Here is a 72089-nt window from a genome sequence, read left to right as displayed (position 1 = left end):
ACATATTGTTGGTCTACTTTACGTGATCTATTTCTTTTTACCCTACAGTCTCTCTTTCCAGCCGTACTTGGTATTGTATATGCCTCTAGTTACCGACTAGTGCACCTTTGGTGTTTATTCAGAGCCAAGGCTACGGAGATACGTCGGGTAACTGGCTAATAAATCAGAGTCTACCTTTTGTGTTTACTCTACTCCGACGCTAGTAAATCAGAGTCCATCCTCTATGTTAACTCTGAATTGACACCCGTATTCTCGTGATAACACAACAACTATCGCGTGATTTCACATTCGAAGGGAGGGATTATAAACCAGGCACATAACTTAGTATGCCGCTTGTCGCCGATTTCCAAGTAAGATGAAAGTAGACTCCGCGATCTAAGACGTTCAGGTACGTAGCTATCTGAGACTCGGTAGAACTATACTTGTTCAGAGGTAAATCCATGTCTATTGCACCGGCTTAACTTCCTATGCCGTGACCATCCCGCCGTAATCTCGTGAGACTAGAGTCTCTATATAACTCTGTATTTACTTATTTGTCTCCGTCCTTATATACATCTCAAACCTTTTTATATTTTAGATGTATGCAGTATAATGAACGGCGCTACAAACTCTACTAAAAAAAGATATACTCTCTATTAAAATACCGTCCCAGGAATATTATACGTAAGATCATCTTTCTTGTACCAATTTAAACAACTTGATGCGCCATAGCGAATACATCTGACGATTTGGTATTTGCATCCCTCTTCTACTCTTTTAGACTGCAATTGTCGAGACCTTCAAGAATCAATCTTAAATCTACTTGTGTCGTATCGTTGAGGGCATTATTAACCATTAAAAGGTACGTCTTTGATCTTTATGCCCCTTATGAAGTTCGCTCTCATTTCAGTACTGTGTTTGCAAAAAAAGGAAGAAATAGAATATTATATATGGGCACGTTTATTTTGTAGCCAATTTGGTTTACTGGAGAACAGACAACTACCTCTTAACAGACTGGAGTAATCGCTACCATCGCACCCTGTCTTATATCGCGAATTGGTAAGACTAACCACCAATGGATAAATGTATGTTGAGCCCATTTAGTTGCGGAATATAGAGTAAGGGTCGTTGTATCTTTCATGCAGGTGCCTTTTGACATGTATCCTGTTTTAAAATCTCTCAGCTGGTAGGAAAAGAGTATCAAAGAAATAGAAACGTTCTTGTTTTTTACCGTAAGTAGAACTATGTCCTGGTTAAAATGAAAGTGCCTCTTGTGTCTCAATTTAACATAAAGAGAATCTAGTTATATAACATGAGTCTATTTCATCTCTCGTTTTGATGCAACTTTAGTCTCAATTTATATTATGACTCAACAATATGCAGAGAGTAAACGTTTTGTGCTCATGTTTTTTTCTTGCAATTATTGGTCATGTGAAGAGCGGCCATGCAAAATCTAAACAATGTTCTTTAGTTGTGTTGGTGTTTTTGTTCTTAAATTATTATGAGAGGTGTTGGTGACAGATATATTTTTCTTTTGTTTTTTTGTAAAAAACTTTTTAGGTCCCCTGATATCCCTGAATCAAAAAAGAAAAAAGGTCCTGAGGAAGGTGGTTTACCCACCGAAACGCGCGTCGACCGACCTGGTGCAGGGGTCTCGAATTTCCTCTGAGACCCTAGTATTGACATTTTTTGATCCTGTCAACTAATACTCAGTTTCCCCCCTTTTTCCTTTTTGGTAGTGTGGGTTGATTGTGGTATGTATGTGTGTATGCTAGTGAATTGAGTTGAGTGCTCGATATCAGGTGGTTTTCTTAAAATTAACTGTGTACTATAATTGTGTATATATTTTCAATCATTGGTGTGTTAATAATTGTGTTTGTTCTTAAAAGCAAAAAATACTCACTTCAAAAATGTATTTATGATGAATTATGTCTTTCTTATAAAAAAGAGAAATGAAAAATTACATTAAATGAAAATAAAAATGATGATAAAGTAAACACTGTCACATAATTCTGTCACCTTGTTTAAATAATCCTATGTACATTGCTAAGTGAAGTGTATGAAAAGTAACAATCCCAGGCATACACTAAGGAAAGTACACAATAGATTCAACAAACAAACTAGTTCAGTTAGGAAAAATATGATTTTTTAATTTGTTAAAAAGGAATATTAAAAATAAGTGCATTGGTCACAATTGATAAAATTAGCAATATAATGATACACATGTATTCACAAAACAGATTAAAAAGAGGTTAGATGGCATCCAGTCGACGCGTTTCGACATATACAATATGCCTTCATCAGGACTTTAACCATCAAAATTCTGTAAAACATAATCATAACACAATATTAATATTATTAATTTCCTATCGTGACAAAATTACAACTGAACTAGTTAACGGTTTGTTACTCCATTCTATTGGTAAAAGTATGATATTCATTCCACACTTTTGATGTACCGCTTTAATTAAACAACTCAAAAAACCTATGCGTAAAAGTTGATCTCAAGAACAAGGCATGACATAATTTATGTTCATAAATCTGGCGTTGATCTCAAAGACATAACATGATATACTTTATGTTCACAATTCTGGCAAGGATAGCCTGACAAGAAGGTGTTATCCTATTCATGGATACCAGCAAATTTCTAATTCTACTAGGGACAAATGGAAAAGATGGTACAGTTGTGAACTATCCTATTTTATAATCATATCTGAGGAAAAAATGATGTAACTGATAATCATTATTGCATTTTTGCCACCATATCTGTTTGGATGTTGGTACAGTTGGTAAAAATACCTTTTTATATGTTCAATTTACAAAATTATTTGATACAATTTGCGAGAGACATATTCACAAACATGTTTACATATGTCTGTCCCTAGAGTGTGAATAGGGCTAACTCATTCATATTTATTAAATTGGTAAAGGTAAAGGAAAGGATAAAACAGAGAAGAAAAGAGGAGGGAAGGATAGGTAATTACATATTTCCTAGGTGTTACTAGATTCCTTAACATTAATTCAGGTGGTGCTATTTAGTAGTGGACACATGAATGGTTGACTCCTATTTCTAGATACTAACCTAAGGTCCGTTCACATAGTTATTATTCTCTTACCTAATACTCGTATCGGTATCAGTAGGCAGCGGTCGTGGGCGATGCTACAATTCCCTTCTACTTAGGCTATGTTATAAAAACAAAGTGGAGTCCAGGGCGTGATCACAAACCTACGAGTGAATTGTGCGATTCCATTAGTGGTCGTCCTATTGCTATTGTTAGTTGTATGCAAGGGGGCACATATTCCTAGTTCTCTTACCCTGAAGACGGACTTTATATGTTCAAAGTCTGGGGTCCAGTCAACCAGTTGAACAGCACCATAAAACGTAGGCGTATAATATAGGAATCCTATCAAAGAAGAGATACATAATGTGGTATAGGTTCAATGATACCGGGGAAGTAATTTGCGGTCAATATTTAAGTACAGATATTATCCGCTTACCTAAAAAGGAAAAGTGAACGATGCTTGTCGATAAAAATAATCCTTTCTTATGGTGAATTAGAAGGTATGGCGGGAGCGTAAGTATAGATCCGCCGATCACTTGATAGCTCCTGTTGAAAACGTATATAATCCTATTAAATATATGTGTCCCAGTATAATGATGTTCATTAGATCTATGAGTTAATATTTTGCCTTAAACTGGTAAAGTATGAAGTAAAGATATACCTTTATGATGTGGAGCAGTTGTCGCGGTGACAAAGTGCACGCCTCGCTCGCCAGGCGTTCAAGCTTTAAAAAGCCGGAGTCTTAGAGCCGACTTGATGTCGAATGGGGTTGGAAGTCGAGCGCATCTAATTCTTGTTATGCGCATGTAATTCCTATTAAGTAAGGGGCACATTGCTAAGTGAAGTTCATGACCATTGAAGGAACAACCTTTCTAGAACGAACTCTTGCCCTCAAGTAGCCAGCGAACGGACGCTGTCCGCTTCGTGACCCTGGGATTCCCAAACTCTTAACGGAAGACACGTGTTTCTTTGAGGGTGTCTTTATGATGAGGGGGATGACACTGTAAGGCAGATGGCCCCGCTCGAGGCTCATCTTGCCATTTCGATCTATTGTCTCAGTTGTGCATTCGTTAGGCACGTCCCCTTTGATCCCTGCAATCGTGTTTCCTGATACCACCCTTTTTACACTGTCTCGATCTGTTCACTATTCTCGTCTTCCTCTACACCTGTTTCTGCCTCTTCCTTGATTCATTTACAGCCAAACGGAATGTACTAATGGTGGGAAGATGTACTTTTACAGTTGGGAACTGCCAAATGCTACTGTAATTATGTTCCGGGCCCTGAATACATGAAAGCGACCCCCTATGACCTTTACTGTGGGAAGCGGGTTGTAATCTTTTGTCTGTCATGTTATCCTATGACGAAAAACTGTATAAAAGGAGCGATCTACAGATACAATTCGAATCAGACTCCGTGAACTTACATGCTATGTACTTCTCGTGACTTCTGTGTTCCCTGCAGTAAATAAACCTCGAATCTTTGACGCCGAAGGAAGTGTCCTGTGTCTCTGTCATTTGTACGCCAGAACAGGTAACCCACGAAGGTTTCAGGTGTTATCCCTGGCACCGCTGGGTCTTAGAAAAACCCAGTCCTTCAGTTGGCGCCCAACGTGGGGCTGCATCAGTGGTACCGGTCCAAAGCCCGACGATCGTGAGGAACTTTGTGTGAAATCTCCGAGGGAAGGTGCACCCCGCTTCATCGATCCTGTTGTCGAAACAAGTGGCCCGGCGACTTTTCCCGCGAAGATCCCCGCCTCCTGACGGCTGCGACGGACTGATGCCCTGACTGTAGACCTGTTTTGGCGCCTGGCGTAGACCTTGGTACAGCGAGACGATTGACGGGCCTTCCTGGTGACGCCATTGATCTTTGAGTTAAGTATTTGTGGGTCGCTCCCAAAGTCCTTAGTTGTTGTGGGTGCTTAGTCGTTGCATGGTTCCATTGCATTTGTGGTTCTTGGTATTTTGTTCTTCGTTGTTCTATTTGACGTCTGCAGTCGCCAAAAACTGAGGGTTTTTGCACTTTTGCAGGGACATTGTAACCCAATAACCCTTGACGTTTGTGAAACTCAGTTAGTGTGCACGATGCCTGGCCGTAGTACTTTGTTCAGTTGCTTTAGAGGTTGTGGCGCGGATTCCCGATTGGAGGACTCGTGTCCGATACCTCCGGTCGGAACTCCAACTTACGAATTATATAGTCGACATGGTTTGGGTCCAATCACATTCAACGAGTGTTGGGTTCGCTACACTAAAGATGACGGTGTCCTTAGTTGGCCACCTCATGGTAGTTTTGAGGCCCCGATTTTAGATAACCTTGAAGCTAAATTGTTCCAAAGAAAAGCAAGGCCGGCCATGTTTGATTCCTTTCGGTTATGGCGTAAAGAAGCCAAGCAGAAAGAAATCAAGCAGCTTAAACGTAATAAGAGAGAAGGTATTGTTACCACGATGAAAAATGCAGAGCAGTTTCAGCGAGACAAAGAGGAGAAGGAAAAGGACATTTTTGATAGATTGCAGCGTATGACAGTGGATAAGTGTTACCCCGTTTTACCGACGGGTACGGATAAAAAGGGAGAGGAAGCAGTAGAGGACCCTTTGTTGTCCTATCTACTGAAGTCGCCACCTCCATATGCACAGGATACCACAGCTCCTGTGGTTCCTCCTGTTCCTCAACCTGGTGTTCCGGTAGCTGTTCCTCTACCTGCTCCTGTTCCTACTGCTCCTCCGTCTATACCTTCTCATACTATTGTTCCCGTTACTTCTACTCTAGTGGCTACTCCTGCTGCTCCTTCTGTTTCTGGCTCTTCTATTGTTACCCCTTTGCTTCTCTCTTCTACCCCGTCTGTTCGACGTCGTGTTCCTACTGTTGCTGCTAACTTCTACTCTTCTCTTGGACCGATTCTTGGGTCTGCTGGTTCTGATGTTCCCCAAAGACGGAGTCAGCTTCCTGGTGGTAGGGAACGTGACACACTATATAATATGGCAAAAAATTGGATTAGATATCCCCTTAAGAATCCTCCACGTATAGTTGATGAGACTTTCTCTCAATTCAATGAGCCAACACAGAGATTCGTGTTCGAAGAAATGTGCAAGCTCTTACGCGAGGAGATATCGGTTGATGCGGCTGATGATGTATCGGCTGCTCTAACTGACCTTCAGCTTCAGTTTTCGAGCGGAATGATTGTGGGTAGCAATGTTCGACGTGCTGTCAAGCAGCTACTATCTTTTCATCCTGCTATAATGCCTCGAGCATTGTTTACAGACGAAACTGAGGAATGGATAGCAACGCCTGGTCAGTATCCCATGCGCGACGTTCCACCAGTATGGATGCCTCGTAACCCCGGTGCTAATCCTCCAATACCACTATTCTTCCAGAGAGTATGGATACACCTTCCATGGAAGCGATCAGAAGTTTTGCAGGTGAAGCAATCTTTGCCTGACCCTCGAAAGAATCCTGCCGGGTACTATAAAGAGTTGTCTCAGCTAGTGGATGCGACGGTGATGAATCTGGCCGACATTGATATGTTGTTCGGTAATGTCGTACCGCAACCGGTATGGGCGAAAATACGTCACGAAGACCATGCAGCTGAATTAGGTGGTGATTGGGCTGCACTTACATCAGCGGACGGTTTGCAGGTCGGTGGGGCTAAGCCTGAACAGTTAATTACGGCCTTGCCTCAGAGAATAATCACCCTTATGAAAACGCTTATGCCAGCAATGAAAGTTAATTGGGACAAATTGTCCGCTTGCAAGCAAAAGAAGGATGAGAGTGTCTCTGATTTCTTTACGAGATTTGAGGAGGCATTCATCGATCACAGTGGTCAAGATATGGGCACTGAGAGAGGTCAGAGATTGTTTGTGGACAAATTTGTGTCAAATTTGTTGCCGGACCTAAGCAACAAATTAAAGAATTCAGAGAGTGCGTGGGCTGTTTCCACTTCTGCTCAGATATTGGCTACGGCCCAATATTATGAGAATAGAGAGAAAGAGGAAAATGATCGTGCAGACAAAAAGACGAAAGAGCTCAAAACAAAAGTGTTGTTGCAACAAGCGTATCCTCCGTGCTCGAATCAGAACGATTCGCAGCAGCGGAATCGATCACAGTCACAGTCAAATAGGTCACAATCGTGGAATGACTCTTCTTCGCAGAGATCTATGCTTGGGTACAATCAGTGTGCCTACTGTAGAGGTGAGGGTCATTTGAAATTTGATTGTCCGGTTTTGCATGATCGAAATAGTGGTAATTCATCTAGAGGAGGTCGTAGTGGTCCTCAGCAGACTTCACGAGGTAGAGGTCGTGGTGTTACGCAAAATCAAAATGATCGTTCTAATAATTCCTCTGATTCTAATAACTGTTTTAATCAGCGTGGGTCATCATCAGGTAGATCCGCACAGTACAATGTGGATGATTATTACGTCGATCAGGGTACTGACGACGGTAATTACTAGGACAGCCATAGGCAAGGAGAGGGAGTAGTATCAGTTCTGGTTGATCAGAGAGGGCCTTATGTCGCAGTTGCCACCTCGGGCGTAGTTGAGCCTTTTCTGTTGGACACTGGTGCAGCGAAAAGTTCCATCATGCATTCGAAACTCCCTGGCGCACCTTTGTCTGGCTTAACAAATGTTTCCGTTGGATTCTCTGGCGCCCCTGTTAGCAATCCGGTTTCTCGCCCTTTGCCCCTTACAATTGGGCCTCGTGAGCTGACAGCTCCTTTGATTTTGACTATTGGTTGTGGTGAAAATCTTTTGGGTCTGGATTTGCTGAAACGTCTGTATGCGACTTTGTATTGTTCTCCTGCGGGAGTAAAGCTTACGTTGGGTGAGAGAGTAATCTCTCCTATGTACTTGTCCATTGATAAGCTCCCACCGGAATTGAGTTCTCTTCCTGCATCTTTGTGGGCGACAGGTCCCAATGACGTAGGCCTGCTTGACATCTCCCCTTATTTTGTCCAACTGAAATCGAATGTGCGATTGCCACGTATTCCCCAGTATCGTATCTCTCTTGATGGTGAGCGAGCGCTGTTAGCGATCATCTATGATCTGATCGAGAAAGATGTTATTGAAGAGACTCGGGGAAACGTGTGTAATAGCCCTGTGCTGCCCATTTTGAAACGCACTGATCCATCTAAGCCTCCTGTTTATCGTTTTGTCATTGATTTACGGGAGGTGAATAAAATTGTGATTCCTCAATTCCCTGTGGTGCCTCACATTACGGCTTTACTGACTCTGATTCCAGCATCTGCGTCCTGGTTCTCAGTGATCGATCTGAAGAATGCTTTCTTTAGCATTCCGATTGCTGAGGAGAGCAGGGACCTTTTCGGTTTCTCTCTAGGTGGCCGCAGCTTTAGGTTTAAACGTGCTCCCCAGGGCTACTGTGAGAGTCCATCGATATACAGCCAAGCCCTGAAGAGCCAACTTGATGCGTTTGTATTGCCGGCTGGTGCGGCTTTGATCCAATATGTTGATGACTTATTGGTAGCTGCGGACACACAGGACATTTGCAAAATTGCTACGGTGTCGTTGTTGCAGCATCTCTGTGACTTACATCATAAGGTGTCACCTTCTAAGTTGCAATATTGTTGCCAAGAAGTAACCTATCTAGGTCACTTATTGTCAAAGGAGGGAAGAAGGTTGACCCCAGAGAGAATTGCAGCGATCGCTCGAATGACTGTGCCAACAACTCCGAGAGATGTGCGTGCCTTTTTAGGTATCACGTCATACTGCAGGCAATGGATTCCAAATTTTTCATTGCTAGTGAAACCATTGGTAGCTCTTACGTGCAAGGATGTTCCAACTCCTTTGCCATGGACGGAAGAATGTCAGAAAAGTTTTTCTGAACTGCGTGATGCATTGTGTTCGGCTCCTGTGTTAGGTACTCCTGACTACAGTAAGCCGTTCACACTATACGTTCATGAGAGGGAAGGTTGTGCGTTGAGTGTTTTGACGCAACAATTCGGTGGTAAGCAGCGTCCATGTGCATATTTTTCCTCGACCTTGGACCCAGTAGCTAGAGCATTGCCGAGTTGTTTGAGAGCAACAGCAGCAGCTGCGGTGTCCATCCGACAATCTGCAGGATTGGTCATGGATAATATGCTTACGGTGATGGTTCCGCATGCAGTTGACACTCTCTTGAATCCTACGAAAACTCAACATCTGACGAGCGCACGGTTGTCTGGTTATGAGTTGACGCTTCTGGCAAGTCACATTCAAATAAAGCGCTGCAATGTCCTCAATCCGGCGACTTTGTTGCCAACCAACATGGAATCAGACGAGGTAGCACCACACGACTGTTACTTACGAACTGAGGAGGAAACAAAAGGTTGTGTTGACCTAAAAAACACTCCTTTGGAAGAACCCGATGGTACTTTGTATGTGGATGGTTCGTGTTTTAAGTTGCCGAATGGTGATGTGACGACTGCGTATGCTGTGGTGACATTGAGTACGGTTGTGGAGACTGCGAGATTGAATCAGAACTCTGCACAGGCGGCGGAGCTAATTGCCTTAACCAGAGCGTGTGTTTTGTCGAAAGGGAAACAGGTGAATGTGTTTACGGATAGTCAGTATGCGTTCGGTGTTGCACATAGTTTTGGACGATTGTGGAGAGAGAGAGGTTTTATGACATCGCATGGTACGAAGATTCAGCATGGACAGCTTGTGAATGATCTTTTGGATGCACTTACATTGCCCAAGCAGGTGGCGATTATTAAATGTAGTGCACACCGTAAGGTGACGGATGATGTTGGTCGTGGCAATGCGTTCGCTGATGAGATTGCTAAGATGACCGCAAGAAACCTTACAACTAGAATGTATGTGACGAGTTCGGTAAGGTGGCCTGCAGAAGCTGGTATGTGTGAGGATACTATTGAGAGTGTGAAATCAATTCAGAATGAGGCCACTGAGACTGAAAAGACCAAGTGGAAAGAGAGTACGGGAAAGTTGGATGCGAATGGCTGTTGGATTGATTTGTCGGAGAATAAAAGGTGGATGTTGCCAGATGCATATGTGCTAGCTGTTGTGACTATGGCACACGGTTTGTCACATATTAGCGCCAAAGGTATCTGTAAATTGTTGTCCCCTGTATGGAAGAATGATGGTATCGCTAAGTGTGCTGAGAGATTGGTTAAGAATTGCATGATATGTATGATGTACAATCCTGGTAAGGGAACTCCTACACCCCCTGGCCATTTTGCTCCTCCTTCATGTCCCTTTGAAGTGATTCAGTTGGACTTCATCCATATGGAGCGATGCAATAACCTAAAATATGTTTTGGTTGTGGTTTGCGCATTCTCCCGATGGATTGAGGCCTACCCTCTTAAAGACAATACTGCCCTGTCCACAGCCAAAGTCCTACTGAAGGAATAGTTTCCTCGGTATGGAATGCCACGGATTGTATGGTCTGATAACGGAAGTGAGTTTGTGGGGAGTGTGATGAAGAGTGTGTGTAAGGGCCTTGGAATTACACAAAAATTCCATAGCGCCAACCATCCCCAGTCAGCAGGTTTGGTTGAGGGATATAATGGAACACTCAAACTAAAACTCGCAAAGATTCAGGCTACGACTGGTCTTTCGTGGCCTGACGCTTTGCCCTTAGCTCTTCTGTCAACTAGGGCGACTGTACACTCTCGAGTAGGGCTCAGCCCATATGAGATTGTGTTCGGCCGTCCTGCCAATGTTTGGGGGGTCCCTAGACCCAGTGTGTTCGCTGATCTTGAGTACCCAATGTTGATCGATTATCTTCATGATCTGACTGCTAAACTGAGGTTAATTCACCAACAGGTTTTTGAAGCACTGCCGGCGCAGACGGAGGGTCCAGGCCACCAGCTCCAGCCCGGAGACTGGGTGGTTACGAGGAATTTTGGCCGAAAACGAAATCTTGAGCCTAGATTCATCGGACCCTATCAGGTGCTCCTTGCCACGAGAACTGCTGTTCGTTTGGAGGGCCGCAAGCACTGGGTGCACGCCACCCACACCAAGAAGGTACCGATCCCTTTGCCAGCGGACTCGTGGGTGAGGAAGGGCATCGCCTCGTCTAAAGCTGAGGTTTTGCCGAACTTTGTTCCATTCAGCGACGCTCAGCCTGTGGGAGATACCTCAGTACAGCCGGACGATACTGTTGAACATTTGTCATCGGAGGACTCAAGATCTGAACCATTGTCTGGTCGACAGGTTTCTGTTTCATCATCTGACCAACTGTTTGAAGATCAGACGCGTCCTGGGAGAAGCAGATATTTTCTCCGTTCCAACATTAGAGACAAATAAAAATACTTTTGCTTCCTCCCCTGATTTTCACGTTACCCCATTATCACCCTGAACATTTCTGAATAACTGAAATTTTTGTATGAACTCTGAGTTCTTTTCTGCATATGTGTGTATTTGTTTCCACAGCTAGGAGATTTTGTATATATGGTTTAATTAAAAGTACCTTACATCCGGGTGGAGCGTAGGGCCGTGCGGGTACTTCCTTCTGTTTAGTAGGTCCTGACATCAGGTTGGAGACCGTCGATTCCTAGGAACTCCTGGGGATTGACTATTGCTACACAGAACGAAGTGCGTCAAGAACGTTGCGGACGGTTTTAGAGGATGGCTTTCTCGAAGCTGTCAGAATTGGAAAAGACACAATCTCAAAGATTCGAACTGCATAGAATTGCACATACTAAATGCTTCATGTTTCAGGTGTTCCTTCTGTTACTAACTGTTTCTTCATTATTGGTGGGTGGGGTGTATTACATGATACAGTCGTTATTGCCTTCTGCCTCACCTACCCCTTCTTCTGAACCTAAACCTATCTCCACTGTTTCTCCTCATTCCTTCCACATTCTACCCCAACACGAGCAGGTTAGACGTGCGGAATTTATGAACAATTCCTTCGTTCAGCTCCTTCATCAGCATCAGTTGGTGATGAACACAACCAACTGTTGGGTGTGTGGGTTAATGCCACATACCACCGATAAGGGAATTCCGTACTTGGTCCTTCCTTACAGTTCCCAGGGTTCAGCTCGAGCATTCCAAACAATGTTTCGTAGCGCACTAGATTCTTACCCCAATCGAGAGCCACGTTCTCCACACTTTGGTCCCGGCCCGTACCATAAGTCTTTGGCAATAGCGATTGCTGATTTAGATAGAGATATCTTTGATCCATCGCTTATTCCAGAGGAAGAGGTGCGAGCCTATAGGGATCTGAGTGAGGCCGAGTATAGTGTGCTAGTGGGTGATAGACAGCTAAAAAGTTCATCTCCAATCTGGATCGTACCCCACCTCGGTAATTTCTGTTTGAAAGGCCGTGGTCGAAGTCCGAGAGCTCACCTTGGAGAGAGTGCTTGCACTGACACGTATGTTTTACCAATGCTCTCTTCCCCTGTTCTCCTGACTGCCAAGGGTACGTACTTTGTCTGTTACGACCGTGCATATACATGGTTGCCCCTTGACTTCTCGGGCACCTGTTATATTGCAAATTTGTTGCCATCGACTTTTACAGTCGCCTCAGATTATCACAAGACCAGAGTTGTGAGAGGAGTGATTAGCAAAGAGGACACTGCCGGTCAAGAAGTGGGAGACTTCTTTAAGGGTTTCCTGCCATTTTGGGGACCTATGATCAATAGTAGGAACCTGCGACAGTTGACTCGAGTGGTGGAATCAACCGCTAATATCACTGCAAGTGCCCTTGGTAACATCACAGCAGAGCTTCAGGCGGACAGGCTTATGACGTTACAAAATCGTATGGTTTTAGATGTCATCTTAGCAGATAGAGGTGGAGTATGTAAGGTGATCCATTCAAGTTGTTGTATTTTCATTCCTGACAAAGCTCCTACTGTCTATCAAGCCATTTCGAAGTTGCATAAGATCTCTGAGTCCATACACGTGGACGTAGGGGATTGGACACTACTAGGGTGGTTTTGGGGCCTGATGTCGACTTGGGGTTGGAAGATTCTAAGGATCATTGGGGTTGTTGTAGCATTCCTGTTCACGTGTTGTCTTTATGTGCAGTGTGGTCCTGCCTTATGTGGCCTCTGTGCTACGACGTGTATAAGGCGGCCGCCTGTTACCAAGGAAGCGCTGGTGGATAGAATAATGTTGCAGCAACATCTACATGGTCTGATGAATATCGAAATCGATTCTGATTCTGACTAGTGCTTGCCTACATGAGGGCAAAAGGAGCGTCTGAGGTTCCGTGACAATTGTAAGTGGTGTTTTTGACTCGCCCAAATATGGTCGAGTCTAGTATCTATGAACCGTAAATGACGAGTTTAGTGGGTGTACGCGTCTTCACTGTGCTAACCTAAACAGTCCGTTTGTTTCGTGGGTTTCTTCATCTGAACCCACGGGTTCCATTTTAGATACAGCATCCATTTTGTTTCTTGCCCTCAAGTAGCCAGCGAACGGACGCTGTCCGCTTCGTGACCCTGGGATTCCCAAACTCTTAACGGAAGACACGTGTTTCTTTGAGGGTGTCTTTATGATGAGGGGGATGACACTGTAAGGCAGATGGCCCCGCTCGAGGCTCATCTTGCCGTTTCGATCTATTGTCTCAGTTGTGCATTCGTTAGGCACGTCCCCTTTGATCCCTGCAATCGTGTTTCCTGATACCACCCTTTTTACACTGTCTCGATCTGTTCACTATTCTCGTCTTCCTCTACACCTGTTTCTGCCTCTTCCTTGATTCGTTTACAGCCAAACGGAATGTACTAATGGTGGGAAGATGTACTTTTACAGTTGGGAACTGCCAAATGCTACTGTAATTATGTTCCGGGCCCTGAATACATGAAAGCGACCCCCTATGACCTTTACTGTGGGAAGCGGGTTGTAATCTTTTGTCTGTCATGTTATCCTATGACGAAAAACTGTATAAAAGGAGCGATCTACAGATACAATTCGAATCAGACTCTGTGAACTTACATGCTATGTACTTCTCGTGACTTCTGTGTTCCCTGCAGTAAATAAACCTCGAATCTTTGACGCCGAAGGAAGTGTCCTGTGTCTCTGTCATTTGTACGCCAGAACAGGTAACCCACGAAGGTTTCAGGTGTTATCCCTGGCACCGCTGGGTCTTAGAAAAACCCAGTCCTTCAACACATAGTACCCTTACACTATCCAACACTTACCCTACTGTTGCACCCCCTGGAGTTAGAATAGTAATTTTTACCCCTACACTTTCCAACACTTACCCTACTATTGCAAACCCTGGAGTTAGAATAGTAATTTCTACCCCTACACTATCCAATACTTACCTTACATGCAATGTAATGTTATGCATTGTAATGGTGTGCGTTGTAAAGATAGTATGCGATGTAATGGAATGTGTGTAAAGGTAGTTTTTAAAAATTTGTTGTAATGGCATGCGTTGTAATGGAATGCGTTGTAATGGATGTTGCGTTGTAAAAAATGCGTGAAGGTATGCATTGTAAAAGTATGCATTGTAACGTCATACATCCGTTCCCATGTAACACCCATGGATTTTGATGCATTTCCAGATTTACTATTACTGGTAGACCTGGGAATGCGTAAAAATGCTACGCCTTCCCAGGGGAGGCGTAACGAGGGGAAATATCTTTATTTCTCCTTGTTTTTCCCTCTTTCTATGCATAGTGCATTCTGCAGCACACATAGAAAGAGGAAAATGCCTCAGGGGGTTGGTTTTGTGCTGGAAGGTGTTTCTTCCTGCAAAAACCAGTCCTGTGTGCAATGCAGGCCCTCTAGCACCATAGAGCAAGAGTGCCTGTGTTGGAGCTAGATAGCACATTGTGTGCCATTGCTGGGAAAAGGCAGGAATGTGCTGTATTGTGGTACATACAACGCATTCCTGCCCTTTCCCTGTAATGCAGCGCAGCAAGGTGACTCGCTGCGCTGCGTAACATTTTAATAAATATGGCCCCCAACTGCTTTTTACTCTCCAGCAATAGTAACGCTAATCCATACGGCACCAATCTTTTAGCATATAAGTATCTCCAGTCCCCTAGAATAATTGGACTAGCCAGCTTCCACTACCACCTCCCATCGCCTGTTTCTAAGCATCCTCGCTGACGCGCTTGTTCACTGTGTTTCTTGAAGGAAACATATATCCACCATGTGCCTTGTGAGATAAGAGTGGATCAATCTCATTTTTCTGCGGTCATTTAGACCTCTGACGTTCCACGTGAGGCATGTTGGTGAGTTCGTGTTAGTTTGCTGCAGCATGTCTACTCGTCGAATCCCATCTCATGCCTACTATCAGGATGCGTGTCAACGTAGCTCATCAAAGCATGCGTATATAGCCAATCGTCACCCCTTCGCAGACTTAAGTCTATCAAAATACACAGCAGGCTTCTTTTGTGCATGCAAGGTCGTACAGTTCGTGGCAGTTCAAAAATACTAAAAAAAAGTAACTGTCCTCCCCCCACTCACACCAATCCCCCAAATAGGTTGTGTAGCCCCCCAGCCATTACCCCTAACAATAAACAATCTATAGTGAGTAACCAGTGAAAGGGAATAATCCCATAGGGCACGTGAGGTCGCCGGCTTCTCCCCTGCACTTGTGGCAGGGTGGCCGAGCTGTAAACTACAGGCTTAAACACCCAGGAACCCCCCATCAAGAACGGACTGTGAATTTTTTTAGGGAGATCATTAATGTGTGTTTAGCAAAATGTCCCTTCTGCGCGGGAGCAGAGCTCCCATCTTACCCATCTTCAGCACTGGGAGCCATTAACCTCAAGAAATCCACACAGTCTGCCAGCACGTATTATAGTCCATGGTCTGTCAATCGTTGTCGCTGAGTCTGTCCTCCGACTGTCTGTCACTCGAGGCCTTCTGCTGCTTGTGGTCCTTCGCCATTTGTTTCACGTAAGCCAGTGCTGCTTTAGCGTCCGTAAAGACGCTGAAGGGCTTTCTGTGTCCCTGAATACGCAGTTTGGCTGGGAAGATAAGTGATATTTTGTCCCAAGTTGTTGAAATATTTTCCTAGCAGGGATAAATTCCCTACGGGCTGCCTGTACTTGCAGTGTGAAGTCAGGGTACAGTGAAATGTCATTCCCTTGATATTGGATGGCCCAATTTTCTCTAGCTAGGCGGAGTATTGTATCCCGATCCCTGTAGTTCTGCCCCGCGCCGGCGCACCCGGCCGTGGTCTAGGTCCCAGGGATCTATGCGCTCCTTCTATAAGGAACATTTGGGACAGGTCAGGCCCGAAGAGGTCTCTCATCATTGTTTCTATATACTGCTCCATATCCTGAATGTTTGTAGTTTCTGCAATTCCCGTTATATTTGTTTCTATATACTGCTCCATATCCTGAATGTTTGTAGTTTCTGCAATTCCTGTTATACGTATGTTATTTCTTCTCGATCTTGCCTCCAAATCCTCGTACTTTGGTTGGATGACAGCCAGTACTTTGTCCATGTCTCTTATTTTCTTCTCCATGTCAGTCTGTCACTCCTCAGTCTCTGTTACTCTTATCTCCAGAACGCTCACTCGTCCTTCTTGCTTGTCCATACGCTGTGTGATTCTATCCATCCGTTCCCCTAGCGTATCCATTTTGGAATCGATGCCTTGAAGGCTGGTTTTCAGTTCTTGGAGCATCATAACAATGTCATCTTCTGGTGGTTGGCTGGCGGCCGCATTCTCCGCGAGTCCCGACATCCAGCGTCAGTCTCAGCCTGTTTGCTGGACTTTTTGTCAAAATTTATCAGGGGTTGTCTTGTGTCTGGTTTCCCCATTGTCGCGGAGTGTTACTTCCGTATAGGTTGCACACTTGTCAATTATATCCTTTGGCAGCAGTTCTGGGAGCACGTGGACAAATTTGATTACTGTAATCCACTGGGTGAGTCTCCGCCACCACTTCACCTGTGTGGCCGGATCTCTCAACCTCTCACACAGCACCAGCCAGCAGGGTCGCCACACGTGCCATTCCCTGGTAAAACACCAGCTTCAAAATCCCATAGGGTCAGCTCCGGTCCCAGTGCTGCTCCTCCCTGCCTATCGCAGCTGCACGCCTACAGGATCTCGTCCGCACCCCTGTCCTCGTGCCCCTGCTCTGTGTGCTCTTCTCCGCAGTTGCAGCCCAACTGTTTCCGTCCTTCGTGCCTCGTCGGGGCCACAGGATCAGTCACAACCCCAATCAGTAGCACTCCTGCATGATTACAACCTGGGATCTGTCTTAAGGTGGTCAAAGGCCACTCTCTTGTCTTGGTTGCTATGTGGACCACTGCCCGTCCTGGCGCTGTGCTGCCCGAGCATCTCCGCCCCACAGGTGTCCCACAGCCGGGCCTCCCTCCAGGTACTCACATCTGTAGGCGGCTACAAACTGCCTTCACGTGACACATGCAACATCACTAGCAAATTCACCCACCTGTTGCTTTTGCTGCCACCATCTATAGGTCTGTACATCCAGGATGGCTGTTTGCCAGCCCGTACCCCTTCACCGCACCGATCACAGCACGGGGGGCCAGGGCACAGCAGCACGTCAGACGCTTCTCTGGCAGCGCTCCACAAAATGGCGGCCTCGTTGAGCCTACACGCTGCATTTTCTCCCCGCCGGATTTGGGCCGCCACACTCCCCCCACCGCAATGTGTCTCCAGGTGTAAGGGCTCGAACCGCTTGCCCCCGCCTCCAGTGCTGGGTCTTCTCGCCTGCGAATGCAGGCTGATATTACAGTCCGATCACCCGTACTCCGCAGCCGGCGGGATCAGAACCAGGCCGCCCCCTGCCGGAGTGGAGTGAGGGCCGAACCGCAGCCGATTCTAGGGCCTCACAGCAGCAGTAATACACCTCACCTTGTAGTGTAGTTCCTAGTTTCCCACTAGGCCCTGCGCATTGGAATAACATAAACAGTAGTATCGACGTGGAACTGCGGATATTCCAGGCCTCCACTGACTATGCTAAACTTAATTGGGTTGTGTTACCAACTAGCTCAGAGGTCACTGGAAACTTTCTTCTCTGCATAGGAAGTGATCAGCTTCCTTGGCACAGACAAGAAGGGATTCAGCTTTCCAACAACCGTGCAACATGACAACTTTGCTCCTCAGATCAAGAGTCGATCTCTAGGGTCGTGTGAAACAATAGACACAGATTTCACTCAGTCAGTCTAGTGCAGTTTACTTTCACAGTATGTAGAGAATAGAGAGACGGGCGTGTATCAATAAAGGTTAACATTTATTGAACAGTCTTTCTTCTCATACAAGAGAAATGTATTGCCACAATTGCAATAACTGTTATTATAAAAAGTACGTACAGTAAGATAAGTATTGCGAAATAGAACTGTAAAAGCATTGATATGGTTTCTTAGCCATACAATGGTTTAAAAGTAATAAAACATATATACAGTCATATATACATTAGGCTAACATACTCAACTGGTGCTTCTAACTAAGCCTACCCCAGTGTGCCTGACCTAAGCCTAACACGTGAGAAGGGGGAGTAAGTAAGTAGCTTAAGTTAAGTTGGTTTTGCCAAGGTTTGTTTCAAGAATTCTCGTCTAAGGGTTTAGTCAACACCATACCTCTGAATAGAATGATGGAGGATTGGTATCTCCTTCAGGGGTCTCTCTCGATATCCCAGTCACCTGCGAGGGTAAACTGGAAGCGCCGGGACTGGATTTCTCTGCACGAGAAAGGCAGCGGCTTCTCTCAGCGCGTCGAGGAAGGAGGGGTGACAGCATCTGCGGGCAGCTGGGCTGGATGTCTTCGCAGAGGACGGCTGCACGGCTCCTCAAGCGTACTGCACCATAGGTCGCGCTGTAGCGGCGATAATGGTAATCAGTAGCTTCACCACCACAGGATAGCAGGCTGCAGCGACAGAGTGCTAGTTTTTACCAACACGGGGTCATGCAGGCAGCTGGCATCAGCAACATGTTCGCTCACAGCTAACAGCTCACAGCTTCGCATTGCTTAAGGCAACGTTGGTAATATTTATACCTGACAGGTGCCGGGTTTGACGCAAGTTTGCTGGACATAAGACGTCAATTAAAGATGTCACTAGGAAGTGACAGTTATCAGTTGCTCATTAGAGTTCCATTACTAATCAAAACATAGCAAGCGGGGATTTCCAGGTTTGCTAAGTTTTTATCTTGTTGAAGAACTCGGAGTGTTATCTAGGAATATCAGATAGTGACTGCTGCTCTGTCATTGCACTAATTGGTCGCAAAGGAAGTAGCAGAGAGTCATGCTGGAATGTGGCTCTGTGGCTCTGCTCGTGTGAGGCCAGAGATGACTTTACAGAAAATCGCACTTGAACGGTTATGCCAATATAGGGAATAAATGGATTTATAGCCGAATAGGGGCATAAGGTCACAGTATCGATCAGGAACCTAGATAAGCACGCAACACCCACTCCACGTATACATGTCCATCAAAATTACTAAAACTAAAGCAATTAGATGCATGTGTAACATTGCCCACCCCAAAATACATAAATGCATTCGAAATAGGCGTACTTGTAATACATGGAATTTAGGTACTGTACGTTTTTTAAAGCATAGTAATCATTCAAAAAATTATTGCATATGAAGTCAATGAACGATTATGCAAAAAGAATTACACATGAAGTATCTCTGACAGAAGAAATGCGAGATAAATCATCACATAAAAATGCATTGTAATAACATGTGTGCTAGAGGCTGGTGTTATGATGTTATGTCTCTAGATGTTTTTAGAAATAGAAGTGTGAAGCTTCTGTTCTCTAAGAATAGTTTTTACGTTAAGCAAAGAATTGTTCGTGCCAAAAGGAGAGGGTCAATATTTTTTAAAAAATTGTCCAATTCAAAGAAAATATATTTCCAAAGCTCCTGGCAGTTTTTGTTGATCAAAACTGAAGGCCGAATTCAGAGTTCATGGGAACGCCGTGTGTCGGAAAGCTTTTCAAAAGTTATTGTTTCTCTGTGGGTGAGAACATCGTATCAGACAGGCTCGCAAAGAATTGGTCTACAAAATCAGGTGATAGTTCAACCAAATTAGATAGCGCTGAAACTTGGCAGGTGTGAGAATGATTGCTGTCATCGAAGACAGGACCAGCCCTGCTCACAGAACGTTGTACCTGGATGATGTTGCTTTTGTCACTCGCTCCACTGTTACCACTTGGCTGTAGTACAGGAGTCTCCACGAATGCCGTCATCAGGATTGGTAGCCGCTGGGGACAACACAATGCGTGAGCCGTTATTGGACTTAGCAAAGTATCGACGTCCATTGGTACTGCTGATGGAAGTGAAAGACAGATGTCCAACACGCATTCATCGCCGCAAAGCATACACCGTAGCACAGGTAAAATGCAATTTTGCCATATTGGTCTGAATGAAAGGAACCAGGTCATGTTTAGATCTCTCAGCCTGGCCAATCCGAGGACGTTAGTTATCCTGTCCCTGTAGCGCATTGCTAGGATTGTTTCTTCCATTCCCATGGGAGCTATGTCTGAGCCGAGGCTTGCCATAACGTAGCAGAAGGGTCAAAAATAGAATCCCTGCGATGAGTCCAAAAAATAGTGGAATACCACCAAAGATGGAGTGCACAAAATTAGGAAAGATTCCCAAAATTGCCTGGAAGGGTGTTAGCAGTCCCGTAAAGACTGTCTTAAATATGCCTGGGATGCTTGTAGCACTAGACATGTTAAGGAGTTGGTCGAGCATTTGTACGAAATGCACGGGGCAATTTGTTGATAAAAGGTCATGGACCTCAGTAGCCGTCCTTGCGACTAGAAGATCATATGTCTCTTTAGATGACGTTATAGGCACTGTTGTCTGTAAAAGCACAGATTTCATTTTGCTTAATGTATCAATTCGTATAGAATAGAGATTCAGACGAGGCCAGAGGGGAGTCACTAAGTCTGGAGGCCCGCTCGGGAACAATGCTTGCATGCAACATTTGACCATGGACGTTACTTGTACTAGATAACTTTTCCCTGGCGCGAGGCCACAGCACCTGTGATCCGTTCTAAGAATGTAACTCCCGTTTGCGAGTTGCATAAAGAAGGGCTCTATCTGAGTTGCAGGTGTGACTAGCTGGTGGCATGAAAGGTTGTTTGAATTTCCATCACATGCTCCGTGTAAATTAATACCCTGACACAAAAGTATACCGCTTAGTGAGTGTTTACAGTTGTCACCACTAAGAAATACATTTTTGTCGCTGTCACTATAGCAAGAATGAGTGTATGGTAATTTCCATTCGGATTTAACATATCCCTTACCCAATTGTTCATATTGGCCAGCAGGTATGTACTCAAGGCATTTATGAAATCGGAAAGTTGTAATCGGAATTGTGATAATTCCGTGTATTATCCATTCAATGACAGGACTCTCTGACATTGTCAATGGTAATCTCTCGAGTTTCTCGATGCTCAAGATTGTATAGTCTGCTCCTTTCTGTGCCAAACTGATCTGTTTATCAGTAAGGTTAAAAAATGGAAAATAATGACGTTGTGTTGATTAAACGCCAAGGCACATAGCCTGAACGAAGATTTTGCAGCGTCCAGCCTAGTTCTATAATAGAGCGTAATTGAGACTGGCCATGTTGTAACATTAGCAAATCTCTGTCTATCACATCAAAGGCAGAGGATACAATATTGTCCAAAGAATATATTCTGGAAGACAGAGTCATTAACCCATTGTCTACCACAGAAAAGTGATTTCTCCAAATTAATACGATCAATTTCTCGTATTTTTTCAGCAGTTTCAAATTGCTTTACTTTCCAAGCCTCGTTGTAAGCAGCATAGATACTGGTCGCTATGAAACGCTTTTGACGCTGTTTGCGTGGTCCAAGAATGAAATCGCGCAAATCAGCACCATCTTTTAATAAAGACGAGTGTTGCTTAATTTCAGCTAGTGTGGATGTAGTTAGCCATTCAAGGCAGAGTTTCCCTACACTGTATGTTGTTATAATCCCTGGATGTTGTCTCTGGGAATATCTTGAGTCTAATCTGGTCATTTTTAAACCCTGTGTTTTATTCAGGAACCTATCTTGACAGCTATTTGTGTCTGTAGGCCAGATTAACCACTTTTTCCAATCAGGATGTGTTCTGTTGAAATGTAAAATGTGTGACACGTCTAACTCAATATCAGCTGTTGCATTTTCAGGTATAGGCTTTGGTATAGACGGTGTTTTAAGGTCTTTGTTCTTGGCTAGGCCAAGACAAGATGTTTGGTGTACAGTGTCATTTAAAAATAACATTTGTTCTGGTATCATGCAGGTTCTAAACAGTGCTTCTATGCCTTGCACCTGCCAATCTTTTGTACCCCAAATCGTTTTCGTTTCAATATTATTTTTCCAATAATCAAAACCAAATGTCATCATTTTGTCATAAAATGCTTCTGAATATATCAATTTAGAATTTGTCAGCATTGTTTTCATTCCTGTTTTATCTAACAGTTTGTAATAAAACGTTTCTGCATCACTGGTGTTAAACCCTGAGAAGTATTTGAATTTCTCAAAAAATGCTTTAGAACTGCTTTTAGGTGGTGTAGCACAATGTTCCCATTGATTATACATAAAAACATTTCTAGGCTGTGCAGATTTATGCAAGTAATGATCCCCATAGTGGGTGTAACAGAATAACTGCTCATAACTAGATGAACCTTGTAAATAATCATGATCTGTGAATCTAGCTGACATTACTAAATCAGACATCATGTCATTAATACTGTTAAAGTCCCAATCATCAGAGAATGTACTAGGTGTCACAAAGTCACTTAAGGAAACCTTTAGTTGATGAGGATACTTCAGGATTTCGACCGGACCATAGATCTCATAGTCTGTTTTCTCCCATACTACCCCACCAGGTATTGGAATTGCTGTGACATTTACTGTTGACAGTTCTCTTTTCTTCACGTGCGATGATCTGTGTGGTTTCAGGACTAGGTTGATGTTCTGACTTGCTGTGTCCATTGTAATATATTTTCCTTCAATGAATTTTCCCAAACATAGTACCATGATGAGCCAAAGCAGGAGGAAAAATACACCTAGACCAAACCAGAACTCTAGCCAAGGGGAAACAACGTAGATTTCCTTCAGTTGATGAAAGAGTTCCGTTGCTTTTTCTTTAAAAGACTTTTTTGTTTCTGGCATCACTTCGGGGTCGTTTAAATCTTCAGAGAAGTTGTCGAAGTTGATGAAATAACCAGAGGCAGTTCTGTCAATTGATGGGATTGTTCTTTCAATCTGTCTCTCGGTAGCACTTTCTGATGCCACATTAGTGTAGACTGGTGTTGTTTCTTGACGAACTGTTTCAAGCTGTGTTTCAAGAGGCACGAGTTCCATGGCATTATTGCATAGTCCTTCATTGTGCACTGCAGGCTGATCGAATGTGATGAGTCTTTCAGTTTGAACCTCTTGGATTGTTGCAAGTTTGGGTATTCTGTTGTTTCTTGGGAGTCCACTGGGCCTACTGTTGATTATAGGCCACATGCTTGTGGTTTTACCAGATCGATAGACACGACTCTGTTCTCCTTTTTACCAGCAAGGGGCGGTAGCACAACTGATCTTGTTCCGGTGACTGCTAAGACAGGTACTGCTTTTCTGTAAGAAGGCCCAAATTCCTTCTTAACCGCGATCTTTTCTCTGACTAGATCCCCAATCTTTGGAATCCAGACAGGCCTTGCTGGGGCTGTTGCGGGTGGTGCCTCGTCAGTGGTATTTGGCTGTTGCTTTAACTTTATGTTGCTTAATGATTTTCTTGTTTCATTCAGTTCCTGTAAAACAGCCAAACGGTCTTTTACTTCAAACTGCTTTGTTTCTGCCTGTACCACTGACATCTGACTATCGAGGTCCTGAACGTTCATTCTAATTCCGAACAATAGTTCGTATGGGCTGAAACCTTTTAGAGAATTTCTTGGCATGTTGTTAAGACTAGTCTGGACACTTATTAAATGTTTGACCCACCCAGCGCCTGAACCTAATACCTTCGCTGTTATAGATTGCTTTATGTCACGGTTTTTTCTTTCTACCACACTATTCCCTTCGGGGTGCGACGGACAAGAATACCGCAACCCAATTCCCATGCTGGCCATGGCCTCCTTATAGGCTCGAGAGCTGAAAGCAGGACCCTGGTCAGAATGGAACGTGGTAATTGCGTATGTGCCGATAAAGACTCGCAAATCTTTTATAACCGTTCTAGCGTCAGCCGAGCGCTGGAGGCCTCATTTTTTTAAGTGTATTTCGTCTTAACTATTAATAGGACGCAGGATGGGGTGTAGGCAGCGTTACGCTCTTTCTGACTGGTAGCCGGTAGCAAGGTTCGTTACTGCGATCCCTATTGCAGTTTTCACAGTTGTTTGCATATATTTGGTGTTCTACACTCATTCCCGGCCACCAGAATACTGATTGTAATTCAGTCAGTGATTCCTTGATCTCTCTGTGCCGTAGACCCAAACCCATGTGTGCGTCTGCTATTAAAAATATTCTCCTGTTCATGTTTGGAATTACTCTGTCCCCCACTCCAGGGATTCGAGCAAAAGGAACGGAGTTTGCATCGATGATGTATGCATAATTGAGTGGATAGTTTACGGGTAGTGCTGCACAGTCGCCTTTTACGGTCGTTTTTACTGCTAGCATGGTTTCCCCGTCTATGTACTTATCTGTACGCTTTTTTGTGGCTACGGAAGCCGGGTTAGTTGCTTCCGCGGTGGCTGTATTAGCCAATGAATTCCCTGCAACGTGAACGCCATCACGCTGAAGACTCTGTGCGTGAATCACGTGAGTCTTTTGTAGTTCTTTGTGTAAAAGAGCTACCTCGTTCCAGAGCAATTTATGCTTTATTGTGGCACCTGTGTCATCTTTGTAGTCGTTTATGATCCAACTCTGCAGTTTATTGTTGTAAGAGTTGACGCAAAAATGAGAATCGCACACTATAAGTGTGGGGAATTCGCGTTCTGCATTTTCGAGCGCCATCTTTAAAGATCTGATTTCAGTTCTTTGAACCGAACAGTACTTTACTGATTCAGTTTTTGTTACTTTCGGTCTGAATTTACCGCACAGCCAACGACCTTTAATAATCGCACATGCTGCATCGTAGGATTTTCTCTCTACGTTGAAATGCTGTACAAAGCTATCTGTATAGATTATACAGGCGTATTGTGGGAGAGGCAGAATTTCGATTGGCAGAGGATATTCTTCTTCATATTCTAAATCATTCAGTTCTTTGTATTGCGGGGCGAAATAGTATTTCACGTCTTCCGCTCCTAGAGAATCTATGCACTGTATCCATTTTGGATCCAGTGACACTGTAGGCAGGTTTACTGGGCTGAATAGCGCCTCGAAGGCGGATTCCGCTGTAAGGATATTAATCCGTTTGCCGAGTGCTAGTTCTCGTTCATTTGCTAATGCGATTTGCACTGCGTTCACAGTTTTTTCTGTGCGACTGAATGTTTTTTCTGCTTGTGTGTACAAGTGAGATTTAATTGAAATTGGTACCTTTTCTCCCTCATTAGAGGTTAGGTACGTGAATCCGCATCTTCCTGGGATGACTCGGATTACAAGATCGATCGTGTTGTCACGTGTATCTAATTTAGTTTTTGCTAACATGTCTGTTTGCAGTGATCTCAAAATTTCTGTGTGTTTTTGAGTCCAATTGATTTGTTTTAAATCAGGTTTTATTAGTTCGTAGAGAGGTTTAACCCTCTCTGCGTAATTTAGGATGTAAGTTCTTCCGAAATTCAGAAAACCTAGTATTGATTGTAAATTCTTCAGCGTTTTTGGAGCTTGGAGTACAGCGCACTTCTCTAAGAAGTTGTCCGCTAGGCTTTTCCCTTCACTTGATAATTCGTACCCTAAGAACAGTACTGTCAGATGGGCAATTCGGGACTTTTTAAAGTTGAATTTGTAACCCTCTGCTGCGAACCCAAGTATAATGGTGTTCACTCTTTTCAAGTGAGTATCCAAGTCGTCGTCTGTGAGATAAATATCATCTACGTAAGATAATGCCTCATCATCATAGATTTGTAGTAACTCTGTTACCCTAGCTGAGAATAGTCCTGGGCTGATCTTGAACCCCTGTGGGAGTCGACAGAATCTTTTCTGTGACCCAAATGCGGAGAAAGCGGTCAAGTATCTGCTTTCTGGTGCAATGTTTTGACAAAAGAAACCATTAGAAATGTCTAATGTCGTTTTGTATTTTTTCCTAACTATATTATTCATTAGGGCTGCACTATGCGAGTTTTGTACTGCAAAGGTTTTGCAACATGTATTAAGATGTCTGTAGTCCAAAACTAGACGATATGAATTGTCTGGCTTGGAGACAGGAAACAAAGGATTGTTCATTTGAGAGGTGCATGTTTCAATCACCCCCTGGTACTCAAGTTGATCTAAGATCTCCCTGACCTGTTTTTTAGCTTCTTGCTTTATGGGATACTGCCGTTGGGCAGTTGGTTCATTTTTTAATTGGATTTTGTGAGGCGGTGAATCCTCATCCCATCCTACATGATTTTTATACAATGCAGGTGCCTGGGCTACTGCCCATTTCCTTGCATATGTGTATTTTTTATGAATCGGTATGTGATTCGAGAAGGCAGGCATAATTACCTCTTCGCCACGAGGGCACTCCCTGACAAACTCCGGGGGCCAATCTTTTTCAGCTAACAGAATATCATAGCCTTTTGAGAGCTTATCCCAAAATAGACCCCTAATTTTCCTAGTCTTATCACCCTCTATACGCAATGTTATTTCGTATATTTTATGGGGCTCGCTAAGCCTGGCGTCTGCAGTTTCAACCTGAATGTATTCATTCGTGTCCACTGTCTCCAGATGACTCATCAAGATCTTGCGTGCTATACTGATTTCTGCTGCACTGTCCAACATTGTCAATGCCCACTCCCCGTTTTTCAACTGTGTCCTCAGTATTCTCGGCATGGTTGATTACTCTAATACTGGCTACCTTCTTTTTCTGAAATTGAGATTTCTTATTTTGAGCAGGTTCCTTGTCTTTGGACTTGGTGTGCTCTCCTGGGTCTGACCGTCCTCTTCTTTCCGAAATCTGTGGAAAAGATCGAGAGGGACGTGTATCAATACTTTGATATCTATCAGGTTTTTTTATATTATCCCTATTTCTAAGGTTATATCTTTTCTCAGAGGGCTCCCGTTGGGGAGACTGGCGTTCTCGAGTCGGAGTTCTCTCCCTCCGTCGAGGAGACCTTCCTCTGGACTGGAAAACTTTTTCCTTGGGACTGGATTGTTTATTTCCATCCCAGCTCTTTTTAGGAGTATTTGAATTATTTTTAATAAATAATTTTTCAGGATTTTCGAGCAGTTGGGGCTTAACTGGTTTCCCACCCAAGCTGTCTCTACCTAATTCTTCATAGCATTTTTCTATGATTTTGGCAAGCTCAACAGGATCTTTTATATCTGTTTCCCTCAACTTCTGGCGAATCGCCACAGATGCTGCTTCTCCCTTTACATTGGCTAATAATATAGCCGTGACCTGCTTGAAGTCTTTCAGTAATTTCATACCTAGATTTAAAGCTGGTTCTGGACCGAATTCATTTTGAATCTGTTTTAGCACGTCTGGTATTACCGCCATAGACGGAACACCGTGTGTTTTTGTGTAAATGGAAGCAAAGACTGTACCCCAAGTGTCGCAGTCCTCCACGTGTGGTGCGATTCCCATAGGAAGGCAGATGGTCAAGATTCTGTGTTTCTCAATAGGGGTAGTATCAGGAAATACTGCCTCTATTTGAGTGATTTTCTGGGCTAACCAGAAAGGAATTTGTTCCCGTTTTACGGGTGTTTTACCAAGACATGACTGTATGTTCTGTGGTGTAATTTTATTTGTGTTCCCCTGATGAGGGGTCAGCTGGTGTGAATTAACAGCTGGCTGGACTGTTGCAGTCCGTATTACATATTGGACTAATTGCCTATGTATTTTTATTAATGTGTTTAGCTGTGCTAACAGCTCTTCTCTAGACATTCTTGTAATGTCAGGATGTGGTGTGTAGCTGGCTAGAACCGGCCACGTGGCTCCTGGTCTACCTAGTGGACCGAGCCTGGTTATGTGATCATTGTGTTTTAGGGCGCCATTAAACCAGAGCAGGTGCTCTTGAAATTTAAGTGGAATTTCAACCTCCTCGAAAGGGGCGTACTCATCCGGAGGTTCCTCTATTTTGTAATAGTGAAACTCTTGTGTTATAGCGTTTACCGCTGGAAAGTTTATCCATGAATAGAATACCTCTGTCTGCCGATACTCGTGAGCCTCTATCACGAAAATTACTGTACCACCTTGAGGTGGCAGTCCGTTTTCTATAAGTTTTTAAAGTTATAGATCTTCTTAACTGGACCGGGATGATAATAGCATCCGGGTCTGTGTATTCAGGACCTTGCTGAGTCGCATCTGCTGCGGCCCCAGTGGTGCCGTTGTTTTCTACTGACATTGTATAAATGCAGTTTTTGCAGAGTAGGTCTCCAAGGAGACAAAGATTAGATGCACAATATTTTGGAACACTGTATCCTTCAACGTTGAATAAACCAGAGCTTTACATAGGAATCTCTTCCTACTAAGGTCGGGCGGATTTTAACCTTTCACCCACTCCAGACGTCTATTGGAGTATTTAAGGGAGAAAGGGGTGTGAAATATGCACGACTGAGTTACTCTACAAGTCTTGCGTTAGTTTATCGCCTTACCAAACGTTGGGCGCCATGTAGTGTAGTTCCTAGTTTCCCACTAGGCCCTGCGCATTGGAATAACATAAACAGTAGTATCGACGTGGAACTGCGGATATTCCAGGCCTCCACTGACTATGCTAAACTTAATTGGGTTGTGTTACCAACTAGCTCAGAGGTCACTGGAAACTTTCTTCTCTGCATAGGAAGTGATCAGCTTCCTTGGCACAGACAAGAAGGGATTCAGCTTTCCAACAACCGTGCAACATGACAACTTTGCTCCTCAGATCAAGAGTCGATCTCTAGGGTCGTGTGAAACAATAGACACAGATTTCACTCAGTCAGTCTAGTGCAGTTTACTTTCACAGTATGTAGAGAATAGAGAGACGGGCGTGTATCAATAAAGGTTAACATTTATTGAACAGTCTTTCTTCTCATACAAGAGAAATGTATTGCCACAATTGCAATAACTGTTATTATAAAAAGTACGTACAGTAAGATAAGTATTGCGAAATAGAACTGTAAAAGCATTGATATGGTTTCTTAGCCATACAATGGTTTAAAAGTAATAAAACATATATACAGTCATATATACATTAGGCTAACATACTCAACTGGTGCTTCTAACTAAGCCTACCCCAGTGTGCCTGACCTAAGCCTAACACGTGAGAAGGGGGAGTAAGTAAGTAGCTTAAGTTAAGTTGGTTTTGCCAAGGTTTGTTTCAAGAATTCTCGTCTAAGGGTTTAGTCAACACCATACCTCTGAATAGAATGATGGAGGATTGGTATCTCCTTCAGGGGTCTCTCTCGATATCCCAGTCACCTGCGAGGGTAAACTGGAAGCGCCGGGACTGGATTTCTCTGCACGAGAAAGGCAGCGGCTTCTCTCAGCGCGTCGAGGAAGGAGGGGTGACAGCGTCTGCGGGCAGCTGGGCTGGATGTCTTCGCAGAGGACGGCTGCACGGCTCCTCAAGCGTACTGCACCATAGGTCGCGCTGTAGCGGCGATAATGGTAATCAGTAGCTTCACCACCACAGGATAGCAGGCTGCAGCGACAGAGTGCTAGTTTTTACCAACACGGGGTCATGCAGGCAGCTGGCATCAGCAACATGTTCGCTCACAGCTAACAGCTCACAGCTTCGCATTGCTTAAGGCAACGTTGGTAATATTTATACCTGACAGGTGCCGGGTTTGACGCAAGTTTGCTGGACATAAGACGTCAATTAAAGATGTCACTAGGAAGTGACAGTTATCAGTTGCTCATTAGAGTTCCATTACTAATCAAAACATAGCAAGCGGGGATTTCCAGGTTTGCTAAGTTTTTATCTTGTTGAAGAACTCGGAGTGTTATCTAGGAATATCAGATAGTGACTGCTGCTCTGTCATTGCACTAATTGGTCGCAAAGGAAGTAGCAGAGAGTCATGCTGGAATGTGGCTCTGTGGCTCTGCTCGTGTGAGGCCAGAGATGACTTTACAGAAAATCGCACTTGAACGGTTATGCCAATATAGGGAATAAATGGATTTATAGCCGAATAGGGGCATAAGGTCACAGTATCGATCAGGAACCTAGATAAGCACGCAACAACCTCTCCCTCCGGAGCCACCTCAACCAACCGGGAGGGCAGGCCACTGACACCGCCAGGCCCGCGCCTCAATTTCGGACCACGTTTGTCTACCCATTGTGGGGCTATCAGTCACACGAGGTCCCGGTTGCACCAGTGACGCAGGCCCCTCTTTGGCTCAGGGCTTCTCCCAACAATTTCTACAATCTCCGAGGGAGTGCAGTCATCCAACTTGCGCCGACACGGCTAGAGTCGGCTCCTGCTCCCTACGCAGTGCCTAGTTCCCTGTATACAGCGCTATGAGCGGATATTTGCGGATTGATCTCTTGTAGCCAACCATCCATTTGGAGTAATTCCTGGTGCCTCAAAAAGTTGGGCACATTACACAGGGCCTCTTTTTCCGCAATCAATTGATCCAGCGCTGCTCCAAACCAAACCTTCAAAGTCCTAGGAGCTATCACACTTTACTCGCCAGTGGGGCCCATAACATCACAAGTCATTCAATCACACAAGTCACCCTGCTCCCAGGATCAGTGAAAATCCAGAGGATGTGACGCTGGACTTTTAGCGGAGTGTCTTACTTCATCTATTTAATCTAAATTTTGTACACTATATACATCTGCAGGTATTAAGTCTTACCATGGTTTTACTCACAAGAAACATTAAAGGCTCCACTATTTGGTCAATGGATCAGCTAGTAAAGGTTAACTAATGGACAACAAGGCCAGCTTAATTCTCCATTTATTTAATTTTTATTTAAAAATGTACTCTTCTAGCATGACCTATTTCATTTAACCCTAATTCAAACATCATTAAAACATTTATTTCACCTAAATAAAAAGAAAGTCACATTCAAGCAGTTTACATTTATTAGCAGAATAGTTCAGAAAATAAATCAAAACCATATTACCAATGTTATCCACAATGGAATTCAGCATTAGCGAAGAATAGTTTCCAAATACAGCCTCTCTATTCTTTCTCGATGTTCACCTCCCATCAAGACTCAGTCCCCATCAAAAGTTAAAGTCAGGAAAAATGTCAAAGTCTTGCACCATAGAAAAATTAATCAGTCCGACAGCATGTCGTGGTGCGGAAAATAATTCAAAAGCAAGTACTCTTCTCTCTTCCAAACAACCTATTTTATATCCTTTTCCCTAACTATCTGACTAAAATTTTCAACTTTTAGGGTCCACACTCAATTTCCATTGGTTCGCACAAGGGGTGGATGAGAATCGCCTCATCTCGTCATTGTCCATATTTCCGCCAAGTCATAGTTCTGATCTCAATTAGGTTCCAATTGTTTATTATTACATTTTTTAATTTGTGCCCTTTAACTTGTCACTTCGACATATTTTCCCAGGCTCATGACTCAGACATCTCATGGCACCATTCTGCTTTTCAGGCCATGCTGACCTTGACCCACGCTGCACAGGCACAGACAGCTTGTACCTCTCTCAAGCATAGTCGTGCTTGCATAGAAAACCAATATTTCTGAGTCTCGCAAACCTTCCATTTTTAACTAGGCCGCATGGGCCATAACAAGAAATATTATAAAAATAAACACAATTAAACGTTAGATTTCGAAGTATAGCCCTTCTGTTTACCTCCCCCCATTCTAAGATAACCCTGTTAGTTATTACCTAGCATTACAAGCAGCAATTAAGCATTGTTTTCTTACCATTCTCCATCATTTCTGCCACAATAATACATTTAGGAAGCATACATGCCCAGGGTTTCATTAGATTATGAAATTTGGGTACTCTATTAGTATGATGATTTCACTCAATTAGTATATTATGATTCGTGACACAATCAAATTAGTATCCCACGTGTATTTGTGTATGTGCTTTCTATTCTACGTTAGTTAATTTTAAAACCACATGATTAATACATATTACAGTTATGGAAAGTCAACTTCCCAAGGGGTATACAAACATTTTTGTTTTCACACTCGCTCCATTAACTCCCTCCTTTGGTGATTTATCACCAAATAACACCCAAAAATGTCATACATTTTTTCATAATATGTTTCAAACTCTTTCAATTAGTATGAGATATACCCTAGTGTCTTCTATTTTCTTTCTGTCTTGATAAAGTCTCTCCTTAAACTCTTCTATTTCAATGTCCCCATTTTCACGTTCTCTTTCTTGTCATTCTTCAAATTCCATTTTTATAGACTTTTTAAGATTTCTTCTTTTTCTAAGTTTACACCCTAATCTTAAGACTAAAACTATCACTATTATTATTGTTGCTGGAATTAATACTTTCCCTATTATGGATCTACCTATTTCATGAAACCAATTCTTAACAGCTGAAAAACTTCTACCAAGTTTCTCGAGAACACCGTCAACCTCCAGTGGTATAATTTCTTCATGCAATTCTGTAAGATTTGTAATATATCTTTCAATGTTCTGACTTTTGTCAGGAATGTAGGTACCACAGTGCTGTACCTTAAAAATTTCACAGACTCCTCCCTCTTTTGCCAAAATTAAATCAAGAGCAAGTTGATTTTGCATCACCATTGCTCTCATAGCCACCATTTCTTTTTTTTTCTTTTTTTTTTTAAATTGTCAAAAACCTTTATTGATGGTATGAAACATTAGACATAGCTCATTGCCTACATCCTGAACCTCGGCCGGCAGCGTTATGTACAGCAGATAAGGTCACATTCAAGTTCCATAGAATATGCAGACACAGCAAGCCGCCTTCTACCGCTTTGGGCGGCAGCGTTACATGAAACATTAGTTCAACAAATTCTTATGCTGATTGGTAGAAAGCATATATACTAATCAATAATGAAAAAACAGATACATGGGAGCTTCACATTCTGGTGTACAATAATGCATGCAATGTCCGCTCAAGGTGCAGTGCCATACAGGGAGTGTCATAGCTCAACATAGTACACATGACATTTTCAGTTTTGTAGGTTCAAACAAACGCCAGGGAGCACACTTAGACCCCTCCAGTCATCTCTCACATTGACATTCTCAAAACAAACAATAATCAGACAATGCCAGCAGAGTCGTAAGCTCTCATGGGCGCCTGCGGGTGTCTCCAGCGCATAGTATCCTGCTCCCAGGTCCTCAGGCGGGTCCACACTCCTGGGGCCTCAACAGCAAATAAGTCGTAAGCGGCAACCAAATGTCTCTAGGCCTGGACGCACTCGGCAATAACTTGGCATAAATGGCAGATTGCTCCTGACAATTGATCATATCGTTAAGCCAATCCTTACATTTGGGCGCTCTTCCCCTGCCCCACCTACAGGCTATCCGTCTCTTGGCCATCAAAAGTGCGAGGGCTATGTAACGGCGATCTGCTAAAGGTACATGTTTAACAAAACTGAGCAATGCTAACATTGGCGTGGTCTCTATGTGCACACCAGTCATCTGGGTCAGTGCTTCAAAAACATGTCCCCAATATTCATGTATACCCGGACAACACCAGCCCAAATGCAAAAAATCAGCCTGCGGCGCATGACATCTATCAGAATTATCTGAGTCTCGAAGACGATGCCTATGCATTCGAGCCGGTGTGTGGTACAGCCTGTGTAAATATTTACAGTGTTTAATTCGCAGCCTACTGCTGGACGATATCTTCTCAGTCTGCAAGCAGCAATATTCGCATTGTTCATCCGTCAGCTCAAAACCTAATTCCTCCCCCCAGCGTACACGAGATTCCGGAGCCTCTACTTCTCGTTGTGTATGGACTGCCCGATATAGCAAGGAAACCAATCGCTTGGGTGCCGTCTGCTGCAGGAGCAGCTGCTGTGGTGGGAGTGTTCGGGGTTCATTTGGAAAATCAGGGTTTAAAGACTTGACTCCCTGCCTTAGCCGTATATTTAAGAAGGTATCCAATGGTGTGTGCTGCATACCCTGAAAGAAACTCTCTTGATCACGGAACTGTCTATTCTCATTCAAGTCACCCAGAGTCCTGAGTGATGTGCGCTCTTGGAATTTACGGAAAAGCGTTTCTTGTAGGAGGGACATTTTCGGGTGGTATGTGAGTGGTAGTAGCGGGGAAAAAATCATGGGGGCCTACAGGGAACATTCAATGTGTCTCCATGCTGGTATTGTAGCATAGGCAGTGCTATGTGTGAGCTCTCGGGCATTTAGAGCCATGTTTATGGCTCTCTCTATCGGAACTGGATGCACAAGCCAGTGTTCTGCTGCCAGCTGTGGCATATATTTGGGCTGTCGTATCCAAAAGTATACATAATGAGCCTGAGCACTTACATAATAGAGCTCAGAATCTGGGATACCAAACCCTCTCGATGAGTAAGGCCTAGTCAGGATAGTCCACTTTAACCTAGCCTGTTTACCCCCCCCCCATTCCAATCTAATCATTTCTGTTCTAAGCGCCTAAAAATAAAATGCCGACCTGGGTAAAACGGGATATTTAAAAACAAGTAAAGCAACTGAGGCAGTACTACCATCTTGATCAGCGACGCTCTACCTGCCATGGAGAGTGGGAGCGTTATCCAACGAGTCACCTTCTCAGTTATACAGGTCAATGCTACCCCATAATTAAGTCTCATGAGTTCCTCCTTATTTCTAGTGACGCCAATACCTAAATATTTTATCTCATCTTCGCGCCATTCCAGCGGGTAGTCCAAAGGGAATCGCTGAACAGTCTGTCAATGGAAAAAGGCAGGATTTCCCTAAATTAATCTGGACGCCCGATAGGCTTCCAAAGACCATGAACTCTCGTAGGAGGGTATTCAAGTTATTCTGTCGGTCTCTCACATATAAAGTAATATCATCGTTATACATAGACACCAATATTTGTCTCATGTTAAATCTCAGGGCAATGTCATTGTGGTGCTGGCGCAGCTGCGCCGCCAGTGGGTCGGCCGCCAAAGCAAAGAGCAATGGGGGAAAGGGCACACCCCTGTCGAGTGCCCCTTGTGATAGAAAATCTTAGAGACATATGTCCATTGATAAGCACCCTGGCCCCTGGTTGGTGATACAATAAGCGGATCCAAGATAGAAAATTGGTGGGAACCCCATCCGGAGCATTATCCCAAAGATATAGTCCCATTCGATACAATCGAACGCCTTGGTGGCGTCTAAAAAAATTGCTGCTAAGGGCAATTCAGGGGAGACGTTGTTCAAAATAGTAAAGAGAGTCCTCAAATTATGGGAAGTGGCCCTCCCGGGGAGGAATCCGGACTGATCCTGGGAGTATTAAGTTCTCTAACAACAAAATCAGTCGGGTAGCAATGAGTTTTGCCAGAATTTTGGCATCACAATTAAGAAGAGAGAGTGGTCAATAAGATCCACACAAATGAGCTGGCTTGTCAGGTTTTAAGAGTGAGATGATGAGGGCCTCCCTCATAGATGGGGGAAGGAAACCAACCTCAAAAGATTCCTCATATACCTCGCGCAATATCGGGGCCATTATATCTACATGGGTCTTGTAAAATTCTATTGGTATTCCATCCAGTCCAGTGGCCTTCCCAGACTGCATACCCAATATGGCATCTCAAACTTCATCTAGCTCAAACGGCGCGCTTAGGAATTTACGGTGCACGTCGCTCAGCCACCCTAAAGTAACATCACCAAGGTAGGCATCCAGGTCCAGATCATGCCCCCAGTTGTGGTATATAGTGTAGTGTAATGATCAGTAAAATCTTCAAGTATGCTCGCTGTGTCCCAGCAGCGCGTACCATCCGGTCTTTTCAATTCTACCACATAGTTAGAAAAATGTGGTTTTCGTATTATGTCTGCTTAAGTCTTGCCTGGTCGCTCCCCTTCCCCATACCGGCGGGCCCTCCAGTGTTTTCCTATAAATCGCAGCTCTCTCTGTGCTTCCTCAGTGTATGCCGTATGTTTGTTCCTAAATTCCCGCTGTGTGTCACTGTCTGGCGTGTGTGTCAACTTGGCCTCCAATGTCTTGAGCCCTCGCTCCAATCTGCAAAGCGTATTATTGATGTCTCTGTGTACACCCAACCTTTTGGAAATGAACAAACCCGCAATGTAATCTTAAATGCCTCCCAAATGGTCTCAACACTCTGTACCGTTCCTTTGTTGCACGCAAAGAAATCAAGGATCTCTTCGCGCAGCACTTCATGAAAAACTGTGTCTAGAAGCATACGTGTGTTGAGTCGCCAAGCACTGCGCGGGAGATTAAAATCCGCTGAGGAGAGCGTGAGCCTAACCGGCGCGTGATCTGAATATGTCCTTGCCAAGTGTTGCACTGTACAGACCGCAGGCCCCAGTCCCCGGGAAAAAAGTTAGTAGTCAAGCCGCACCCATGAGGCAGCATGGGCTGAAAATGTGTACCCTCCTGTTCCCGTTGATGTGTATGCCTCCACGCGTCCAGTAAGCAGTTTTATTCAATGAGTTCTTTGAGAACAGTGCTTGCTTTAGTACGATGATGTGGAGCAGGATGTGACCTATCCAGACTCGGAGCGTAAGTAACATTAAAGTCTCCACCCCATATGATGTGATTCAAGCCTATTGCATCTATCGCCCCCCACAAGGAGGTGAAGAAATCTGGAGCGTCTACATTTGGCCCTTAGCAACACACCAATGTGACCGGTTCTACCCCGAGGCGCCCCCAAGCCAAGCAATACCTCCCCTTGGTTGGGCCATCTGCGGACGACCCAACCAAGTGGAAGGGGACCTGCCACTTTCTCAATATAGCAGTACCTCTGGCGTAACTTGAATATGAGGAAAACACTCTGTGTGCAGCCCATCTGGATGCAAATGCAGCGGTTCTCTGAGGCGTGAGATGCGTTTCTTGCAACATTGCTATATGTGCTTGGTGTTTGTCCAGATAAGCTAATATATGTCTCTTCTTTCTGGGCTAACTCTTGACCTGCAGTGCTAATGCACCAATTTCCCACCTGTGCTTCGTGCATACTATAAGCTCCATGTTTGCAACTCAATCTCTCCCACAAATTCCAACTTCTATAGGCTCTCCTCACCTTCTTATCTTTCACACCCAGGCAAATCAAACAAGCCCACGTTGCAGGCAGCGTACTGCCTACCGTGAAGTCTATATAATGTAAAGCTCTACCATACCACCTCTTTCGGACCATACCTCGTTCTCTGATGTGTACAAGTAACATTGAACAGTGCAAACCCACAACATTCCGGTTCCTGCAAGCCCCCGCCCTCCACCCACTGTGGCAACCCAATCTTGCCAGTATCCTTCACCCTCCCCTCCTCCCCCCTCCTCCCCCCTCCCCAAAAACATGTCCAACAATGTTCCCAAGGACACAGCCACTTGTGTGCCATGTACCAGTCCAGGGGCGCACCCTCTGGGGGACAATTCTAGAGGGCGACACAAAGCCATCTCCACCACGAGACCCTCCTGGATGCAATTCAACAGAGTCTCTGCCCAGGGTGGAGTGGGGGGTCTGGATTAATATTACTTTTCATAACTGGTGCTTCAATGAGCATTTTACCAAGTCAATTCAAACCCCAACTTATATACTTGCCAATCTCAATGTAGTGTTTCATCATGCCCACAGCTCAGTCACTGCGGCTAATCTTCATCTCTTTCAGGGGAGGGTCTTTGGGAAGCTTCTCGCTGTCCACCCCCTTTGTCGCCACATTTAACAGTACGAAGGAAGTCCTCCACTTGGTTAGGATTAGTGAAAAATCTTTGTTTGCATTGATGCGTGACACGAAGCTTCGCCGGGTAGAGGAGAGCGTAGTCTATTTGTGCCGCTCGTAGCTTTAGCTTTACGTCTATAAATTTCCTTCGCTCCTCCTGTACTATTGGTGTAAAGTCGGGATAAATGGAGAACGTGTTCCCATCGAAATTCAGGGACTGTTGGTTCCGGGCCGCCAGCAGGGCCACATCTCTATCTCGATAATTTAGTAGACGGGCAATTATGGGCCGAGGTGAAGCGCCAGGCACCAGTCGAGGTCCAAGCGATCTATGTGCGCGTTCGACAATGAATTGCGGCAAGTACGCCTCTGCACCTATCGTTTTTAGCAACAGCTTCTCCACATACTCCTCCATTTTACCTGTGTTGGTTGTCTCTGGAATTCCCACCACTCGTATGCTATTCCTGCGGCTGCGAGCTTCCATAACTTCATTCTTTGCCGCAATCGTTCTCAATATTTTGCCCATGCACGCTAATTGCGTTGCGTGGCTCGCGGTGGTGTCGTCATTGTCGGATATTTGCCGCTCCATTTCTTTGATATGCTCCTCGTGCGCGTTAAGCCTGTGAGCTATTACGTCCATTCTAGATGACATGTGATCAACTTTATCTACCACAGTCACAAAGCCTTGTCTCATTTCTTTCAGTATGTTAAGCATGTCCGAGTTATGCGCCGTGGCACCGCTATCACCGTGTTCTTCCTCCACCGGTTCTTGGTCATGCTGCTTATGTTTGTTCGTATTCCTGGCTGAGTCAAAGTTTAGCTTTGGCTGCCTGGTATCTGGCTTCCCCATATTTAACTTCAAGGTCTTGCTGCCCAGGGGGCACACCAAAGTGTGTTGTCGCAGCTGTGTTCCACCACTTATTATCAAGCCTGTTGCGGCAGTAAAGTATTCTATTGGGCTGTGTCACAGATTTTGGATGGTCGCAGGGTTTCCGGTATAGTGGGAGACTACAGGCAGCCCTACAATTCAATTAAGCCTGATCCTGCGCCGTGCTGTTACCAAAGTGCCTCCAGCATACCCTACTGCGCTGTTCTGTGCTTAGGCTGTCAGCAGCATTGCAACTGTCCTGTGTACCAGCTCATTCGCCCCTGCGATGTTCGATCAGTTCCTCTCGCCTATGAGTACAGAGGGGAGGGGGGAAAGGCAGTGCTCCTCCTGTCGCCTCCAAGGTAGCTGTGTGAGAACCTCGGGCCAATGCACCCTTACTTCTCTGAGTGTCGTATACCTGAGGAGTAGTAGTTGCCGTCGTCACCCGTAGTAATCACTGTAGCTAAGTCACTTTGCCATCCAGAAATTATCAAGCCGCTCAGAGTCCGCGCTGCCCTGTATCTGCATACATGCACCTCCACTATGCACCAGCATTTTCAAACACAGTACGTCTGGTCCAGCACCCGTCTGTGCAGCACTCATGTCCTCAATGGAGAGAGGGGGAGGGGCACCGTGGGAGCCTGGTATAGCGCTGTTGTCTCCTCGCAGTGCAACAATATGCAGTTCTACTGCCCCAAACACCTGGCTCTCAAGTAGCCTAGCACGCCTCTCGCTGTCAGCGATAGTACGGAGTGGTTCCGTGGCAGCGCGGTATCTTTAATCTCACGCCCACAGCAGCCGCCATCTTGTACCCTTTGCCGATTGCCCGAGTGACTATACTTGCTGTGTGAGCAAGCCACCCAATGCTCCGCACCTCAGTTTGTCTCCTAGTCGGCACTTCCGCACAGCACAGGCAAAGAAGCGGTGTTGCGCCTCCAAGCCGCCGCTCGTCTCTTCCGCCTCACGCCTGACACCTCGTAGTCCGGCCCGCTGCGGCTCCACAATCCCCGACCTTGCCTGACTCGTCTCGCCGCCTCACGTCTCCACCGCACTGTGGGCCAGGAGTCGGGCGAGACTTCAATCGGCTGGTGTCGTCTTCCACTCTTTCAGTTTCACTTCAAACTTTCTCCGAGTGTGGAGTGTGCACAGGCCTTCGCTCAGCGAAGTTTCCAACGCTCAGCACTGCAGTTGTAAAGGATAATTATAGGATATGAAATCCAGCCAGCAGGAACCTCACATTTGTGCGGCCATACTGTGTGTGCGCCCTCTAGCGCCCCCTGCTCTCATAGCCAACATTTCTGTGTTTACCATTAAAAACCCCCTGCAGTATCTGTTGACAAAAGATCTACTATCGTTGACAATTTCCGAATTCTGTTTGTATTAAAGGATATACCCGCTGCTGGTATCAATACTCCAAAAACATCACCTATTATTTCTATTACACTTTCCCTTCTCCTACGACTTAAAGGTTTACCTATTTCATGAATTCCATTAGTTCCCCTATCTACATGGAAAATTTTAGGAAAGACCGGACCTATATATTAGGACCCGTACCAATGATCAGGCAATCTATATTAAGCTTTATTCCCACACAACAAACATATGCCAGGGAAAATTGGATCTTCACCTCCTTTAAATCCCCAACCCCATTTTATAATATATGTATCTTCACATTGACTTGCTCACACAAAATAATTATCATACACAGTGTTGTCTCTTCGAATACATAATTTCCTTAATAATGGTGTATCTATATTTATAGCCACATTTACATTATGTCCTTCTATATTATCAACCTCAAATGTCCACATTGTATATTTAGATGTCTTGGCTTTTTCCTTTCTCTTGTATTTGTTCCTTCTTTCCTCTACCATATCCAAAATAGCTTTCTCCTAGTTTCTCATTGTGCAAGTCAAATTATGTTTGAACGCATAATCATGGGTCAATTCTTGTGTCTCCAAAAAATACTCTTTAAAAACTTTTGCAGGTTTTATGTGATTCAATTCAGCCACAATTTTCAATTTTGCAAAAACATCATCAGAATTGCAATAATAATACTCTAATTTAACTGTTCTGTAAAACAAACTAGCTAACACACTACATGTAACCCCATATGTTAATGGAAGGTTGTGATATGTCACACCCTCTGATACAGATGCTGGCAATTTCACACAGACGTAGCAATCACTAGCGTCCATGGTTCTCACATATTCAGATAATAATTTTGAAAATACATTCTTCGAATAGTCACTAATCGAATTGTCTTGATGTAATTCAGGTCTATACATATGCATTATTTCACCATTCGACTCATATGCCTTTTCTTTCATTCTCTCATTTGCCTTTGCTTTTTCAAAATTTGGTCTAAAAGGAATTATAATAGCTAATATTAACCATACCATCATCAATAATCCTGTACATATTAACCACATTCTACACCATTTTCTAAAAATAGTACATTTTGATCTTGTTACATCATTAGTAGCCATTTTATTTTTTACACAGCTCTTTCCACAATCTTTATTGTCTTTATATTGTCTCTTTTAAATTCCTTTTGCACTTAATAGTGTCCTTACCACCAATAAATTCAACAACCTTTTTCCTTCACCTTTCTCTCTTTTGGTTTCCCAGTTTAGGTACTCCTTTTTTCTTTCTTTTGAGTTTCAATTGACTCACTTTCTTTTTTTCCATTTTGACAATTACAATTTTCTTGACTGCTATTCACTTCCTTTATTGGAGGCAAAGCAATGTATGTCCACTCAAGTGATTTGTATTTTTGATTTGGTCTTCTTACAATTTTTGGCCTTTGCACAATTTCTATCCTTTCACCCAAAAACTCCTTTTGACTGGTTATTTCATTTACTTGATCTTCTTGAGTTTTTGCTTTATTAACCAGTTTGAATCTCAGACCAACATTTTCCATAGGCCAATTATCTCCTTTACGTGGTTTCTTGGTTTCAGGTCCGACAGTGTTACGTTCCACTCTCCAAGCTCTCTTTCTTTAGCTTCTCCTCCATTGAGTTTCATCCTCACTGTCCTCACACTCAGTTTCAGATCTTTCATTAGTTTCATTTATGGTGAACTTTATTATGTCTGTTTTCTTTACAGAATCTGTTTTCTCTTTGGTCAGTTCTTTCAGTTAGGAACTTCTCCATAGCTGGTACTTGGAAGCTGATCCTGATCGTGAGTTTTTTCCTTTTCACCAGTTTCAAAATTTCTGTTCCTGCTTTCAGAGCTTTCAGACTGTCCTTCAGTACTTATCTGACTACCAGTTTTGTCCGTACTTTGATCAGCGTCCACACTGGACCTTACCAAATCTCAACTTTCAGGTCGATCTTCAGAATTTGGTATTTTGTTGATTTCACTCTCTCCTTGAGACGCAGAGCTTGCAACTGCTATTTCCAGATGTCGACGAACAGGTCGAGCTTCAGTATCTGGATTTTCATCTGGTTCACCTTCAGAATCTGAGTCAGTTGTGCTCTCTGCTTCGTCTTGTGAATTTTCAGGTACACAGATAGTATGACTGGCATGTACCCATCTCTTCACAGAAGCACATTTAACTGCAGTCATGCTAACCAGAATGACTTGTCTGGGCTTCTGCCAACGAGGAGCTAGGCAGTTTTTTCTTCTGTGTACCTTTATTCGAACCCAATCTCCAGGGACTAGATCATGAGCTGGATGTTTTTCTTTCGAGTTTGCCTCAGTTTCCACGTGATGGAACACAGAAGTTTCCACGTCAGACAGATTTTTGCAGTAATCCAGTATGAAATCATCATTAATAGTCAATAGTTTATCAACCGGCACAAATCCTTGTCTCATCACTCTTCCCATCAGAATCTCATGTGGACTTAATCCTGTCTTTTTATCAGGTATGCTCCTGAGGGTCATCAGAACAAGTGGAAAAGCATCAGGCCATTTCAGTCCAGTGGTCGAACCCATTTTTGCAATTCTATTCTTTATGGTTCCATTTACTTGCTCAACTACCCCAGAAGCCTCTGGTCTGTAAGCACAATGTAATTTATGATGAATGTCCAATGCTTCACATATCATTTGCATTAACTCATTGTGGAAATGTGCTCCACGGTCAGTCTCAATTGTTACTGGGAAACCAAAATGTTGAATTATTTCTCTCAACAACAGCTTTGCAACAGACACTCCTTCATTCCGTCTGGTAGGGAAGGCCTCCACCCACAGGGAAAATAGGCAAATGATCACAAGTACCTATCGAAGCCGATTACAAGGTGGCAACTCGATAAAATCCCATTGCATTCGTGTAAATGGACCTCCCTCTCGTCCTATGGTTCCCAAACTCACAATTGTTTTTCTTCTTGGATTCAACTGCTGACAAACAAGACATCGCTGACAAAGGCTCTCAGCGATCATCCTTACCTTGGGATTATACCATGTCTGCCTAAACATCCTAAACATGGCATCCCTCCCAATATGGGCTTGACCATGATAAATTCGGGCCATATTAGAAATCATGTTATCAGGCATTACTGGTCTTTCATCTTTATAAACCCAAATTTCATCCTCTTCTCATTGTCTACATCCTGATTTTAACCAGATGCCCTTCTCTTCCTCACTCGCTTCCTCCTGCATCTGTTTTACTTCCTGCCAAGTCTCAACTACTGTTGGTTAGCATTAAAGGACTTGAAACATATTCAGTTTTTCTGTCCCGATTTTTAGAAGCAAAATTTTTAGCAAAGTACTAGCAATAAAATCAACAACGCGGTTGCCTCTGGTGACATAATCATCTCCTTTCTTGTGAACTGCACATTTTAGAACAGCAATTTTCTCCGGTAATTGAATTGCATCAATCAGCATTTTTACAAACTCAGCATTTCTGATGGGGGATCCTGCAGAAGTTTGGGACCACAGTTGACCATAAACATGGACAACCCCAAACCCATACTGACTGTCAGTCACTTTGGTGACCCTTAGTTCTTTTCCCAGTTCACATGCTCGAATCAAAGCAATCAATTCCGCTTTTTCAGCAGAACGAATTCCTTTCAGACAAGATGCTTACAGAACATCTGCCACTGTACATACAGCATATGCAGCACTCCATTTCTGTTTGGTTCAGCACAAGGGGGTCTCTTACATCTTCTCTTGTCAGTCTCTGCAATGGTTTTGCTATCAGGGAAAGTCCACTAATCCATTGTCGACAATAACCTACCATGCCTAGGAACATTCTCACCTGTTTCTGAGTTTTAGGAGGTTTCATTCCCTGTATCATTCTGATTCTCTCTATAGTAACTTGTCTGATTCCTTGGGCATTCTTGTAACCTAAATACTGCACCTCTTTCTGACAAAAGTGCAACTTTGATGATGACACGTTATGTCCTCCTTCTGCTAAATGATTCAGTAATGCAATGGTATCTGAAACACATGTATCCTTGGTTCTTGATGCCACTAACAGGTCATCAATACATTGAACCAGTACTGAATTTCCAGGCATGTTTAAACTCTCCAATGATTTCCTTAGTAGCTGATTAAAGATGGAGGGACTCTCAGTATATCCCTGAGGAATTCGGCACCATGCCAAACTACGGTCTCTAAACCGGAAAGCAAATATTGACTGGCTATCTGGGTATAATGGAATTGTGAAGAACGCATTAAATAGATCAATGACTGTACACCATTTTGCATAATGTGGAATTTGGTACAGGAACATTGCTGGATTTGGCACAGCAGGACAGCATGGGACAACAATTTTATTAATTCTTCATAAATCTTGCACTATCCTAAATGTTCCATTAGGCTTCTTAAATCCCATTATAGGTGAATTACATGGACTGCTTATTATTTCTCTCAAAATTCCTTGTTAAATCATTTTGTTTATCACTGGAGTTATTCTGTGGATTAATTCTGCTGTCAATTTATATTGGGGAATGTTTGGATAACTCACTCCTTCCGTTTCAGAAACTTTTACAGGATCCACACCCTTCATCAATTCATTATCTTCTCCTGTGAAATCCTACACTTTTTCTTTGACTGACTCTTTTAATTCACTAGGTATCTTTTCTTTGTCAAATACAGGAAACATGCTATTTCATTCTGAGTCTATCAGTGACATTGTCATTGTATACAATCTATCTTTCTCTGGAGTTTGGAGTTCAATGCCATCAGGTGAACAGTGAATGGCACAGTTCATTTTACACAGTATGTCCCGTCTACGAAGGTGAACAGGACTACTGTCACACACTACAAACCGATGCATATCTTTAAAATTTCCAATTTCAACTTCAACTGGTTCTGTCAGGGATGTTTTGATCTGTCTATTCACTACACCTACTACTTGGATGCTGTCTCCAGAGAGAGACCGGTTTTGATCTTCTACTGATCTAACAGTAGAACGGGTAGCATCTGTGTCCACTAGGAAAGTCACATTTACATCATTCGTCTTTCTATTAAAAAAAGACCAGATTGATCTACCTCTAGAGTTGCGCCAAGTACGCACTCTTCTTCCTCTCCTAGGCACCGTCAGTAGCTATCATCAGACTCACTCCCATCCTCCTTCAGCCAATACTGTGAACTCACATTCCCTCTAGGTGATCTTGTTACCTGTTCTCCTCTGAAGAATCCTGTCTCTGCACTGTATTTCTGTAGATTTACACTGTGTGGAAGTGGTGGTTGTGGCACCTGACTCTGTAGGGTAACTACCTGTTGCTGTGGCGATGACTGCTGAATTACCTCATTCTGCACCTGAGGATTCAAGGATGTGTTTTTGGGATTAACTCTTGGTGGCAACTTACACTCGTTCTTCCAATGCCCTAACCTGCCGCAATTGTGACATGGAAACTTTTTCTTTGCCTCGTCCAAATTACCCATTCCTTTCCCTTTATTTAAATTTCCCTTCATTTTTACCTGACCTCCTTCAGGACCATTATTCTCTAATTGGGCTACTTGATGTTCAGCCACTTTCACCTGTGCCCACATTGCTTTCTCTTTAAGTTTTCTTTGCTTAACCTCAATTTCATCGCTGCAATATTTTGCATGCCTCAGCACTTCGTCGACAGAACATGGCTGCCAAACAATCAAGTTATGTTTGATCATATCTCGTATCTCTGGTCTCAATCCAAAGACAAAACGGTGTACAAAATGACTCATATCCTTTTCACTCAATTCCTCATACACACTGTATTGTTTAAACAGTAGCAACAATCTCTCATAAAATGACTGTACTGATTTTTTAGGTTCTTGTAATGTTCTGTCAATCTTTACCCAATCTGTTTCTTTTGGAGGGATTTGATTCTTTAAGAATACTATTACCTGATCATACTTTTGCAATACCTCAGGTCCAGGAACACCTGTTTAAGTATCGCTTGGATATTAAATTTTTGGCCAATCCACTGTTTTTTACATTCAGACCATAGATCTGCTGGTACTACTATGTCAAACAATCCATCTAAATCTTCCCGAAATTCTTTTGATACTTTTACAAATCGTTCCTCTTGTCGGTATCATTCCACTGTTTTTTCTCGCAACCTGGGGAAATCATTTGTAAATGACAATATATCCTGTCTAGTCCAAGGAACATGCACAAACCCTCCTCCTGGTATTTCTCTTATAGGAAATTCATTCGCTATAGGTTCCTTTTCTGTAACTGGAAATGCTAATGATGTTTTATCATTGCTTTCTTCCCTTTATTTGTCCATTTAGTCTTCCACCATTCTACATCTCCCCATTTCCTCAGCAATACAATCACTTCTTTTATCTGTGTTAATCTTCCAGCAGTATTGATATTGTCAATATCCTTTTCAGTAAATTCTACTCTGTAAGGTTTTTGTAATATTTTAGTTTTTGCAAAATCTATATTGAGTTCATTTGCCAACCCTTCCAGCCGATCATGCACATTTTGAGCTCTCCATGTAATGCTTTTACACATGAACATTAATTCATCATCTTGGTATGCTTTTAACCTATCTGTTCTACCTGATCCAAATATTAATTCTTCCATATCAATTTTCAATCTGACCACATCATAGTGTTTTAAGCTAATCACTTAATTTCTGTTCAGTTGGTCCTACAGGGGTTTGTTTCGGGTGTTGCAGAACCTGATTCCGCACCCCTTGGAAACTTATATGGGAGACTTTGATTAAAGGTCAAATCAGGTGGAGTCATCTGACTAGTACGCCTAACTTCAGATAAGTCTGGATAACCTTTTCTCTTACTTTTTGTAAGCTTTGATTCAAAGGGATAGTTAACAATGGTTCTTTTATTTTCCGGTTTTCGAACACTGGAATCACAGCACCTATTATTACGGGGACAGTAACAGCTTCTATATTTTTAGTAAGTTCCTGTATCTTTTCAGTCCATTCATTGGTAGACCGTACATATTCGGACATACTTAGGTTTTCCTCAAATCTCCTCTCAGCTCTATCCACGCTACCTCTAATTTCACGATTTTGTCTGGGAGTACCAGTAAGTCGCGGTTCCATTAATGGGGCATTAGAATCATATCTCAATTCCTCTATCTCAGTATTGTCTTTTATTTCAGAAAATCGTCTAGGGGTACCAGTATATCCGGTTTCCATTGGCGGAGCATTTGAAGTCACTGTTACAGAACTCGGTTGATATGGAGGGGGTCTTCTATTTAATATCTCCTTCACACTTCATCCTCTGTCTCACAATCCCCATAACTCTTTCTTTTGGGTTCCACATTATATCTATTTTCCGTAAACTTCCGTCCTACCATTTCATCAACTATTCTTACTGGATACATTCCATCACACATATCAGTGTTTCTCCATCTCTGCATTCTACTCTCATGAGTCGTTCCCCATGAACCTCGCAATCTACTCCTAGGTCCTATGAACTCCTCAAATCTTTCTTGCTCTAATTCATGCATCTCATCCTCACATTCTGCCAATGCCTCAAATTGAGTTGGTCTCGGTCTTGGTTCAAGCTTAGTCATCTTTTCTCTCAAATTTTGCAGTACCGCAGTGCTAAAGGAACCTACTTTTGGAAATGCTAATACGCCGTCATTCTTAGTGTATCTAGCCCAATTTTCCAACCATATACATGTATGATAGCCATATTTTGTCATCATGTACGATGCAGGAGTTTTAGGCGGAGGAAGTAATTTTCCTTCTCTTGTCACTATTTCCTTAGCCTTCTTAAACACATTCTTTAGTTTCTTAAACCATGTAGGTTTTTCCCTTTCTTCTCCATACTAAAACTACATCTTTCGATAGTTTTCAGACTTTCAAACAATTGCACACTCTTCCGCAATCTGCTTCGCTGCACCAACCTATCACAGCGCGGTTCACACTAATGCACCAATTAGAATAGAATACGCTCCGTTCTCTCTCAACCAATTCTTACACAACTTTTGCTAGTGCACCAATCAACGCTCACTCCGTTCTAGTCACGTGGACCAATACCAGCGCAATACTTCTTACGTCAGCCCTGCTCCGGCTTCTGCAGCTTCGGCTGACCCCTTCTTTACAAAATTATCGGCACACTGTATTTATACCTTTATACAACTAAAACCAGTTAGTAACCACATAATACATCTCCATTTGTCTGTTTCGCTAAAAACACAGTGATAGTTTCCTCAAACTCACAAGTGTTCTGCATTTCCAGTAGACAGTTCTTTCCTCTTCTCTACCACAGAATTTTACTTTTGCTGATAAAGTAGCACTTCCCTCTACCATGCTCTTCTCTCAAGCTCCTGTATTTACTCTGTTGCTCTCTTAAGGCTACGTTTTATGCAGAGTACATTTGACTCCTGTGCTAGGAGCCAAGATTTAACAGGTGTCCTTTGCTATACATTCACCACTTTTACACGTAAAATGTCCCTAACTTGTAACACACGACTATGTTACCACTTTGAAACAGACTATGTGTTGTGTGACTTACATGCCACACTTTCCTCTTCTTAGGCAGAGTAACCAGCTTCCTACTTCCCAGAAGGCTCATAATTCCAACTACACACATCGTAATACAGACTCAACATATAGTGTTATACATATTTTCTGTACATCAAAGCTCTATACACATTACCCTACTAATTCTATACATTACCTATCCATGCTAACCTATAGCAACCGGACTCCTGCTACCAAGAAAAACGGATCCAGCGCTGCTCCAAACCAAACCTCCAAACCATAACTATAAATCCTAGGAGCTACAACACTTTACTTGTTATTCAATCCCACAAATCACCCTGCTCCCAGGATCAGTGAAAAACCAGAGGATGTGACGCTGGACTTTTAGCGGAGTATCTTACTTCATCTATTTAATCTAAATTTTATACACTATATACATCTACAGTTTTTAAGTCTTACCATGGTTTTACTCTCAAGAAACATTAAACACTCCACTATTTGTTCAATGGATCAGCTAGTAAAAGTTAACTAATGGACAACAATGCCAGCTTAATTCTTCATTTATTTAATTTTTATTTGAAGATTTAGGGCCCTATTCACAGAACTAACTTAAGACAAAATCCTAAACTTACTACTTTTGGTATTCACAGATGGCATTTAGTAGTAGTAAAGTTAGGGTTTTGTGTTAAGTTTGACTTAAGACAGACTTAAGACAGACTTAAGAAAGACTTACGGGAGACTTAAGACAGACTTAAGACAAACGTAGGACAAACTTAAGACAGACTTAAAGACAAAATCCTAACTTTACTACTACTAAGGGGCCGATTAGGATGGAGGATTTTCCGCCTCCTCCGGGCCGGCGGAAGCCACCTCCGGCCCGGAGGAGGCGGAAAATCCTCTGCGGACTCACCAAAGACCCACCGCCGCATTACGATGGCTGGTGGGTCTTGGTTTCTGTCCGCTGCTTTTCCGCCGCGGTCGGATTACAACCGCGGCGGAAAAGCTCTCATTTGGCTGGCAGTGTCTATCAGACACCGCCAGCCAAATTAGGAAGCATTAGTAAACATGCTTTTCCGCGGCGGTTTTTCCGCCGTGGAAAAGCATGTGTACTTTTGATTTTGGGGGCCCGTTGCGGGCCCCCAGGGTGTTGGCGGGTGGGGGGTGCACATGGGGGGTACCTATGGTACCCCCCAGCATTTACATGCACAATGCGGCAGGCACCGCGCGGTGCCTGCCGCTTTGTGCATGTAAATGTAAAACATGCACTTTTAACATTGCGGCGGGTGCTGCTTGAAGCAGCACCCGCCGCAATGTTAAATATCCAGGATGTGACCGCCAGGGTGGCGGTCACATCCTAATCGCACATGAGGGAACGCCGCAGCCCCTGCGGACGTTCCCTCATACTCTGGGGTCGCGGACGGACTCAAGTCCGTCCGCGATCCTAATCGACCCCTATATGTCTTCTGTGAATACCAAAAGTAGCAAGTTTAGGATTTTGTCTTAAGTTAGTTCTGTGAACCAGGCCCTTAATCTTCTAGTATGACCTATTTCATTTAACCTTAGTTCGAACACCAGTAAAACATTTAATTCACCTAAAGAAAAATAAAGTTAAAGTCAAACAGTTTACATTTCTTAGCAGAATAGTTCAGAAAATAAGTCAAAACCATATTACCAATGTTATCCACAATGGAATTCAGCATTAGCGAAGAATAGTTCGCAAACACAGCCTCTTTATTCTTTCTCGATGTTCACCTCCCATCAAGACTCCGTCCCCATCAAAATTTAAAGTCAGGAAAATGTCCTGCACCATGGAAAAACCAATCAGTCCAACAGCATGTCGTGGTGCGGAAAATAATTCAAAAGCAAGCTCTCTTCTCTCTTCCAAACAACCTCTTTTATACTCTTTTCCCTAACTATCTGACTAAAATTTGAAACTTTTAGTGTCCACACTCGATTTCCATTGGTTCGCACAAGCGGAGGATATACCACGCAGTCCCCCACGTTGCGGTGCGAGCAGATTCACTAGCAGACTGCGGGCGGCCTGACTAGGAATAAGAATAACTCCGTCGATCCCCTATACTTGAGACGTGATTACGACGTTTCTCAAGAACTGTGGCAGTATTTTTATACGCACATCTCTACTATTCTGAAGATACTTCTTGGAGGTGGCTGAGTAATAGAAGCGGTTGACTATATGCAACATTCGCTTGATAACTATCAAGATATTGTGTTTAAGTGGTATACTATTATTTTACTCCTGATGAAGGTTTTTGGCTTTGAACATGTATTTGCCATAATCGAAACGCGTCGATGCTTTTTATGGTGGAGAAGCACCGAGTGATAGAGATAAGAAACTCCTATAATTGTGGAAATTGAATATACAACTTGGAGTAATCTCAACAAGAAATTGAAACTGGTGTCCTCATTCTCCCCCTTTTAAATTGGAAATATTTTCCTTATGTACTGTCCCATCCTTATGTAATGATATACTGCTTTTTAAACTGTTTTTAATTTACCCTAATAAAATGTACAATGTTTTTGTATGACTGATTCATGTTTACCATTTACTGCTCCTTATTGTGCTTAAGTGGATGAATCTACTGTATGTTTAGTATAAAACTGTGGTTTACTTTGAAGTTCACCCAAAGGGGAAAACTTTATTGACAGTTTGTCTTCTGGTACTCTACCCCTTTGGTCTTTTGGGTCCCTCTCTTTTGTTAGAGATATAATAGGATGTTTGCCAGTAATCTGCCACCAGGTAGTTAGAATGCAGAATAGACATAAGGGATTTTTCACAGAAGCTAAAAAGGGGGGGCATCAAATCTAAGAAATGGGCAACCCCTGTGTCAAAAGGGGCAGTATCAATTACCTGCACGCCTTTGGAGCAGATGGAAGTCTGCCCCTTAGGGGGCAGAGTGCTCAGCTTCACCTCAGGAGTTTCAAAATGGCATCAAACCAAATAAAAGGATGGGATGGCCCACCCTGACAGAGGCAAGAACTAGGCCCAGCCGCACGATTGAGGTAATATGTTTATGGGGGGCAAGGGAACGCTGGGAGATAGGAATTTTGTGGATCACTGCAAAGTCCAGACATTTGTGACACAAGAATGTAAGGAAAATGCATTATTATGGGCAGCTTTGAGGTTTGCAGGGCACTGTGGATAAGAAAACATTGTGGGAGTTATGCAATGCCAATGACCCTGAACTCACATGAGCGTCTGGTTTTCAAAATGTTTGAGTTGGATAGGATTCCCTGAGTAGCACCTGAGCTGGGGCCCAAATACTGTAGCTACTTTCATTGCCAAATTAGATAATTTTGGTAATTTTTTCGAGGCTATGTTGATCTCTCCACATTGCATTTTGGGTCCTGTTGTGTCGCGGGCACTAGGTTCACCTACTCAAGTGGAGCAGCGTTTTTATTGGGATGGTGGGTGGTAGGAATTTTGTGGGTCCCCGCAGATTCCAGAACATTCCCTCTCAGAAATGTGAGGTACATTTGTGTTTTTAGCCAATGTTTGAGGTTTGCAAGGGTTTCTAGGGAAAAAAAGATGTGAGAGCCACAGAATCCACACCACCATATACTCACCTGGTGGTCTAGTTTTCAGAAATGTCTTGGTCTGGTAGAATTTTTCTGGATGGATGTCGATTCAAGGCCCAAAAATACACAGTTACTCAGAATACACAAAAAGGGTTGGTTTTAATTGAAAAAAATGTGATCTGTTATGTTGTGTTTTAAGCATTTTTCTGTTGGAGGCGCTAAGCCCACCCACACAAGTGGGGTATCATGTTTATCTGGAGATACGTGGGAATTCTGGGTGGTAGAAAATGTGTTGATCCCTGCAGATTATGGAAGATTCCTTCATTATTTATTGTTAGCCAACATTTGAGAATTGCAAGGGCTTCTGGGAAATTAAAACATGGGAGATCCATGCACGTCACACCATCTTGGACTCCCTCCATGTGCCTAGTTTTCAGATATATCTTGATTTGAAAGGTTTCCTTGCTGGCAGCCGAGACCAGGTCAAAAATCCACAGCTACCTACATTGTAAGAAGAAGGGGTCAGTTTCGAGAGAAAACCTTAGAGCTGTTCATGTTGCATTTGGGTAGCTTCCTGTCATGGGCGATAGGCCCACCCACACAAGTGAGTAATGTTTTTATCGGGAGATATGTAAAACACTAGGTGGTAGGAAACTTGTGGATTTTTCCCTCACAGATATGTCAGGAAAATGTGTTTTAAGTTTAAACGTGAGGATTACATGGATTTATGTGTTGAGAAATGTCAGAACCCATCAAGGTTTATCATCCAGGCCTCCCCTGAGTGTCTATTTTTCAGAAATCTCAGTATTTGTAGGTTTCCATGGGTTACCACCAAGCACAGGTCGAAAATCCACAGCTGCCCACATTGCAAAAAAAGGTCGGTGGAATGTGGCCTAAGACTGAATGTGCATGGCGTCCTTTGGATTATATAGTGCTGATCATGGAAAAGGTGATCAACTCCAGGTACAATTGATTTAGGCTTCACTCAGATCCCCTGCCCTGCATCGGGCATAAGACTCGAAGGTGGTCCGGAAAGAAACCCTCTGAGATTCTGTGATGGTCGCCTGGAAGTAGCGGCCAAAGCGATGATGATTTGGCCTGCCCAGCAGGTGACACCTGTTTTTTTCTTTTTTTAGCTTACACAGGGCTTCATCTTAAAATGAGAATACCTCCCTCTTGGTTCTTTATGCCCTTGCAGAAGAAGGATGCAAAAACAACAGTTGACGGACAGAATGCATAACAATCATACATTCACCCCAGTACAGAGATCTGGGCCTAAATCCGCTGTTTCTTTGCTCAAAATGCCATTCCAGTTTGAACCCAGCCATATGCAAATCAGTCTTGACCCTGTGCCCCATGGGAACAGTCCAGCCCGAACTGCCAATTCAGGTCCTGCCTGGACTGGAAACAAGCATCCTAGGACCGGTTTCGGGCTTTCAGCCCTCATCAGCCAGGATAGCTTGATTCCAGTGGCATGGGGCGCACGGGACTCACATCTGTGCCTACCCATCCCACTCAGGGTGTCAAATGCAGTACATTGTCATACATTCACCCCAGTACAGAGATCTCGGACTAAATCCATAATTTTTTTGCTCACCATGCCATTCCAGTTTGAACCCAGCCATATGCAAATCAGCCTTGACTCTGTGCCCCATGTGAACAGTCCAGCCCGAACTGCCAAGCCAGGTCTTCCCTGGACCGGAAACAAGCATCCTAGCACTGGTTTTGGGCTTTCAGTCCTCATCAGCCAGGATAGCTTGACTCCAGTCGCATGGAGAGCACGGGACTCAGGTCTGAGCATACCCGTCCCACTCGGAGTGACAAATGCAAAAACTACAGTTAATGGACAGAATGCAGAACACTGTCATACATTCACCCCAGTACAGAGATCTGGCCCTAAATTCATTGTTTTTTTGCTCACCATGCCATTCCAGTTTGAACCCAGCAATATGCAAATCAGTCTTGACCCTGTGCCCCATGGGAACAGTCCAGCTGAACTGCCAAGCTAAGTCCTCCCTGGACTGGAAACAAGCATCTTAGGATCGGGTCATCAGCCAGGATAGCTTGATTCCAGTGGCATGGAGAGCACAGGACTCACGTCTGAGCATACCCATCCCACGTTCCCTCCATCATCCACTTTGGTATTGCTTTGTTCGCCTTAAGTTGGCAGGGTATGCCCAGACGTGAGTCCCTTGCTCACTTTGCCACTGGATTCTAGCTAGCTAGGCTGATGACTGCTGATTAGCCAGGAACCGGTCCCAGGATGCTTGTTTCCGGTCCAGGGAAGACATGGCTAGGCAGTTCCCATGAGGCACAGGGTCAAACTGATTTGCATATGGCCATGTCCGAACTGGTGTGGTGGAGTAGGCTAAAGAATGATGATGGATGAAACCCAGATCAGTTGGCTGGGGGTGAGTGTTTGATTTGCTCAAACGCTCCGTCCATCATCCCCTTTGGTATCGCTTGCAGAAGAGGGAGCAGGCCAAAGGGGAAAAATAAACTGCTGGGGAACTGAGCAAGGTGGCTGCCACGTGACTATGGAGAAAGTGGAGAAGTATTGCTCAATGGTTAGAGCTGCAGACCCTGATGCAGAGGTCTGGCCCGGGACCAGGGTTCAATTCCCGCCTCGGCGGGTCTTGGGCTCAATTTCCTCGGACCTGATAATTCTCGCATCGGTGCCTATTCTAATCCACTCTGCAACTCTGGGCAATAGCTTGCTTAATCTCCACAACGGCCCCAACAGTGCTGGGATGCATTGGCTTCACCTTGGGGGTGCCCAGGAGTGGACATTTCACAGGGAAAAGCCAGGAAATGTTCCATAGCGGTATGCCTTACAGCGCCAGGACATCCCAGTTGGGGTATTAGTGCGCTTTACAAGTACAAATTACAAATTACATTACTATCACCACCACTCCCCCTGGCCCTTTACTCAACAAAAGAGGAAGGGCAAGCAGCCTCACTCCTAGTAAAGGAGGATCTGCAGACCTGGTTAGGGGACCGTCATGACAAACTAAAAAATATGGTCACCACCAAGATGGAAGCTCTAAAATCGGACATGGTCTCCGCCCTAGCAGATATGTCGAAGGGCTTACATGTGATGGGGTACCAACTTCAAGTTGCAACAAATGAAGACCACATAGTATAACCAAGTAAGGAGCAGGGGAAGTCTCAGGACTTCCAAGCCAAGATGGAGGAAGACAAAAAGGCTCTGTGTGACAAATGTGCAAACGTCGAGTATAGGTCACATAGGGATAATATCAGAATGCTCCATGTCTGGGGAAAATGAGGAAAATATAGATATAACTGCCCATTGTCAAAGTATGTTTTGCCCCTGTCCTGGAGGGTGTCCTGATCAAAGATATTCCCATTGTTATAGCCCGTAGACTTGTGTGCCACATGATGTACACCCAACAGATGTTATTGCAAAGTTCAATTGCTCTCCTCTTAAGTACAGAATCATGAAGGAGGCATAAAAGACCAAACCTCTAATATTCAGAGATGAACAGTGAGCTCTTACAGGATATATCCCAAATGACACTAACTAGAAAATGACTCCTGTAGTCGGTTACAGCAGAAATGAGATGGTGGCAAATTCTCTAAAGGTGGATATTCCCTTTCAGGCTGTTGTTCGAACGAGGGGGAAACTCACATAGACCACACAACAGAAGAAAAGCTGGAGATTCTAGGCCTGGCAACTTCTCTGCAGACAAAAATGAATGGGGGAAGGGCTGAGTTTGGGGGCACCATATGGGAATATGAGAAATAGTGAAACCAACCCAACAGAAAACCTGCAAAAGACTTCCTCATGGCAGCCCTTTTGTTCAGGGTGTTGACAGCTCTGGCTTAGTACAATATCCTGGGTCTGAGTAGAAGCTATGTGTTGGACCGCAGAGGAAATCTGACTGTTCCCCTCTGGCACATGACCAACTTGCAGTCTCATTCTGGAATATGCCAGTCGGGTTTGAATGCTCCAAAGGACAAATTACAGAATGGTGCTCTGAAGAGACGTGGGTGCCCATATAAGCATGATGTTTTCCAGTTTCTACAGAAAGGTTGAGAGTTTAAATTGCCAAGGGGAGCTTGAGGGGGTGGGGAGGGGGAGTGGATTGCAGACTGCAACTCATTCACCACCGTGTTTGGATGAATTTGATCGCACCTCTGGGGCAGTTGGTGTTCGAGTTTGGGGGGTGAGGCAGAAGAGTTTTGTGGGAGGAAGGAGTTTTCTTTTATAAGTATACAAGTGTACACTGAACTGGTGATTACTTGCAGAGTCTGTTTACTGTGGAGTTAAATGCTCTGCTGTGAAGGGGTTGATGACAAGGGCTGCTACTTTCTGATTATGCACACATATCGTAAACATATTCTATTGAAACATTAGCGGTCTCAACTCTCCAGTGAAGTGGCACAAGATATGGCAGGAGGTGATCTAAGGGCCATCTGATATGGTGTGTCTCCAGAGACCCATCTCAGGGATCCCAATACATACTATATGAAGAACAGATTATATCTCACCCAGTATTTTTCTGCCTCTCAATCCAAAGGAGAGGATCGGACTACATAAAAATCTATGGTTTGAAGAGGCTAGGGTCATTAAAGACAAGCAGTATTGGTGCTATATCCACTGGCAGGGGAAGTGTTGTGTCCTAACCCTTAACATTTTAAATGTTTACACCCCCAACATGGGTTAGATTTACTTTCTACAGACCCTTCTAGCTAAAATTAAGACTCTGAATCCAGAGGACTTACTTTGGGTGGGGGATTTTAATATTGTAAAGGATACTTTATTAGACAGGCACCCCCAAGATAGGCACCTACAAGGAGGCATCTCTAAAGCCATAGATCTGGAATAGCAGGCTTGCGGTTGATAGTCATATAGGGCCATATGTATGAACACATTTTCCCATAGACACAGAATGGGTTAAACCCTTTGATACATCTGGCCCATAGAAAGATAGGTTCCCAAGTACACAGATCTTACTCCTGTATCTACATGGTGTGAGGAACTCAGAGACTGGCATCATCCATGCGAATTATAACCCACAGGACCATGTCCGTCTCTGATCATAAAATGGTAACCTGGGAGGTGGACTCCATGGAGCGCCCAAGAGATAAAGCTTCTTGTAATTTCGATAGAGCTTTACTCAGAGATAAATTGATCTGTAAATTCCTGAGTGATACCATAAATAACTATATCTTTGAAAATACCAAGGGGGATCTTAAACTTGGGACACCGGGGGAATGCATTTAAGGTAGGCATTAAAGGGCAATGTTTAGTGGAGTCAGTTAACTGGAGATACATGAGACAAGCAGCCAAAGCTTCTTTAGAATCCTGACTCCTGTTTATTGATGTGAAACACAGAGAGAAAGGCACACTAGGAACACTGGGAAAGACCCTACATTTAACTCAGAAATAGGTTTGTTGACCACTGAAAAATCCCCCAAAATTACCTTTTATGTTTGAAACTTAAGATTTTTGTGAGAATGCAAATAAACCTGACTCCCTCTTCGCCAGGAGACTGAGTCTAATCTGTGCTATGTGCATGCAGGCCCCCGTTTAGGAGTATGGATGCCTCACCTTTCAGTAGCAAACATGAGACAACATCGGCTTTTGCTTCTTACTATTCCTCCCTGTATGAGGTCTACCCAACCCCTCAGGAAGAGATGGACACAATTACAGTAGCGGCTCACTTTCTTAAAAAGTAGTGCGGTAGGGGAAGAGGGACAGGTGTGGGGGTTAGCCGAAATATATTAAATAAATCAAAAAACACTAACCTGCTGCTGTGATTCCAGCCACCATCTCAGAAATCTTCTCCTCAGGGTCCCTGCACAGTGGGCAGGCTCCAGGACAACAGTGTCGCAATCTGCCTGAGCGGGCTTGTTTAATACTCACTCAGAGCCTAGGAGCCTGTGCCTCCACTCCACCCAGCTGTACAACACAGCTCAGGTGGAGAGAGATCAAGTGCCCATGATGGTTTGGACGTTATTATATAGACAGACAAACCGTCATGCACACTTTACATGTGCACTACTCCTCCCCCTGATCTCCTCATGGCCCTCCCCAACCCAGACTTGGCTTCCTGCAGCAGAAAGGAAAGTAAAAGGATAATAAAATGGTTTTATTATAATCTTATTTTCCCCATTTTTGTCTTCTGCCTGGCACTCAAGCAGGGAGGGCGGCGCTCCTCCGCCATAGCAGAAAAGCTGCTACTGCACATTTATCAGGGCAGCAGACCTCCAGGTGTTGTAAACAGCAAACAGGGAAGGCCTGGAAGCCCCTATAGTGGCAGAAGAAGTGTCTACGTTTGTAGCTAATCTGTGCCTCAACAAGCTTGTGGACCCAGATGGTGTGGCCAATTGTTTTTTAAAAATACATCCAGGCCAAGTTGGCACATAAGCAACTGGCCCTTTATAATTCATACCCCGGTTCAAAAGAGCTTACTCCTTCAATAATGAAGACTGACAATACACTTGTACACAAGGAGGGCAAAATGAAGGACCAGTGCACTTCGCATAGGCCAATAACCCAGTCGAATACTGATGCCAAAATATTTAATAAGGTACTGGCCAACAAGTTGGCACCCCACCTCATCTACTTCATACACCCTGAACCTCAGGGTTCATCCTTAATAGGTAGGAGGATGATAACATCTGATGAGTCCTCTACCTTATTGAAAAAGCTTACCTAAGGACCAGGCTAGACTGAGAAAGCATTTGATAGGTTATACTGACTGTTCCTGAAGCGGGTCCTGGGGGCACTTTGGATGGGCCTTCGCATGAGGAATTGGACAGAGGCCAACTATGTGCGACCCAGTCTAGATATTGATCAATGTCTTAAGAACATATTCAATTCACTTGGTCAGATGAACAAGGTAGGTTTGTTTCCTCTTTCCACTCTTGTTTGCAATGGCCATAGAGCCTCATGCTGCAAGGACCGACAGCACTTGGGGATTAAAGATATGCCCTTTGAAGGGGATCGGAATAGTATTCACCTGTTTGCCTATGACATTTTACTAAATATGTTGGACCCGAAGACTTCTCTCCCACATGCATTTTGAGGTTATTGTACATTATGGCTGTTGTTCAAGATTCAAGGTTAACATTAGGAAATCTGAACTATTAAGTTTAGCGATTGACCACGCGAAGAAGGGCCACAAAGTAAGGGGGACCTCCTTCCACTGGGCCAAAGACAAAATCAAATATTTGGGAAATTACATTACTCCCAATATCTGAGGGCTTTATAAAATTGTATTGACATATTCAGGAGGTGAGCATCCTTAATGTCAAGGTGGGTGTTTAGAGCAAATACATGCTCTGGTGGACTGGATCTGCCTGATATAAAGAACTAATATCGAGCCTGCCAGCTCTAAATGGATTATGATTGAAAACAACAGACTTTGAATTCACATAGATGCAGCGGTGGTGGGACAGGCCCACTGCGGCCCATGCAGGTAAGAGCGGTGGGGAGGTGGTGCCGGGTTAGGGGGGATTCGACAGACAACTACAAAGGAAAATTAAATAACTAAGTTTCCTTCGTAGCCATCAAAATCCCCCCAACCTGGCCCCACTGCCCCACCCCTCTTACCTGCACGTGCCACAGCTGGACAGGCCCCTTCGGTTATTCTATGGCTCCATAAAGCAGCATTACCTCCAGCCTGCTAAGTCTTAGAGATTCTGTGACCAATCCTGGATATCTGTAATCTTCCTACATGGGGTGGGAAATAGATGACCTTCCCACTTCCATATACACCCCTCTCCTGAAACCTGGGCTTCACTCTGGGACTCTGTAGACCCAAGTTTAAGAACTTGTCTGAGAAAGGCGGTAGAATGCTGAGGGACTTGCTCAAGGGGGAAAAATATTAAAATGTTCTACCAGTGTAAAAGAGACTTCCACCTACAGGAAACCAAGCGCTTGCATTTTTTTCATTTCCAACACGGGTCATGCATACCGGAAATAGGGAAGCAGTATGTAGACATATAAAATCTGTGCGGCCTTGGTCACTTAAACCCCCTGCCATTAGTTGGCCATACATGATGAAGTGACAAGAGGCACTAAATTTAACTACCACCAAACGCCAGCGGCAACACTTGTGGCTCAATGTCCGAAGCGATATTTATGTAAAAGTGTACAGAGTCCTAAAGCTATATACAAGAACATGATATTTTGTGGTATTACCCTGGTGAAGGTGAAACACATGTATTGGGATGCCCCAGTCTATGCTTGTGAAAATGTGGTATGTAATGGATGAAATTCCTATCTGGTGGTCATGCCCCCGGCTACAAATGTTGTGGAAGGAGGTCTTAAGTCACTTAAAAAAGGATGATGGGATATCCTATTAGACCTAGCAGTCATCACTAGGGGGATTCACCCCACTGAAATTAAGTCCCTTCCCACATGAGACTGGAGAATAAGCAAGTACATAACATTGGCCACTAAACAACATATAGTCCTTAAATGGAAATCAAAGAGCTTACCACACAAGAGTGGGCTCATAAACAATGGATTTTACTAGCCTTGGAAAAGCTAATGTGGGACTTGAACAAGTTGGGCAGTAAATACAAAGCAATGTAGACCCGCTGGTGGGATATTTGGTGGAGGGATCTTTGTTCCTACTGTGCACCCGAACACTGTTATCCTTGAGCCAGTGGTTAATTTATGAAAAAATAAGTGCTCAGGCTCTCATCAGAAGGGAGCTAACTACTAACCATAAGACCCTATAAGAGAGGAGAGGATGTGGCGTAGGGCAAGAGCTGCCTTCTTCAGAGCTGGGGAACCAGGTTTGAGTATCGGTGTAGGCTCAAAATCCGGCGGTTTTGAGCAAATCACGTAATCTTCCCGTGCATACCACAAATTATTGTGTCCTTAACTGGTGCTCATGAAATGTGCTCAAATATCTTTGGGTCGAGTTCCAGCTATAAGGACTGGTGTTCTAAGTGCCGGTGCCGATGACTGGAAACCACCAGCTCAAATTAAGCAGTGCTTGAGGCTGACCAGCAGCAGAAACCTAAACTTCGTCCATAAAACGTATCAGCTCTTTCTAAAACAGGAACTTTAAATGGTGCAGGTCCTTACAGTGGGTACTGCACTCATTATTTAACGTATTTTACCTAATGTTTGTGGAAAGGGGGAGGGAGGAGAGGGTCACGATTGAGGGAAATGTTTGTGCTTATGTGAACTGCTAATAAATTATAGTTCAAGAGCAGAAAGTGCTTTGGTTTTGAGTGGAAAAATGTATAATGTTTTTGTTGAGTTTTGGGCCCATTCCTGTTGCAGAAACTACCTCACTCACTCAAGTGGGATACTGTTTTTATTGGTGACATGAGATGCTGGGTGGTATTACATTTGTGGATCCCTGCAGATTCAAGAACAGAAATATGAGAAAATAATTTTTTTTAGCCAAGGGTTGAGGTTTGCAAGGGCTTCTTGAAAAAAAACCTTGTGAAATACAGGCAACATTTAGGGGTCGATTCCGATCTCGATCTGAATTCCTCCGAATGGGATTAAGCTTTACTGGATCCTATTCGTAGCCCTTGTTTACTACTGAATCATACACAGATTCGAACGACCAAGTACAATGCGAAGTTTGCGAACGCACAGACCAAATCGCTTCCGGGACCCGAACCTCTCCGTATGACTTGTACGTAGACAAAATGTGCCAGATTCCGACTGACGAGTACCATGCACGATCCGGACAGCCGCTTCATCTCGGTCTCAGCGAGATAAAACGACTGTCTGAAGCACACTTTGGGGGGCCGTAGCAGGCCTCCAAATCCATCACGGGGGTGTATCCGTGGCCCCCCCCGGTCCGAGCATGCACAGTGTGGCGTGCACCATGGGGTGCCTGCCAAAGGGTGTACACTTGTCCCCACCAACCCCTTTTCTGCTGTGGAGCCTGTGTATGTGTCTGTACATGGGCTCCCATAGACTTCAATTGGAGTCTGAGTGAAACGAGTCTGTAAGCATACGGCAGCATCGTACTCGCTCATTCAGAATCCTGGAGCATGTCTCGCTCAGAAAGCCCTTCTTACCCGAGTCATACGGAGGGCTTTCCTAGCAAGATCGGAATCGGGCCCTTCGTGTTAGGTTTTCAGAAATGTTGGGGTTTGTTAGGATTTCCTGGGTGGTGGCTAAGCTTGGCCCATATTCCGCAGCTTCCCACATTGTAAAAAAAACATTTTTGGTGACATTTTGTGTCACTGGCACTTGTTATTACTGATACAAATGAGTTCCACCTATTTAAATACACCAGGATTAATTTGCTTTAGATCACTCGGTTTTTGGACCTTTATTGTGGATGAGTCTCCCCACCTGAATCTCACTCTCTGTAATTTTATGGTAAATTGGACTGGGTGTGTTTACCACTAGTATCTGTATTTTAACCACATGCGTGCGGGGGTTATTTTTGCGCTGTGCGGCTTTTTCCTAAAAACTGCGTTACATGACGAGCTCAGCTCGTCATCCGCACACGACCACCGTGGCTGATGACGAGCTGAGCTCCTCATCAGCAGCGGAGGGGTTAATATATGGCTGCTGAAACATAGCTAGGGCAAGGGGCACTTGGTTGGTTACATGGGAACATGAGCAGGCTGCACGTGAACAAATTTAGTCATGCACCGCCTGGTAGTTGCATACAGGTACCTGCCTGTGGCAGTTTTAAACTGCAGATGCATCCTGTCAAAATACCCTTTTTGATAGGCCTAAACCTTCCTTTTAAATATTAATGCAACCTCTATTTAGTTTTATTGCCCATGAGGGCAGGGTGCATGCTATTTAAAAGTGGGGCATGTAGAAATTAAGGTTGAACAATTACCTACAATTGTTACATGTATTAATTCCTAAGTTCAGATTGGTAGCAGCTAGAGAAATCCTCTTTAATGGTAAAATTATTATTTTAGAAAAGCAACTTTTTGAAAGTGGTATTTTCCAGCCAAAGGTTTCAATGGCCTTTCTGGGAGATTCCAGCTTTCTGAGTCGGTGATGGTTCTCCAACTGGGAAATGTGTATTCAAGCCAGAAAGTACACAAAAGGGCCTGGGTGTAGAGAGGAGTGGATCTTTCTGACAGGATGGCTGGGAAAAATGTATGCCCTGCCCTGATTGCACTTCAAAAGGACTTTCCCCAGCACACACAAAGAAAGCTTATACCAGCCTTTTGTGTCATAGCCAGGCTTGAGCCAAACCTGGGAAGAGGGGAGAACGGATCAGACCCGGTTATAGGGTGAGACATTGTAGTGTCCCTATCCCACAGACTGGACTGAGCATAAAAGTGGCATGCAGAGAACAGTGCACAGACAGAATATCGAGTTTGAAATGTTGACATTCACAAATATCATGTTGGAAATATTGTGATGCAGAAATATCGACAGCAAGAATATCGTGGTCAAGAATATCGACTTGCAAGTCGGAAATATTATTTTTGAAAATATTGAAGTCATTAATATTGTCTGCTAAAATATAGTTGTTTAAAATATCGATGTTTTAATTAGTGTTATGTATTTTATTAAGTGATCTATTTTTCATACAAGTATTGCTTTTGTTTTTTTATATGTGTTAAAATTTTAGTCGTTTTTATTTTTTTTCAATTAAATATTGTGTTTTTTAGTTCTGTAGCGGGTTGTGGGTTCATAGGGGAATAGATAGGGTGGGAAGTAATTTAATTATTATTATCAGACTTCTTGTTAATGGATGCATGCTGCTTGGCAATTTAGTGTGTTGCGTGATCACGTGAGACTCGAGAGCAGAGCAATAGAGCTGCGTGGAGTGAGCTGCGTGGAGCGAGCTGCGGAAACGCTGCGGAGTTGCTGCGGAGTTGCCGGGTACCGTCAGCCAGGAGCCTGGGTGCCCGGTACAGGCAGCCATTAACCGACAACCCGCAGCCGCTAACCTTCGCAGATGTGACGGTAGAGATTCACGGGTACTGCACTGCCGCGAAAAACGCCAGAGATTTTGGTGACGCGGAGTTGGTGCAATCAGGAGCGGGAGAAAGGGGTGGAAAGATCACGGCTACAGGTGAGTGCAGGCAGCGGGCAGACGGCAGTGAAGGATGGCAGGTGGGAAGCGGTAGAAAACTGCATAGCCCCATTTAGTAATTCCCTGCCTCAGCCATACCACCGCCATACCCACAATTACAACTACATCCCCGCATAGCTCCTTGGATGATCTTTAAAACCCACGCCTAAAACCACCAAAAAGTTAGCATAAAAGCTGCTACTCCCGGCCTGACTTTTCCCCTGGTACAGGTGGTACAGGTGGGAGTAGTGTACGCCAAGGAACAGCGAGCGCGTAGCCGCAAAGTAAGAGCCGGGGCTGGTTCGCAGAGGCGACCTGTCTAGGACAGGTGCAGCCGGCGGCCCCCCGTTAGCTCCGCTCGCGAGGCAGAGTAGAAGCAACATTAGCTATTACCCAGCGCTGGGAAAGTACCGGACTCAAAAGGACCTAAAAGGAATAAATCATCATTTTTGGGCCGGGACACTCCTTGCTTGATTCTTGCCTTTTCGATTTACTACTTGTTCTTGGTTTGATATACTTCTGAAAACTGTACCCTGGCCCGCTTAAAACTCCCCCGGAATCAGGAGTTTAAGGTGCAGCACACAGGGGGAACAATACTCAACCCTATTGCCTGACATAAAAAAAAAACGGGGGCACTAGCCCGGGTTGATTATACCTGTAGGAAATCATGAGATCAGGTAAAGTGCGACAGGAGGTAACCGAAGAAACAAAAAATGTTGAAAGTAAAGATCAAGGGCCGGTTAAGAATAAAAAAAAAAGAAGGCCATACGACGAAGAGAGAGGCTGGTTTCAGCTCCCGAAATTTCGATGAGCAGCCCAAGATAAATCATCGGGATTCAAAATTTTTTCTTTTTAAAGGACCCATTGGCTGCCATTTACGTACAAACCCAGGAACAAGCCAATCTGCCAAGTCCAATCGGACCTGCATCAAGGATTAATAACAGCCAATATTCACCGGAACGGAGAGAGAAGGAGGAGAAGGGCACTCCAATAATTAATATTGAGAAAAATCCCCTGGTTAAACAACAATTGACAACCCAGGATGAAGGGTCAAGACCAACAGACTAATGACATGCAAAGTGGGCGTACCCAACCTGTTAGCGACTGAAAGCAGTCGCTAACGTCGCTAACGCCTATTAGCAAGGCAGGCGTAGCGACGGAAATATTCCCGCTATCGCCAAAACTAACGCCTGCTCCGACCAGTTCTTAGCCATGTTATCCAATGGGAGGTGGATAACATGGCTAAGAGCATTTTGTAGCTAATGGGTGAATATCCCTGTATTCTCAGCGATATTCACGCTATCGCCGGAAAATGTATCGCTTTGGAAATAAAAGTTGCTAATAGCATGTTATCTCAGCAATAATTTGCAGCGATGCTTAGCGATAAAAAATTTGTTGCTAAGCCTAGTTAGCGGTAAATATTGCTAATCGTTGGTAATATGCCCCCAGAAGTCATGTTTATAGAGCGCGTGCTCCGTAGCTCCTCAAAAAACATTAAGTGAGAAGAGATTGGCAAGCTCAGAGGAGCAAGATTTATTGATTTATTTTTTATTTATTTGAATTTTATATAGCGCATAGCTACCCTCGGGCATCCCAGCGCTTGTCCAGAATGGAAGCAGATGGCAGACAGGCAGATTCAGCGGCATCAGATAGGGAAGAGATGGGTTTTCAAAAGTTGACGAAACCTAACAATACACGGCTCTGATCGCAAATTCAGAGGATGCGCATTCCAGAGAGTGGCAGTATTAACAGAGAACCTTCTCCCACCCGTGCGTGCCCTTCTGACTCTAGGAATTTGCAACAAATACTGTTGATCAGAGCGCAAAGCTCTGTTAGACTTATAGGGCACAACTAAATTCCTCAGAATGGGAGGCCCCTTATCCTGATGCGTTTTGTGCGCTATACAAAGCGACTTAAATTTAATCCTTTCCCGCACCGGGAGCCAATGCAGCGCCTTCAATGCGGGTTTGGCTGACTGCATCCTAGGCGAGCTTGTAAGAAGCCTTGCAGCCGCATTTTGGATTTGCTGAAGTTTATTCAGCGTTGCTTCAGGGGAGCCCAGGAAGACGGCGTTACAGTAATCTAACCTAGATACAATAAGCCCCTGAATAAGCAGCTTCTTCGATGTCAACGGAATAAGGGGCAAAACTTTCCGAGCTGCACGGAGGAGCCCAAGGCAGACTCCTGCCGTTCGTTTTGCCTGGGTCCTAAAGGAGAGGTCCTGCTCTAACCAAACCCCAAGACTCTTAATCTCCTCTTTAGGACTCGGGAGGTCGCCTAGACAACTGGGCCAAACAGTTGCGGGGAGTGACGGTCCTTTATGCCCTAGCAGCATTATTTCGATCTTTGACCCGTTCAGTTTTAGAGCTGGTTCACACATCCAGGTGTATACTTTGGACATGCAAGAATGCAGCGCATCTGGATTTTCCGTCAGCTGGGATAGAGCCACCACCAGCTGAGTATCGTCAGCATAGCTGACGATTTTAAAACCAAAAGGGGCCACCACATCCTCCAGGGGGGCCATATACACATTGAATAATGTGGGGCTTAGAGATGAGCCCTGTGGCACACCACACTGGAGGGGGGTGGATGTCGACCGTTCACTGCCTTCCCAGACCTGGTACGACCGGTCGCTAAGAAATGACATAAGATACCAGGCTGGATAAAAGCACTGATTGGTCCTTTGTTCCCAAGGCCTTCAGCAATAAGTGTTCCTAACATGCAAGTAAGGTTAAACGAGGAAACAAAATCCCAGTATCAGATAACACATTGCAATTGGCAGAAAACAGAACATAATCAAAGAATTAGGGATGAGCCCAGCGGGGAGATCTCGTATAAAATCTGTATCTGTTCATGGAATGTTCATGGCTTTAATAATATGGGGCAAGACCATGGCACAGTGAAATTTTTAGAACAACATGAATTAATATTGCTCCCAAAAAATTGGAATCAGAGCCCTGAATCTATCGCCGGATACATAGAGCTTCATACCCTAGAAGAAAGATTCTCAACTTTCGAGCACCCGAGAGGAGGTCTAACAACATACATTGCACAAAAGTATGGATGGCAAGTGGAAGAAATAGACACTTCGGAAAATTGGCTGCAAGCCACAAAACTCACAGGGAAACCCGATTTAACCTAATTTAATCATAATTTATTAGTGCTCAATGTTTACGTTCATCCTGATAAAAAATTGAAGAAGGAAAAAATCACTACAATAATGACCCTAATACAAGCGCTACAAAAAACACATGAATTGTACTCCTTGATCATCTCTGGTGATTTTAATAGCAATTTAGTAAAAGATAATCACATAATCCAAGAACTGAGAAGTCTGGGTCTGACAATTTTGAATGGGAACGCAAACGGGGATAGACCTGCGGCTGTAACTTTTTTAAGTGGAAAAAGGCAATCGACAACAGATTTTATGATAATCAGCAGCAATCTGTTCCCGAAAGTAGTCGCATTCGAGGTTGGTCAACGCATAGAACGTGACCATCTCCCATTAATCACAAAAATTTACATTTTTCATTGATAAAACCCAAAAAATTAACACCTTGTTTCAACATACCGAAAAGTTTAACTTACGGAAATTGAAATGGGTTGGAAAGGATACAAAACCAATATTGGATATATTCAAAGAACACTTGCTTTCAATAAAAACCCAATACAAAGAAGATATCCTAAAGAATTATGAACATCTATGCAACGTTTTAACCTGTAATTTTCCTGTTACTAATGTTAGCAAAGGAAGAATGGATGCTGGGAAGAAGCCATGGTTTAATCTTAGTCTACGAGAGGAATAAAGGAAGATCTTACGTGAAGTCCGAAGACAAGCCATAGTGGCGAAAAAGGGAATGAAAGTAGATGAGGTGAAATTAAGGGTGCTACAAAAAAAACTATAAGAAGATGCTGGGTAAAGCAAAAAAATTATACCAAGAAGGTATTTGGTCAAAACTATTACTGGCCGGTAAAAACTAAAATGGTCAGATATTTTGGGATATTATTAATAATTTGACAAAGGGCAACCAACTAAGACAAGAGACAGGAATTGGAGAAAACATCTGGATTCAGTATGTACAAAATATGTTTATTGGCATGGAGCATGACCAAAAAAGGCACATTAAAAAAGAGTGCGAAATATGTGCCAAAAACATGGAGTTTGCAAAAACATTGCGATAAAAAGAAGAAAACTTACAGGAAGATATTAGCAGGCCATGGAACGATAAAGAGACCTTGTCCGAAGAAAACATTTGTAATGATCAAGTTATCTTGCCAGAACCTAATCATTTGAAAGAAACTACAAAACATACAGCAAAAGTTTCAGACATCCTGATAAACATTAAACAGCTGAAGGGAATAATAAAACGGCTAAAAACAGAGGGTGCGGCAGGACCAAATGGGCTTCATAATGCCCTTTCCAAACACTCACCTGACTTTTGGGCAGAATATCTAACACCACTTTTTTATCAGATCTACAGCCAAAATAAAATGCTCAAGTCCTGGAAAGGGAATATCATTCATCCGATTTTCAAGCAGGCTGATAATAATGAGCCGGGAAATTACAGGATAATATCGCTGATCGACGTGGAGGCGAAATTATATGGATCATGCTTACTGATGCACCTTCAAGATTGGATGGAGGAAACAAACTTAATTCCCACGTTTCAAACGGGTTTCAGGCCAGGGACAGGCACATTAACAAATCTGACAACTTTGGCACTCCTAACAGAAAAAGCAGAAAATGCATGCTTTATAGATCTGAAAGCAGCTTTTGACAGGGTGAATCAAAACCAACTATGGGAAAAATTAAGATCATGAGGGCTGCCAAGGAAAATACTGGAGGCAATAATAGGCTTGTACAGTGAAACCTGGGCAAGAGTAAAACTGGGCTATGGTCGCAGTATCACTGCAGAAATCAGTACACAACAGGATTTAAAACAAGGCTGCGTCCTGGTCCCTAGTTTATTTAACCTATACATGGCAGACATTGTTAAACACATGCAGGTAGGGGAAGGTCATCCACCGAACCTGGCAAATAGTCCAATTCCTTTTTTACAATATACCGATAATATTGTGGTGCTGAGCCAAACACTTACAGGGCTTCAAAGAATGATCAACAACCTTGTTATTTATCTAGAGCACGAAAGCTTGGAACTGAACAAGGAGAAGACAAAGGTGGTACATTTAGTAGACCCCAAAAACTCGAATTTTAAACGGTATGCAAAAGGATCACTAATAAAAGAGGAAGCGTCTTACAAATATCTAGGTCTAAAGTTGGGGCGAGGATTGACCCACAAAGAACATATATTGGACCTAAAGGGGTCAAGGTGGGGCAACTTTGTCCACAGAAGTAAGAGTCTTTCTAAGTCCTCTTTAAGACAGCAGAAGGCCATCTTCGGCTGGGCTACCAGACTCTGTATGCAGCGGTCCCAGCGATATCCTTTGGTGGAGGCTGGTGTCCTTCTTGGGGACCAATCTAGACTCAGACAACACTACCCTGTCCAAAATGAAAGTGGAATGGTGCACCCACAGAAAAGATCAACAAATCTTCCAGTCTGTTTTAAGAAAAGTTCTTTGTTTGTTTAATTTCTCAAGGCCTATAGCAGTGCACCCTTTCAAAAAAAGGCAACTGAATGGAATTGTGAAAACTGCGTTCACAGTGACTGCATCCATAGAAACGGTACATTCCGCCCAGATATAAAATGGCAATGTCAGCATTACATGACAACCATATTTGAATTGAGTGAATGTCCCGTCAACAACGGACATTCCCATGTTGTAACACAGTTACAATTCTCCAACATAAAGATCATGGTGTCAAAAACAAACAGATCAATTATGACCAAAATGCCCATTTGTGTATTTCCTTTGTGGCAATAATCAAAGCGTTTATGACTGTCTGTGTACATAATGATGATGCTCACATATATAATAAACACTGCCATAAAATTAAAGGCCAACCTACACATTCCGTGGTGGCCATGATAATACAGAACACATGGAGATACAATCAGGTATGATAGCTGCAACCATATCCATAACATCAGAATAACCATATCCATAACATCAGCATAACATCACCATATCCATAACATCAGCATACACAATAAACTACCTGCACGTTCCATGGAGGCAATATTGGTACAGGGCAAATATCCTGTCAATCGTATGTGTTAGTATATCGTAAGGCAAGAGCATCCTACATGATGGCCATAGAGATCAAAAATACTATACGGTCATCAGGGTCCACCTATTAGTATATGTTCTATGAAATTATAGTGACGCGGATTTAAATTCCTGTACTTCTAGTAACGGTGCTCATGGAAGTGCAAATGCACCACTATAATGCTAGGGGCCAACCTCACAATCCTGTAGTGACCATCATAACACTCTCAGGTCTGGCTGACTCCGGTACAATTTTTGTCCATCGAGGATCGGTATCTTGTGGGTGCCCGGCAGCAGTCAGTGGTGATTCTTCCGAAGTGGCTACTGATTTGCCGAATTGGGCTAATTCAGCTTTGTTGGCACTTCCAATGTGTCAGCCGACTGACCCTTAGAGTAATTTCTTTGTTCTGGGGCTTGGAAATGGCCTTTTCCCAAGCCAGGAGCCACAGGCAGAGCGTTATCTTTGCTAGCCCAATGAGCGGCAGGTTCAGACCTCCTTCGGTCACTTTTCCAGTTCCAGCATGATCTGAGGTTCAGGGTGCCAGGGGTGCCATATTTATTCCCGGAAAGTATCCTGGTAGGATGATATGGTCACTAGCCAATGGGCTACCAGGTTCCCTCCTTCTTGGTGATGGCTTTCCTGCTAAGTGTGGCATCAAACAATCCAGAGTGCACCATTCTGCCCCCTCTCAAGATGTCAGGACCCTTCCTTGGATGTTTAGGAGCTTGGTAGCCAACCCAAGAGGCGGTGGCTACCTGTAGGCTACATGCCAAGGGAAAACCAATTTGGGCACTGGTGTCCCCCTCTCTGTTCCCACCGCAAGCCTGCCTACCATAACAAAGGGCAGCCCCTCAAGAGCCTGATCACCTTTTGCCCATGAAAAGTGGCTTTGCTATTGAAACTCAACTTTTGGGTTAACAGCCTGGATCATAGAGTTACCCCCTTTCTAAAAGTTACGTTTCTTTAATAGTGACATTAAATCTGACTTTGGAATCAAGCTGGGTTTAATTCCACAATTAATTGATACCTGACAGTACCCATCTAAGTAGTCCTATTCAGAAGTTAGCAGGGTTGAATGGTCAGCCGGTAACTCTGTGTTAGCCAGTGGGGCTACTTACTCTCCCACAGCAAACGAGAATTTGGAAGTGTTGCTGCCAGTACATCTAATTATAAAATGCATGTCCTACTTTATAATAAACAGCTGCCTGCCTTGATAGGCCTCACTTAGGGGGAGACTTTCATATTTTCAAAGGATCTGGGGGCCTTGCATTGGTTTGAATGAAAAAGTTGAACTAGCTATGTTACCATTGCCCTGCCAATCTGCAGTGTCAGGCTAGGGTCCATTTTGTGCTTCATCACACAAGGATGGCACAATTAGTGCTGCAGCCCTGAGTTAAAACTCTCCATTTCTTGGGGTTTACAGATAGGCCAGTCTCTGCCAACTGGAGGTAGGCAGAGACTGGCTACCTCCAGTAAGGGGTTAGAGCTGTGACCCTGTGTTCTGGTTAGCAGGCCTCAGAGCACTCTCAGAGTCGGAAAATCAGCAATATCAGTCTAAAAATGTGGGTGTGAACATACAAAAAGAGGCAATTCCTTACACCAGAAGTCATACAGTAGTCCTCCATTGGCTTGGGCCAGCTGCCTTGATTTGAGAGTTGTTTGATCAAGGACTCTATCACTTATAGATTCAGAGAAATCCCAGATGAAAAGTGCAAATGTTATCTAACTCTAAATTCTATATTCTCATTTTTGCAGGCGACAATCATCTATCCATTTGGTATTACATTTCATTTGGTTGACTTTGCTGCCAATAACGAGATTGAAGTAGCCATTAATTAGCTGAATAGTCTTCTGTTGAACAGTGTTGAGTGCCTTCCATCATGGACCAATGGAAACCTTGGTAGTCCCATGGGTAATTTGACCTGAACCAACATTATGGTTTTCCAAACCATTATTTTTCTCTGGATGTCAAATTAATCTGTC

The sequence above is a fragment of the Lissotriton vulgaris genome, chromosome 11 (genome assembly GCF_964263255.1).
Source record: "Lissotriton vulgaris chromosome 11, aLisVul1.2, whole genome shotgun sequence".
NCBI lineage: Eukaryota > Metazoa > Chordata > Amphibia > Caudata > Salamandridae > Lissotriton > Lissotriton vulgaris.
The sequence above is the reverse complement of the archived record's forward strand: the minus strand, read 5'-3'. Positions refer to the sequence as shown.